The sequence below is a fragment of the Mustelus asterias genome, chromosome 9 (genome assembly GCF_964213995.1).
Source record: "Mustelus asterias chromosome 9, sMusAst1.hap1.1, whole genome shotgun sequence".
Taxonomy (NCBI): Eukaryota; Metazoa; Chordata; class Chondrichthyes; order Carcharhiniformes; family Triakidae; genus Mustelus; species Mustelus asterias.
In genome coordinates this window covers 109502864-109574952 of record NC_135809.1, presented here as the reverse complement: position 1 = coordinate 109574952, position 72089 = coordinate 109502864, and the positions used below count along the sequence as shown (strand labels likewise).

General features: G+C 44.7%; 2 protein-coding genes and 1 pseudogene across 3 annotated transcripts; 2 read left to right on the top strand and 1 right to left on the bottom strand.

Annotated features, from left to right (window-relative positions):
• The first annotated feature begins 2035 nt into the window (after positions 1–2035).
• On the top strand, positions 2036–7647 carry LOC144499184 (dispanin subfamily A member 2b-like). The gene is made up of 2 exons (XM_078221285.1): positions 2036–2275; positions 7222–7647. Exons 1-2 carry the CDS (start codon positions 2087–2089, stop codon positions 7372–7374), a joined length of 342 nt encoding a protein of 113 aa, XP_078077411.1. The 5' UTR covers positions 2036–2086; the 3' UTR covers positions 7375–7647.
• Positions 7648–20437: 12790 nt separating this feature from the next.
• LOC144499183 (dispanin subfamily A member 2b-like) lies at positions 20438–23825 on the top strand. Its single transcript, XM_078221283.1, has 2 exons — positions 20438–20671; positions 23337–23825. Exons 1-2 carry the CDS (start codon positions 20456–20458, stop codon positions 23523–23525), a joined length of 405 nt encoding a protein of 134 aa, XP_078077409.1. The 5' UTR covers positions 20438–20455; the 3' UTR covers positions 23526–23825.
• A 34105-nt stretch (positions 23826–57930) lies between these two features.
• LOC144499273 (dispanin subfamily A member 2b pseudogene) lies at positions 57931–60184 on the bottom strand (annotated as a pseudogene). Its single transcript, XR_013498797.1, has 2 exons — positions 60044–60184; positions 57931–58155 (listed from the first exon to the last, which is right to left on the bottom strand). The product of XR_013498797.1 is annotated as a dispanin subfamily A member 2b pseudogene (transcript).
• Between the last annotated feature and the right edge of the window lie 11905 nt (positions 60185–72089).

The window sequence follows — 72089 nt, the reverse complement described above, 5'->3', positions numbered from 1 at the left end:
GAAGATTTATGAGGATGTTGCTAGGACTAATGGGCCTGAGTTATGGGGAGGCTAGGGCTTTATTCCTTGGAATGTAGGAGAATGAGGGGTGATCTTATTAAGGTGTATAAAATCATGAGGGGCATAGATAGGATGGACGCACATAGTCTTTTTCTCAGGGTAGGGGAATTGAAAACTAGAGGGCACTGGTTTAAGTTGAGGGGGAAAAGATTTGAAAGGGGTCTGAGGGGCACTTCTTCATGCAAAGGGTGGTGTGTCGATGGAATGAGCTGCCAGAGAAAGTGGTTGAGGCAGGTTCAATAACAACTTTAAAAAAGCATTTGGATAAATTCATGGATGGACAAGGACTAGAGGTATACGAGTCAAAGGCGAGTAATTGGGACTGGCTGGGAGGGCACCATGGTCAGCCTTGGCCAGTTGGGCTAAAGGGCCTGTTTCCATGCCGTATACTCTGGGATTCTATGACCATCAAACTATTGCCAATTGTTGTTTAAAAAAAATCTGCCCTTCACTCCTGGTCTGACCTATATGTGACATGGTAGAATCATAGAATTCCTACCGTGCAGAAGGAGGCCATTCAGCCCATCAAATCTGCACTGACTCTCCGACAGAACATCATACCTAGGCCCACCCCCTGCCCTATCCCCGTAACCCCGCACATTTACCTCACTCAATCCCCCTAACCGACACATCCTGGACACTAAGGGGCAATTTGGCATTGCCAAACCTGCACATAGAATCCCTACAGTACAGAAGAAGGCCATTTGGCCCAACAAGTCTGCACCGACCACAATCCCACCCAGACCCTATTCCCGTAACATTTACCCTGCGAATCCCCCTGACATTAGGGTCAATTTGCAATGGCGAAATCAACCTAACCCGCACATCTTTGGACTATATAATTACTTCACCTTTAAACACATGACAGTGGTTCAAATATATGGGGCGGCACGGTAGCACATTGGTTAGCACTGCTGCTTCACAGCTCCAGGGACCTGGGTTCGATTCCCGGCTTGGGTCACTGTCTGTGTGGAGTTTGCACATTCTCCTCGTGTCTGCGTGGGTTTCCTCCAGGTGCTCCGGTTTCCTCCCACAGTCCAAAGATGTGCGGGTTAGGTTAATTGGCCATGCTAAATTGCCCCTTAGTGTCCCGGGATGTGTAGGTTAGAGGGATTAGCGGGTAAATGTGTAGGGATATGGGGACAGGGCCTGGGTGGGATCGTGGTCGGTGCAGACTTGATGGCCGAATGGCCTCTTTCTGCACTGTAGGATTTCTATGATATCTTCACTAGAAATGTAAACGTTGGGAGTTTTTGTATCTTTTCTCTGCAAATTGAAAATTATTGATAACATACTCTGTGACTTGAATACTTCAATTTTGCAGGTCACTTTAAATGCCACCCTGAGGTTGACAATTTAGTGCACCCTCTACTATCAGCAGTGAAACATTTTGAATGAGATGCTAAACCAAGCCCCCAACTGCTTGTTCAGTTGGATGTAAAGTATCCCTTTTGCATTATTCAAAAAGGACAGAGGAGTTCCTACATCCTGTGCAATATTTCTCCTTCACTTCCTATTATTATCAACACTTCAAAAATAGAATATTAGGGCACTTATCTCATAGTAGGTCCCTGCTGTGTACATATCGGCTGTGGTGTTTGTCTACATAACAGTGCTTTGAATTGCAAAGTAATTCTCAGGGCTGTGTGAGGAAACCGGAACACCCACACAGACATAGGTGGACAAAAACAGAAAAATGCTGGAAAATCTCAACGGGTCTGACAGCATCTGGGGAGAGAGAGTAGAGACAACCAGGAAACTCCACACAGTCATCCAAAGCCAGAATTGAACCCGGGTCCCTGGCGCTCAGGGAGGAGTGCTAACCACTATGCCACCGTTGACTATTAAATGTCCTGGCTCAGTTCCAGGGCAATTAGGGATGGACAACAAAAACTGGTCCAGCCAGCTACGCCCACGAATAAAAAAATCAAGTGACGACCGAACATCAGAAGCATCTGATTGGTGAGTCTTTACAGATTGGGAAGAAAGCGGGAGTGGTTCACATTCAGTTTGTTCTCTCACCAAGATGGAACACCAAGCCGAGAAAGTGCCCATGAATCCCGGCATCAACCCGTGCCAGGAAGCAAAGCAAGTCGACCAGTCGGTGTCGGTCACCGCGCTCCCGGTTCGGGACCACCTCCTCTGGTCCATCTTCAACTTCGTCTACATGAATTTCTGCTGCCTGGGATTCGTGGCGCTGATTTACTCGGTCAAGGTAAGTGCGGGAAGGGGTAATGAGACCCTGGGAAGGGCCAGGGACCGGGGAGAAGGAACACAGAGACCCCCGGGAGGGAGGAACATTATTGGGTGAGACGAAGGCGTCGGTTGGCAGTGATTGTCGCAGAGACACAAATCAGGGCATGAAGGAAAGGGAAGCGGGGAGTGGAATAGGGGCTCTCTAACGCAGTGAGGAAAACCAGCCCGACTGTCAGCCAACTTCTGCTAAAGTTCACAGAGCTGTAGATCCCGGATCCAATGGACTGTGTTTAATAATGAAAAAATCTCACTGGGAAATCTCTGCCGTCTTGTTAATCATTTGTGTCTGTTTCTTACTCGGAAAACTGTTACAAATTGAACACATGTAATCTACAAAGTGTTACAGACTGAGTGTCATAGAAACTTACAGCACAGAAAGTGACCATTTGGCCCCTCGAATCTGTGCTGGCTCTTTGAAAGAGCAGTCATGCTAAGTCCCTCATTATTTGGTAACTCTATTCACAAGTTCAATCACAATTTCCTTTGCTCAGAAAGTGGCGAGAAAGTGAAACAGGACAACAGGGACTGGTTGAATACATTAAAGAGGAACAAAATGAACACAGTTTAGAAGGACGGAAGGGAAGGTTATGTTACTCGAGTGAGATGCAGAGGGCGTGAAGCTTGTGTGATGCATAAAACTCGGAACAATTTTGCCAAATAGTCTGTTTCTGTGCTGCTAATTCTCTATAACCATAGACATTAAAGAAAGACTTGCGTTCATACAGCACCATTCATTATGTCAGGACGTCCCAAATTTCTTTAAAACCAGTACAGTAACACTAAAGTGTAGTCACGGTGGTAATGTAGGAAACAGTGCAGCCAATTTCTCCATATGAAACTCTCACTGACAACAATCTGATGGTAAGATTTTGTGAAGTTGGTTAAGGGATAAACATTGGCCAAGCCTCAGGGATAACTCACCTACCCTTCATGAAATAACGCCACGGGGGCCTTCTCATTTCACTCGAGTGGGCTGACTTGGTTCATCTGTCTCATCTGAAAGACAACACTTTAGCCATGCAGCGCTCCGGATAAAAGCAAATACTGCGAATGTTGGAATCTGAAACAAAAATACAAAATGCTGGAAAATCTCAACAGGTGACTCGAAACGTTGGCTCTATTCTCGCAGCACTCTTGATATTGATTCTCCTCTGACAGTGCAGCACACCCTCAATACTGACCCTCTGACAGTGCAGCACTCCCTCAATACTGACCCTCTGACAATGCAGCACTCCCTCAATACTGACCCTCTAACAGTGCAGCACTCCCTCAATACTGACCCTCTAACAGTGCAGGACTCCCCCCTCTGACAATGGAGCACCCCCTCAGTACCGAACCTCTGACAGTGCAGTGCTCCCCCGGTATTGCCCCTCTGACAGTGCAGCACTCCCTCAACACTGACCCTCTAGTGCAGCACTCCCTCCATACTGCCCCTCTGACAGTGCAGCACTCCCTCAGTAGTGACCTTCTCACAGTACAACACTCCCTCAGTAGTGACGCTCTGATAGTGCAGTGCTCCCTCAGTTCTGTCCGTCCGACAGTGCAGCACTCCCTCAGTACTGCCCCTCTGATGCAGCACTCCCTCGGTGCTGACCCTCTGACAGTGCAGCACTCCCTCAGTAGTGACCCTCTGACAGTGCAGCACTCCCTCAGTAGTGACCCTCTGACACTGCAGCATTCCCTCAGTCGTGACCCTCTGACAGTGCAGTGCTCCCTCAATACTGCCCCCCTGACAGTGCAGTGCTCCCTCAGTACTGTCCGTCTGACAGTACAGCGCACCTTCCGGATTACTTTAGCATACAGTACCTCCTCAGTGCTCATCCACTGAATGTTCAGCACTCTCTCAGCACTATAGACAAGTCTCAGCCTAAATATTTCTGCTCAGGTTCTGAAGTGAAACTTGAAATGAAATCTTCTCATCCGAGGTTCGAGAAATACAATCTGAGCCACTGATAAAAGAGAGGAAGGTGAGAATAGTGCTGTGAGAATAAATATCCCATGTAGCCATATCATATGAAGAATTCCAACTCAGTTTTCATCTCTAAAATATAGGGTGGCATTTAGCTATCTATTTTATTTCAAGTTTGTGACTTTGGAATACATTCAATTTACATTTTCTGGGTTTGATCCTCAGGAACTACTTTACACTAACTCGACCCGACGATCAGTCTGCTCCGGTATTTGAGTCTCCCACTCACTGAGTAGGACTGGAATATTTCTGATTTGTTTAAGGGGTCTATAATCGGATTTGCTTTGAGAGGGAATAACCCAATTGGCGGGACCAGAACGCAATAAAAGTTTCTGATCTTGTGAGAGATTTCTGAAATCTGTCAGTTCTGCACCACAGTAAGAAGTCTCACAGCACCAGGTTAAAGTCCAACAGGTTTATTTGGTATCACGAGTTTTCGGAGCGTTTGCTCCTTCATCAGGTGAGTGGGGACACCAGTTCTTCAACAGTACAATAAACACGGAATGTCTGAAATTTTTGCCAAGGAGCCGCCAAAGATTCACACCCTGTGTTTTGCTCCACGATTTAAATGGACGATTTTGCTGATAAATTCACTTGCATCACAACCATAATATTTTTTTGAAGGTTTTGGATCATTTAACAAAGTCCCTGGATGTTTCAGAATAAACTTGCATCTTTTTAAAAACGTTTCTTTCTGCCTCAATATCAGGTTTCACAAGAGAGAATCTCTGTTTAGCGCCGTTCACACGGAAGTGTTGAAGGTCAAAAGTAATTTTAACACTGATGAAGTCTGATTTATATCATGTATGAACTTGTGATACAGTAAGGAGTCTAACAACACCAGGTTAAAGTCCAACAGGTTCATTTGGTAGCAAACGCCACCATGGCGTTTGCTACCAAATAAACCTGTTGGACTTTAACCTGGTGTTGTTAGACTCCTTACTGTGTTTACCCCAGTCCAACGCCGGCATCTCCACATCATGAACTTGTGATAGCCAGGTAATACACAGCAGGATCCCAGAAACAGTCATGGAATAAATGGCCATCAGTTTCAGAGATAATGCAGAACACTTTGGCAAGGGCTCTAGTTGTGCCATGGGATATTTTCCATCCGTCTGGAAGTTAGAACGCCATTTAAAACCACACCTTCCTTGTACATGTACAAGGAAACCCCCCTCCCCTCCTCCGCAACCCCCCTCCCCTCCTCCGCTTCTGGAGTGGATCTTGAATTCACGTCATGAAATAGCTGGAAGAGCTGGCAATGCATCAAGCGGACACTGACACAACCATTCATTTTAGACTGAGCGATACGACATGACCAAATCCATTGGTATGGTCCAGACCACCTGATCGAAACTCAAACCAGATAACCTCTCCCATTCAACTGACCACAACTATTGAGCAACAATAGCTACTCAAATTGTAGGAGCGGATAGCGAAGAGCATTGTCGGGCAATACAGCAGGATATAGATAGGCTGGAAAATTGGGCGGAGAGGTGGCAGATGGAATTTAATCCGGATAAATGCGAAGTGATGCATTTTGGAAGGAATAATGTAGGGAGGAGTTATACAATAAATGGCAGAGTCATCAGGAGTATAGAAACACAGAGGGACCTAGGTGTGCAAGTCCACAAATCCTTGAAGGTGGCAACACAGGTGGAGAAGGTGGTGAAGAAGGCATATGGTATGTTGGCCTTTATAGGATGGGGTATAGAGTATAAAAGCTGGAGTCTGATGATGCAGCTGTATAGAACGCTGGTTAGGCCACATTTGGAGTACTGCGTCCAGTTCTGGTCGCCGCACTACCAGAAGGACGTGGAGGCATTGGAGAGAGTGCAGAGAAGGTTTACCAGGATGTTGCCTGGTATGGAGGGTCTTAGCTATGAGGAGAGATTGGGTAGACTGGGGTTGTTCTCCTTGGAAAGACGGAGAATGAGGGGAGATCTAATAGAGGTATACAAGATTATGAAGGGTATAGATAGGGTGAACAGTGGGAAGCTTTTTCCCAGGTCGGAGGTGACGATCACGAGGGGTCACGGGCTCAAGCTGAGAGGGGCGAAGTATAACTCAGACATCAGAGGGACTTTTTTACACAGAGGGTGGTGGGGGCCTGGAATGCGCTGCCAAGTAGGGTGGTGGAGGCAGGCACGCTGACATCGTTTAAGACTTACCTGGATAGTCACATGAGCAGCCTGGGAATGGAGGGATACAAACGATTGGTCTAGTTGGACCAAGGAGCGGCACAGGCTTGGAGGGCCGAAGGGCCTGTTTCCTGTGCTGTACTGTTCTTTGTTCTTTGTTCAACCCCCAACCTCCCACCCCCGAAAACGTCCACACTGTTTTTGAAGGAATCTACAGTTTAATGGGCGAGGAAACAAACAAATCTTTCACTTTAATGTCACTGGACTGAGTTATTTTAAAGAACCCGTTGCTTTGGATTGTTTTGTTCTGAGATGTGAATCATGGTCAATTTCTTCTTCAATTTTATTGTCACATTGAACAATATTTTTGACTTGCGTGTGACAAAATACACTTGTATTTCCTGCTGAGATTTACTGTGTGCAATGGACCAGCGTTTCCCTCGTGAACGATACAAATGAAACGTGGTAAGTTTATTTATTAGTGTCACAACTAAGCTTACATTAACACTGCAATGAAGTTACTGTGAAAATCCCCTAGTCGCCACACTCCGGCGCCTGTTCGGGTACACTGAGGGAGAATTTTAGCATGGCCAATGCACCCTAACTGGCACCTCTTTCGGACTGCAATAACACAATGGATAACACCATGTCAATTCGAAAAGTGTAGAAGCTCTTTGAATTTAAAAAAAATCCTTGCACCGACTAAAACACTTTCAAGTTAGCAGAACTTCAAGCGCTGAGTTTTAGAATCCGGCTAATGTTGAGGATTTTCAATTCACACTTATTTTCTTTTAGGCGAGAGATCGGAAAGTTGTGGGAGACGTGGATGGATCTCGCCATTATGCATCTGCAGCCCGATCATACAACATTGCAGCCACTGTGCTGACCATCATTCTCTGCGTCATTTACATCGCGTTGAGAATCGCTATTATATCTCGTGAGGATTGAGTCCTGCATTTCGAAGGAGAAACGCGTTTGGCCTGGAGGCTGGAATGGAAAGAATGGTGGCAGTGTTTCATTGTCCAGGAGCTATTTTTAACACCTTTTTAACACCTTTTAAAATTCTTGATGCACTCTCCATCTATTTTTGCTTATTTCAATCTATAATGTCTCTGTATTGTGGTATGTTTAAACTGATTACCCAAAGGCAATGCAGAATCATTTTCTATAAAACATGTCCAAGGTGTGGTCTTCATCGTATTAATAAAACAATTGCTGACAGGTTTGGGAACTCTGTGTTTAATGGCATGTTTTCTGTGTTCAGTTGTATACATTTCCAGCGTCGTATCTGGGAAGTACTTCAATGATGCTGGGGAATCCCCATAGGAAGTCCCCACGTAAATATTTAGCCGGCAGTTGCCCTGAAGTGCTAACTTCCTCTGGACAGTAGCAGTGGGCTGGGAACCATCGGACAGAAGCGATTTAAATCGCTAATATCAGATGGTTCTGCCAGTTTTACCCTGATAGTTACTCTGAAAGAATTAGAAGGGGAAAAAACACTTCTTATTTCAGAGTAACTATCTAAACACCCAGATCCAGCCACGCGCAGGACACTCTGCACACACACGACCCCAGGAAACCAACCACAGCATCCCCACCCCCGACTGGATACCTGACACGATAACCCCCTCTGGCATCACCCAAAACACCCCTTTTCAAAATTCACTCATGGGACATGGGCATCGCTGGCTGGCCAGCATTTATTGTCCATCCCTAATTGCCCTTGAACTGAATGGTTTGTTGGCCATTTCAGAGGACAGTTTAGAGTCAACTACATTGCTGTGGCTCTGGAGTCACATGTAGACCGGACCGGGCAAAGATGGCAGATTTCCTTCCATAAAGGACATTAGTGAACCAAATAGCTTTTTATGACAATCAACAATGGTTTCATGGTCATCAGTAGATTCTTAATGCCAGATATTTTTTAATTGAATTCAAATTTCACCATCTGCTGTGGCAAGATTCAAACACAGGTTCCCAGAACATTAGCTAAGTTTCCGGATTAATGGTCTAGCAATAATACCACTAGGTCATCTCCTCCCCCTGCTGTGATCTCCCTGCAGTCCACATCACCCCACCGCCTACCTCGTCTCCCTTCCTCCAGTCTCCACCTCCCACTCCCGCTTCCTGCTCTCCACCCCCCACCCCCCACCCATGCACTCTCTGGCCTCCACTCCCCGTCTTCCCCTCCACTCCCTGGTCTCCACCCTCCCCACTCCTCAGTCTCCCCCAAACTCCCTGGTCTCCCGATCTCCACCCCACTCCCCAGTCTCCCTACCTCTCTCCCTTCACCCCCCAGTCACCCCATCTCCATCCTCATCTTACCCCCCCCCCACTCCCCAGTCTTCCCCCCACTTTCAGGTCTCCCATTCCCCTCTCTCTATGGTTCCCCCCCCCCCCCGGCAATCCCTGGTCTCCCCTCCCCTCACTCTCTGGTCTCCTTCTCCTTCCCCCCCCCCCCCCACTTCCTGGTCTACCCTCCCCCCACTCCCTGATCTACCACCACCCCCCCCCCCCCTCACTCCCTGCTCCCTGGTCCTATCTCCACTTCCTGGTCTCCCCTCCACACACCTCCACACCCCACACCCCCATCCCCACCTATGTCCTTGTGAGATAAGGGGTTAGTGCCTCGAGTTGGTCTGCACAATATATCAATCAGTCGAGTGTAGAGATGAGAGAAACTTCTCTCCTTGGTGGTTACAAGGCTCGAGGTAGATACACAATATCTAGATCCTGAGAGGAGATTATCATTGTCGTGTGGGACAATCTGGGTGGACCAGCTACTCATTTCCTGTCTGACATGTTCACATGTAAACTGGACTGACTGGAGTTTATTAGTACCAGAATATTGAGGAAACCAGATTCGGTAGTTATAGTCTAAAGGATTCTGAGAGTTTTTATAATTGATCCATTTTCACTGTGTGGCTGGACCTCTGGTGCAGAATCTGTTTTGTCCTTCTATGCTGCAAAACTGGAAGACCCCAATCTGCCCAATTTTATTGAAGACATTCCCTGCAGTTTTGATAATCGGCTGTCCTGCTTATGGATTTGCATCTGCAGTTGTTGTGTGATAAGTTCAAGAACTAGGCCTACGCCAATCTATGCAATTCTTTAGAAAGGACCAGGATATGACCCCCAGGATGCAAACTAAAAAAACTGACCTTGAGCAGGATGACATAAAGGGGAGGTGGTAGCCTCTCTGATATTTGGAGTACCTGTCCTTTATCCATTGGCCAGAATAGTTGGATAATTGACATTGGGTAAGCGCCCAGCTCCCAAAAAGAGTATATATATTGGTGTTATACTGGTGGCAGGGGGCTGAGTGGCAGTTGAGGTGGCAGTACTCATTAGGCTTTCTTCAGATGGAAGGTGGACCAGATGAGGAGCAGAAGACTGAGGGATGAAGGGAAAAGTTTCCTAATGTTTTGATTACTGAGGAACATAGAACATAGAACAGTACAGCACAGAACAGGCCCTTCGGCCCACGATGTTGTGCCGAGCTTTATCTGAAACCAAGATCAAGCTATCCCACTCCCTATCATCCTGGTGTGCTCCATGTGCCTGTCCAATAACCGCTTAAATGTTTCTAAAGTGTCTGACTCCACTATCACTGCAGGCAGTCCATTCCACACCCCAACCACTCTCTGCGTAAAGAACCTACCTCTGATATCCGTCCTGTATCTCCCACCACGAACCCTATAGTTATGCCCCCTTGTAATAGCTCCATCCACCCGAGGAAATAGTCTTTGAACGTTCACTCTATCTATCCCCTTCATGCTGTTATCATGAGCTACTGAGATTAACACACTATGTCAACCTACTGTTTGTCCTCAGTGATCAGGACCTCAGTGATAATACAGGTCATATCCTTTTTTTGTCTAATTAGCTAATGTATCATATTTAAACTATTGATTCTTAATAAACTTAATAAACTATTTAAAATTACTTATGGTGAGTTGAATGCCTAGTTAGGTATCTGTGGCCCCTAAACCCTTAAAATCTTATAGTGTACTTTTTTGTGAATTTTCTCAATTGATTGAACCTCTTCATTGATTTCTAGCTAATGTCACTTCAATATTCAAAAAGGGAGATTGGGGGAAAACTGGGAATTATAGACCAGTAAGCCTAACATCGATAGTGGGGAAAATTCTCGAATCTACTATCAAGGACTTTATAGCGGAGCATTTAGAATGCAGAGGAAGGATCAGACAGAGTCAACATGGATTTATGAGGGGGAAATCATGCTTGACAAATCTATTGAAATTCTTTGAAGATGTAACTGGCAGAGTTGACAAGGGGGAATCAGTCGATATGGTATATTTGGACTTTCAGAAAGCATTTGACAAAGTCCCGCATAAGTGATTATCGTGCAAGATTAAAGTGCATGGGATTGGGGCAAGTGTGTTGAGATGGATAGAAAATTGGTTGGCGGAGAGGAAACAAAGAATAGGAATTAATGGGGCCTTTTCAAATTGGCAGGCAGTAACTAGTGGGCTGCCATAGGGATCGGTGCTGGGACTTCAGCTATTCACAATGTATATTAATGATTTGGGTGAGGGAACAAAATGTAACATCTCAACGTTTGCAGATGATACCAAGTTAGGTAGGAGGGTGAACTGTGACAAGGATGCAGAGATCCTTCAGCATGATCTGGACAGGTTGGTTGAGTGGATAAATCAATGGCAGAAGCAGTATAATTTGGATAAATATGAGGTTATTCACTTTGGCAGCAAAAACAAGAAGGCAGATTACTACCTGAATGGCTATAAATTGGGACAGGGAGTGTGCAGTGGGACCTGGGTGTCCTTTGCACCAGTCACTGAAGGTAAGCATGCAGGTCCAGCAGGCGGTAAAGAAGGCAAATGGTATGTTGACCTTCATTGTGAGAGATTTTTAGTACAGTGTGAACCTCTGCTGCCTCGGATTTGTGACATTGGTCTTCTCAGTCAAAATGAGTACCAGGTTTCAGGGCAAAGACCTGAGGAAGGGGAACAGATATCCCTTAGAGTGGTTCAGGGCCCCAGGGAAGTGGCAAGGATCCCAGGGAGAGCACAAGATGCGGTAAGAGGAAAAATATGCAGGTAAGTGAAATTAGAAACATTTGCTGAGGAATCTCTACAATCCTGTAAATAATTTGGGTTTCTTTCCTATCAATCTGTTATAAACTGAACACGTGTAATCTACAAAGTGTTACAGACTGAGTATCATTGAAATGATGCACTTTCAGAGACTTCAGAGGTAAACAAAAAATGATTAATTTAGTGCACTTCAAGGGCTGCATGTTTGCAGCTGGATCTAAATTACCTCTGTCTGGGAGAACTCCTCCCGCTGGGGTGATTCGCTATTCAGAGTTCCAATTGGTCACCAGGCCAAGTGACCTTTATCCTGCTGTGTTCCCTTAAAGGGACAATCACCACATCCCTCCCCCTTTAACCCCTTTACACAACTTCACAATTCTACCTAAACGCTATCTACATGAGTTGGATCATTATAAATCAAGTATTTGAGGGGGTTTCCTAACACTTGTCAATCCTGTCCTTTGGAATGCTGTCAGACCTGCTGAGTTTCTCCAACATTTTCTAATTTTGTATGACATTATAGTAGGTGGATTATCAAGAATGTATTCATTGTGTTAGCATCTGTAAAAACAACCTGATATAGGTAAGAATTTAGCTTTCCTAATTATTTCCAAATGTTCAAATATAGCTTTCCAGGTTATGTGAAGTTTGAGGTTTCACTGAATTATTTGGAATACAGTCTACATTGGCATTTTCTTGCCTGAATACACCATACCTCCCTAATTCGGTTCTCTGTCAGTCAATCTGCTCCTGCATTTGGGTCTCCCAAACAGGCTGCTGAGTGAGACAGGAATATCCTGATCTTGTTTTTAGGAGCAGCCTTAATCAGTGCTTCCCAAAGTATTTTGTGATGTGACCCCATTTTGATGCCTCAGTCTTCATGTAACCCCAGAGTGAAAACTTTGGGGGTGGGCCCTAGGTAATCACACTTGCTGTAAGAGGGGATCGACCAGTTGATGGAGCCAGAAAGCAATAAAAGCTTCTTAAACGTTAGGAACAATGTATACTTCTAAGCTGATTTGTATGTATGTATATTTGTGTGTTAAGAAAGGTTTCAGTTTCATTTACGTTTTGTTTATGAACCTTCATATCTGGGCATCTGGATAGACTTGCGACAAGAAGGTTTCAGGTCTTCTGGGTTTGTTTATATGCATACATTTTAATGAGGTCTTACAACCCCTGAGGTTAAAGAGGTTGAAAGATCAGTGATTTTGGAAATGAAACACAAAGTAGAAAAGCTTTACTGCTACCTAATAACGATGATCCTGTGACACAGAGACCAAAAATAAAGGAGTGGAGAGAGAGAGTGGCCTTTGTGTGTCAGAGAGAGGGAAGATAAGGGTTGTAAGATCACTGAAAAGAAAAACTGCAAGGCTAGTGGGACAGTAGTTAACTGAATAATCAGTTATAAGACTCAGTGGTCAGTTTAGCCATGGTGCTACTGGAAGAATTAGTTTAGGGAACTTATTTGTTTGTCCTGCAGCTAAAGAAACAGTGATTTTAGAGTGCAGTTCTTCACGGTCTCAAGAATAGATACAGTTGAGTGAGAAGCATCAAGTAAATGCTAAAAAATTCACAGGAAGGAAAACATTTGTAACTGTGCCAGTCTTAAGCAAGAAGCCTTAGTATCAAGCGGATCGTCATTATTCACTGGGTTATGCATCTTGCTGGGGTAAAGGAATAGTGGGAATTTGAATCATTTTGTGTTGGATTGAGATCTTTCCAATTTTTTGAAAATCTGGTGCTATATAGTTCACCGTTCTTGCCTTAACAAATATTTTATTCTTTGTGGTTGTTCTGTTTTGTTCTTTTAATGATTCCGGAGAATCTTAAATAATAGACCACAATTATAATCTCTAAACTATTATAATGGATTATTGAAAAAAGAGTAAATAATAGAAGGAATATACAAGCAACGAGTCTCACTGCCTTCTGCCCATCGGGTCCCCAGTAACCACCGCTGGTCTGGAGCTCGAGTGGTCAAAGAACAAAGAACAAAGAAAATTACAGCACAGGAACAGGCCCTTCAGCCCTCCAAGCCTGCACTGACCATGCTACCCTTCCGGGGACCATATCCTTCTATTCCCATCCTATTCATGTACTTGTCAAGACACCCCTTAACAGTCACTACCGTATCCGCTTCCACTACCTCCCCCAGCAACGAATTCCAGGCATCCATGTACATCTCCTTTAAACCTTGCCCCTCGCACCTTAAACCTATGCTCCCTAGTAATTGACTCTTCCACCCTGGGAAAAAGCTTCTGACTATCCACTCTGTCCATGACTCTCATAATCTTGTAGACTTCTATCAGGTCTCCCCTCAACCTCCGTTGCTCCAGTGAGAACAAACCAAGTTTCTCCAACCTCTCCTTATCGCTAATGCCCTCCGTACCAGGCAACATCCTGGTAAGTCTTTTCTGTACCCTCTCCAAAGCCTCCACAGCCTTCTGGTAATGTGGCAACCAGAATTGAACACTATATCCCAAGTGCGGCCTAACTAAGATTCTATAAAGCTGCAACATGACTTGCCAATTTTTAAACTCAATACCCCGGCCGATGAAGGCAAGCATGTCGTATGCCTTCTTGACTACCTTCTCCTCCTGCATTGCCACTTCCTGGCACCATTCGCGACCCCGGTCCGGGGTGAAGTCCAACTTACCCCAATGGGAGCCCCTCTTTTCTAGTGTAGCACAAACAACTGCTGTGTGAGACTTGGCATAAACGCACAGGCTGGGAAAACAATGTACAAAGATACCAGTTAGCCATCTTATTTATACACCGCTGGATCCCAGAAACAACAATGCGTCAAATGACCAATCCGTTTCAGTCTTTTTTTGCAATAATGTTTAGCAGGACACAGGGAGACGAACTCTCTCCTCTAATTTCAATGGTGTCGCGGGATCACAGCCACCTGGAAGATAATTCCCCTGACCACACAACCTCTCTCCCTGTATCGGATGAAATTGGGTTCAGGTCGCCGAGAGAGGTTTAAATCCCTGCCCTTGTAAAAGTTGTGAGAGCTTCCAGCGCGGCAAGCTGGCAATTACACAACCGTGAAGCAATCTGCAATTTTAAGGATGAGCAAACTAAGCAATGTTCCACTTTAAAGTCATTTTAATAGGGGTTATTTAAAAAGAATAATTAATTTCTTCTGATTTGTCTTCGGATGTGAATCATGTGTAACTGCCTCTTCAATTTTTGCCGCATTAAACCATGTTTCGGGGTTGAGTGTGACAAAATGCAAAACTTTGTTTTTGTTGCAAGCTACTTTGCGCGCTGGATTAGTGTTTCCCTGATTATAACACAAATTCAACTAGGAAACGCAACGACTGGAACAGTGTAAATGTTCCATTATTAGAAAGAAGATTGCACCTTTCAAAGTTACCAGATCCCCAAGAGTGGAATTATAGCGTAAAACAACAGTGATATTTTCATGTACTCCAAAGATCGGAAGGTTGCGGGAGATGCAGAAAATAGGCGCGTCTACAAGCTGAGTTTACCGTGCAACACATTCTGGTCTGTCGCATTTACACTGTGTTGGTATTCGCCGCCGTCTTTCATGTGATGGGAGCCATACAAGAAGAAGAACAACACAGCGGTTCCCCTGGAGATTGGAATTGAAATGTTGGTGACAGCTTCACATTTTCCAGGAGCTGCTTTGGGACCGTAACCTTGAACACCTTGATGCACTCTCGATCTATTATTTCTTCCTCCAGTCTTTTCTGTAATGTGTGTATGGCACCATAGTGTCAAAAGTGATCAAGTTTTCTATAAAAATTGGCCACGGTGTAGCCTTGAATGTTTCGATAAAGCAATTGACAACAGATTCGGGGTCTTCTGGAGTTCAACAACAAGCTTTCGGTTTTCAATTGCCAACACTTATTCTTGACTGTAAAAAAACAGGTTGCAATTGTAACCACGTTCAATCGAGTGGGTTTGAGGTTAATTGCACTCTGAAGTGCACCTGCCAATGATGTTTTTTTAAAAATGATCTGCAGAGTGTCGCTCAGGATCACAGGACCGACTGTCCTTATTATTCAGACACACTAATTGCCCTTGATTTGTCCTGGGGGTTATAAGGGGTCGGTGCTTTGAATTGTCTGCTCAATAGATCAATCCGTTGATTGTGCAGATGAGAAACTATTCTCCTTGGAGGTTACAGGGCTTCAGGTAGATACAGTGTCTGAATTGTGACAGGAGATTATCACTGTCGTGTGAGACTATATGGATGGAGCAGTTGCTCTTTTCCTGTCTGATATGTTCACATGTACACTTGTCTGAACAGAGTGCCAGAGAGTCGAGGAGATCCGATTGAAGTGTACATAATTTAATGGATTTTGCTAACTTCCCTGATTTGGTTCATTTTCACTCCTCGGTGAGCTGGGACTATGGCGCATTTTTCTGTGCCTCAGAACTGCGAGACATTCTAGTTCCCAGCCTGATCGAAGACATTCATGGAGATTTCATTGTACCCCACTCCCCGCCCCCCGCTCCGTCATTTCTAAAACCTTGCGCAACATTTATGTTCAACTGATTGACCAGTGTAAAGTAGAGATGCCCTGACACCCTTTCTTGAATAGCAGTGTCACATTCCACTCCTTAATATTCTGGCTTCGCCCCCTATCTAGGGAAAATGGGTAGATTGTGGCAATTACTTCCATTATCTGCACCCCATTTCCTTTAGCAACCAGGGATGATAGCCAACTGGATCAAGTGACTTACCAATAAGGCATTGTCAGCACATCCAGAAACAACCGTGAAACATCCTGAAGAAATCTTTAAAACAGCTTTGTAATCTTTTCTAAACACTTCAACACTGGAAGATTCATAAAACCTGCAAACAGCACGTAGCAGAGCACTTGGAGCACTGCTGGACCTCAAAGGGGAGTGCCATCATACAATGACCAAAGGGGGCACGACTGCACCACATTTGTGCCTCAACACTCGGCCTCCGAGTTCCTTCATGTTGCAGCTGGGAGGGCAAATACCCAGCTGCAGGCAGTGAAAAAGGTAATGGCACACTTTCAAACACCGTCAGTAGAGTGTACTTCCACTTCACTCCTGACTGGAAGAACCGGGCCGACGATCTCGAAAGAATTCATCTGACATACATCAGAATCTCTTATCACCTTCATCATCCATGGTGCCCTGGCTTTGGTTCCCTTACATTTCACCCTTGGTGGAATGCACTTAGCCAGCATCTGCAATATCTTCTCTTTAAAGATCAGCCAATATTCAACTACAGCTTTTCCTTTCAATCATTGGTTCGAATCTACCCTGGCTAGATCCCCTCTCAACCACATGAATCCCTCGTCCAATTTAGAATTTCTACTTTAGATTATTCCTGGTTCTTCTCCTTTACTGAACTAGGAATGCCTCTTTCCCTGTTGAACAAATGCGTCAAAGGGATTTCCCGTATACATTTCAAAGTATTCCTCCCCTTCCTTACCCTTCACTTTACTGATATCCGATTCGATATTTGAGGAATTAAAGTTCCCCAATATCATTACACTATGCTTCGTGCACTCGATTTTCAAGTTTGCTGACGACATTACTGTAGTGGGTCGGATCTCAAACAATGATGAGACAGAGTACAGGAATGAGATAGAGAATCTGGTGAACTGGTACGACGTCAATAATCTTTCCCTCAATGTCAACAAAATGAAGGAGATTGTCATCGACTTCAGGAAGCATAAAGGAGAACATGCCCCTGTCTACATCAATGGGGATGAAGTAGAAAGTGTTGAGAGCTTCAAGTTTTTAGGTGTTCAGATCACCAACAACCTGTCCTGGTCCTCCCATGCTGACACTATAGTTAAGAAAGCACACCAATGCCCTACTTTCTCAGAAGACTAAGACAATTTGGCATGTCAGCTATGACTCTCACCAACTTTTACAGATGTACCATAGAAAGCATTCTTTCTGGTTGTATCACAGCTTGGTATGGCTCCTGCTCTGCCCATGACCGCAAGGAACTACAAAAGGTTGTGAATGTAGCCCAATCCATCACGCAAACCAGCCTCCCATCCATTGAATCTGTCTACACTTCCCGCTGCCTCGGCAAAGCAGCCAGCATAATTAAGGACCCCACGCACCCCAGACATTCTCTCTTCCACCATCTTCTCTCGGGAAAAAGATACAAAAGTCTGAGGTCACATACCAACTGACTCAAGAACAGCTTCTTCCCAGCTGCTGTCAGACTTTTGAATGGATTTACCTTGCATTAAGTTGATCTTTTTCTACACCCTAGCTATGACTGTAACACTACATTTTGCACTCTCGTTTCCTTCTCTACGAATGGTATGTTTTGTCTGTATAGCGCAGAAGAAACAATACTTTTCACTGTATGTTAATACATGTGACAATAATAAATCAAATCAAATCAAAATCAAATCATCTGTGATTTTCCTATAGGTTGATGCAGGAAATGGACTGAGTATTTGTTCAGGGTTAATTCTGTTCTTTTCTCTAATGGACCTGAAAGTCTTTTGGGGAAACAGTGAGCATGTGGAATAATGTTATAGAGTTGTTCTGAACTGGCTGAAGCTGTGTTCCTTGGGCTTGAAACATAGGAAACTAACACATTTGACAATTTGAGCACATAACCTATTGGAGGGATCAGTATTTCTAAGGTGCATGGAAGTACAAAGGTGTGGACATGATTATGGAGTATGTTCAATGTAAGGTTGTACATGTGGTTGGAGAAAACTCTGGGTTACATTTTGAGTCAAAGATGTTTCAGAGCTCACAAGCTGTGGCGAGCTCTGTCCTCTTTAACACTTCCTGTTGGAACGTTGAATCTTTCGTTTCACTGTAAATGATGCCTTTTCTTCAGTTTCGTTCAATGGTTGGGGAAATGAGCTGAATAAATAAAGTGGTAAAGTAACTTACCATTCGTCTGCAAAGCATCTGTTCATGTTTCTTTGTCACTTGGCCGTGGAGCTGATTTCTTTTGCAAGATGTGTTGTGTTTAATGTAAAATATTGGTCAGTGTTAAACTGAAATTACTGATTACCCTTGTGTGTGAGCTGAATTTACAGCTGGTGGTGTTCCCATGTGTAAGGAGCTGTTATGATGGTTTATTGTTGTATTTAAAACCATCGTTCCCCTCAAGTAGTTAGTCAAAGTAAGAGTGGTTCAAGGTGAATTTTACTATAGCTACAGGACTCTGAATGAAGCCATTCAGAATAAAAAAATCAGAAATACATAGGCAATTAACGTCTCAGCTTCGATTACAAGTAATTAGCATATATTACTAGACATATAGGAGTTATCTATCTAATCACAGTTAGGGTTACATCATGCATACATAACGGTATAATGTCCACTTAAAACTTGTGCATGTCATATCATCAAGAAATTATAGCTATAGATCTGACCAATGGCATATCAACCTCCCTTTCCATTGTTCCTTGTTCTTATGGGCAGAGATGAACTGCAGCTGCACATCTTTCAATTAGATGGTCCTTGACTTTTATCTGGGCTTATGTTAATCAAAACCTGTCATTTGCACATAGCTTTCCCTGTGTGACTGAAGTTCAGATTGCTGTTTATGTGATTTTTAAACTTGTGTGATTATTAACCCTTTCACCAAGCATTTGCTCCCCTTGAACTTTTAGGTGGTAAGGCTCATGGGTTGGGAACCTGCCAGCAAAGGAATGTTGGTGAATTGCTGCAATGCATTGTGTATGTGGTAGACACTGCTACCACTCTGCTACAGTGGTGGAGGGACCCAATGTTTCAGATGCTGATCAAGAGGTTGCTTTGTCCTGGATGGTGTCCAGCTTCCTGAGTGTTGTTAGTGATGCACTCACACAGGCAGGTGGAGAGTATGCCACCACACTCCTGACTTCTGCCTTGTAGATTGTGCGCGGGCTTTGCGGGTTCTCCACAGAAATCCAAACCTCTGAACTACTCAAGCAGCCACAGTATTTATATGTCTGATCCAATTAAGTTACTGGCTAGTGCTAACACCGTGATGTTTAAGTTGGCAGATTCAGTAAGGATAATGTCAATTGAATGTCAGGGGGAGATAGGTAGACTCCACTGTTGGAGATATTCATTGCCAGGCACTTGTGTGGTACATATGTAACTGCCATTTTTAAACCCAGTGCTACCCCGAATATTGACCGGGTCTTACTGCGTGTGGGCGCAGACTGCTTCAATATTAAAGAGTTGAGATTGAAAACATCCTCACTTCTGATTTTATGATGGATGGAAGGCAGTTGATGCTTCGTAGACTGAAGTAATTGGGTATCAGTTTGCCTTGCTGGCACATGTCTGGGCAATTATCCACACTGTTGAGTAGATCCAAGTGTTATAACTACAGGATCTGCCGTGCTAGCGACACGTGTAGTTCTGGAACACAAGTCTCAGTGCTGCTGCTGGATGCTAGTTGGATAAAAGGGATCAGACAGAGTACTCTCAGGATTCAGAGAGGAGAAGTAGACCTGGAGAGACCCCGGGAAAGGGAATGGAGCAACTTTGGGTCCTGTGTTTAGATGTGAGTCTAAATTAAACAGGATTAAAAGGGAAACGGCAAAGTGATGTCACAGAACAGAGTCAGGTAACTTTTTAAATTTTAATTTAATAAGAATAAATAAACTATTGAATCAAATGGGTCAATGAATGAGTTGGAAAACTAAAGCCTATCTGAATTTATTACACTGTTATTAATATTTATTATCATTATTACAATCACTGTAATCGGATTTAGAAGGATAAAGTTTAAATTAAATAATATGGGACAGAAACATTAAAGGAGTCATGTTTTCTGTGAATTAACCTCTGGGGCTTATAGATAATCAGAATGAAATATTTAAATTAACTCTGTGGAATAAAGTGACGTCCGCTCAAAGAGAAGCAGTTGATTGGTGAGTCTTTATAGATTGAAGCATTGGGTACAGAGTGGTTCACATTCAGTTTGTTCTCTCACTGACACCGGGATCAAGATGGAGTACAAAGCCAACCAAGTGCCCATGATTCCTGACACTTATCCGTATCCATACCCGGGACCAGGACAAGGAGAGCAGCAGGTCCAATCCACCGTCATTACGGTGGCCCCGAGTGTACCCCCGGTCCAAGACCACTTCCTCTGGTCCATCTTCAACTTCAGCTATTTGAATTTCTGCTGCCTGGGATTCATAGCGCTGATTTACTCGGTCAAAGTGAGTGCGGGACTCGGGGTTGGGAGTCAGGGACTGAAAAGAGGATGCAGAGACCCCGGGGAGTGGGCAAATTACTGCGGGGGAGGGGAGGGGGAGGGAAGAGGTGTCGGTAGGGAGTGGTTCTCAGGAGGACGGGGAGGGGAAGATGGAATATGGACTCTGGGATGCTTATGCAGTGAGGAAAACCTGCTCGAGTATGAGCCAACTTCTGCTAAAGTTCACAGAGTTGCGATATCCCGCCTCTAATGGATTGTGTTTAATAATGGGAAAATCTCACTGGGAAATCTCTGTCGTCTTATTAATCGTTTGTGTCTGTTCCTTACTCGGGAAACTGTTACAAATTGATCACATGTAATCTACAAAGTGTTACAAACTGAGTATCATAGAAACTTACAGCACAGCAAGTGACCATTCGGCCCCTCGATTCTGTGCTGGCTCTTTGAAAGATCATAGAATCATAGAATCATAGAAACCCTACAGTGCAGAAGGAGGCCATTCGGCCCATCGAGTCTGCACCGACCACAATCCCACCCAGGCCCTACCCCCACATATTTTACCCACTAATCCCTCTAACCTACGCATCCCAGGACTCTAAGGGGCAATTTTTTTAACCTGGCCAATCAACCTAACCCGCACATCTTTGGACTGTGGGAGGAAACCGGAGCACCCGGAGGAAACCCACGCAGACACGAGGAGAATGTGCAAACTCCACACAGACAGTGACCCGAGCTGGGAATCGAACCCGGGACCCTGGAGCTGTGAAGCAGCAGTGCTAGCCACTGTGCTACCGTGCCGCCCGAGATCAGTCATGCTGAGTCCCTCACTCCTGTTTAATTGTTGGTAACTCTGTAAATTCCTCATTCCGAAATTCCTTTACCCAGAGAAAGGTGGGGAAGTGAAAGAGGACAGCAACAAGATTTAGCCGGAAGGAATAGAAGGATATAGTTCTAAGGATATGATCCAAAGGTCCAAAGATGTGTAGGTTCAGTGGATTTGCCATGGTAAATGCGTGGAGTTACGGGGATAGGGCGGATGGGGGGAGGTCCTCGGTAAGATGCTGAGTCGGTGCAGACTCGATGGGCCGAATGGCTTCGTTCTGCACTGTAGGGATTCAATGGATCTATTCTATAGTTCTATGGATATGCTGGTAGGGTGAGATGGAGAGGGACGTGAGGTGTGGGTAATGTATGGAAGTTCACTGTATTAATCAGTCTGTTCCTATGCTGTTAAGTCTATATAACCCGAGGGTTTAATAAAATAAAGAATTGCATTTTATCGCAATTTCACTCGAGTGGGCTGACGGAAACTTGGCCCTCATCTGAAAGACAACATTTTACCCAATGCAGCACACCGGATACTTATTCTCCCCCGACAGTTCAGCGCTCCCTCAGCACCGACCCTCTGATAGTGCAGCGCTTCCTCAGCACTGACCCTCTGACAGTGCAGCACTCCCTCAGTACTGTCCCTCTGACAATGCAACACTCCCTCAGAACTGACCCTCTGACAGTTCAGCGTTCCCTCAGCACCGACCGTCTGACAGTGCAGGGCTCCCTCAGTACTGTCCCTTTGACAGTGCATCGCTCCCTCGAGATTGATTCTCCAACAGTGAAGTACATCCTCAGTGCTCATCCTCTGTTCAGCACTGCTTCACATTGGAGTGAATGGTCAGCCGACATGAGTTTGCTCAGGTCCCGAAGTGAGACTTGAAATGAAATCTTCTGAGTCAGAGGCCAGAGAAATACGAACTGAGCAACTGATATAGGAGAGGTAGGTGAGAAAACAATGGTGGGATAATAATTGACCCAGATAGCCAAACGTATGAAAAATTCTAGCTAATATTTTATTCATACAGTTCTTATTTATCAAAAAAATAACCTGCTACAGGGTGAGATTTAGCTATTTTCGAAGTTTGTGAGGTTGGAATACATTCAATTTGCATTTTCTGGATTTGATCGTCACTCCACTAACTCTCCCCGATGGTTAGTCTGCTCCTGTATTTGAGTCGCCCACACGCTGAGTAGGACTGGAATGTTTCTGATTTGTTTAAGGGGTCTATAATCGCATTTGCTGCGAGAGGGAATAACGCAGTTGGCGGAGCCAGAAGCAGTAAAAGTTTCTGATATTGTGAGAGATTTCTGAAATCTGTTAGTTCTACACCACAGTAAGAAGTCTCATAGCACCACCTTAAAGTCCAACAGGTTTATTTGGTACCATGAGCTTTCGGAGCGCTGCTCCTTCACCAGGTGAGTGGGTATACCATTTCTAACCTTTACAATAAACACGGAATCTGTTAAATTCTTGCCAAGGAGCTGCCAAGATTCACACCGTGTTTTACGCCATAATTTAAATGGACGGTTTTGCTGATAAATTCACTTGCATCACAACTATAATATTTTTGAAGGTTTAGAATCATTTATCAAAGCGCAAAATTGAATTCCTTTTTATGGTGGCAAAGGTTATCTCCCCCTGGATATTTCAGAAGAAACTTCCACCCTATAGGACATGTTTAAACACATTTTTCTCTGTGTCATGTTTCATATCAATGATATGAATAATGGACAGCTGACCTTTCAGTTTTGCTGCATTCCCGCGCTCTATTATTGTGTTCAGGTAGCATCGACATTTTCAGGTGATGTTGTATGTATTCACACTTGTTTCGTTTTAGTCCAGAGATCGGAAGTATCTGGGCGATCTAGAAGGAGCTCGGAACTATGCATCTTCAGCCCGAACACTCAACATTGTAACCACGGTGCTGAGCATCCTTCTTATTGTCATTCTCATTGCGGTACTATCCGAAAGCGTGTTTCATGTGGCGAACACCCAGCAGCAACACCCAAAGTATTATTACTCCTGACGTTGGAATTAAAGTCATGGTGGCAGCGACTCATTGTCCATGACAGAAGTTGTTTCGTTATTTTCCAAACCTTGATGCACCCTGTCTATCATTGATTCTTTCTATCTATTGCGTCCATGTTGGGATGGCATGTTTAATGTGATCACCTTGCAGCAGTACAGATTTACTTTCCCTTGGCCGAAATGTGGCCTTGATTGTACTAATAAAGCAATTGATAAAAAAGCTTCGTGTTTAATGGCCAGTTTCCTGTATTCAACAATAAGCAATCCCACTTGACTGGATTAAAAACTTCGTTCTTGCAAACACTATTAAATTGTGGTTAATTGCATGTAGAACTGTCAGTTCTCGGCACTGATGTACTTTGTTCTGGGAAACATTATTGTGTAGAGTGTCTTTAACATTCAGATACGTGCTGTTTACATACTGGAGTTGCCTTGATATATCCTGGGGGCTTTGAATGGGTCTGCTCAATAAATAGCTGATGAGAGAAACCTCTCTCCTCGGAGTTTACAGGGCTCCAGGTAGTGTATCATGGGAAGAAATGGTCACTACCGTGTGGGAGAATCTGGATGATCTGTTGGTCTTTTCCTGGCATATTCGACAGGTCTGAATGGTTTTTATTGCTGCATGAAGGCTGAAGAGATCCGATTTTGATGCTCAGAATCTGAGAGGTTCTGATAGCTATGATATATTTTCACTTCACAGCCATTGAGCGACGGGATTGAGGTCATCTGTAAATGTTGGGAGGGGAAAACTGAGGTGGAGAAGAGGGAGATAAACCCAAGTTTGGGAGAAACTGAGGATAGTGAAAGGATTTGTAGAGGGGGAACCTGAGGTGAGAGGATCATTTAGGGCATTTAAATGGTCATTGGATAAACATATGGATGATATTGGAATAGTGCAGGTTAGATGGGTTTTAGATTGGTTTCACTGGTCGGCGCAACATCGAGGGCCGAAGGGCCTGTACTGCGCTGTAATGTTCTATGTTCTATGTTAGATCATGCTTTAAGCTTCGGAGCTTATATCAAAGGTAATGCAATCAAGATCAATTTAGCAAAGGTAGTCTGTGGGATCAGTTTGTAGAATGTTTCCATTATCCTACAACAATATGTAATGCGTCCAACTAGGGATGAAGCTGTTTTCAGATATTATTATTCTCGAGTGCTCTGCCTGAAGGCAGATGCTGGGCTCATTGTCTCCAAATGCTTCTTCCAGAGTTGTTTTTTGACAGTTTTTGTCAGTGGTGGTTTGCCGTAGCCTTCCACTCTCTCGGGCAGGATGAGGAAGCAAGTCCCAGGTCTCCCTCAACCAGAATGGGAATTGAACGTGTGGTCCTGGAGTTACTTGAATCACATGCTACTCAATTGAGCCGACAGCTGATCCCCATCCAATTGTGCAGGGTTAACTGGTAACCTCATAGGGATAAATTGGTTGGGAAAAAATATTATAATACAATTGAATTTCATAACGTTTGACATTACATGCTCCAGTCACAAACAAGAACCTTGAGTTTTAAAAAAAGACAGTTACATGAAGGGAGAACTGGCTAATGGTGATCGGGTAAATAAGCTAAAAGTGGCGGTAAATAAAGAATGAGAAGCTTTTAAAGAAATAATTCAAATTGTTCAATTAAAGTACATTCCATTGACAAACAAAATCTCAGCATGAATGATCAATCTATGGTTTAATAAATCAGTTAATGTTAGTGTAAGATTTAAAGAAGAGGCCTAAGATGTTGCAAATATTAATAAAATCTGAGGATTGGGAATGTTTTAGAATCCAGCAAAGGGTCACCAAAAAGTTGATCAAAAGGGAAAGAGTAGAATATGAAAGTAAACAAACCAGAAATATAAAAATTAGATTGTAATAACTTTTACAAGTATTTAAAAAGGAGGAGAGTAGCTAAAATAAAAACTGGTCATTTTGAAGTGGAGAGAGATCAAGTTATCATGGGGAATTGAGAAATGACAGTGACATTGAACAAATATCTTGTCTTTGTCTTCACCGTAGAGAACACAAGTCACCAGAAATAGGAGCTAACAAGAGGGAACAAGTTAAGATAATTAATATTAATCAAAGAAAAATTACTTAAGGGAGTAACAGCCAACAAATCCCTGGGATCTGTGATCAACAGAGGGAGGAGATTGCGGAGACTTTGGCGATGATCTTTGCATCGTCGATGGAGATGGGAGAGGTTTTGGAGGATTGCAGATGTGGTCCCTATATTCAAGAAAGGGAACAGGGCCAGCCCGGGAAATTACCGACCGGTGAGTCTAACCTCAGTGGTTGGTAAGTTGATGGAGAGGATCCTGAGAGACAGGATTTATGATCATCTAGAGAAGTTTAGTATGATCAAAAGTAGTCAGCACGGCTTTGTCAAGGGCAGGTCGTGCCTTACGAGCCTAGTTGAGTTCTTTGAAAATGTGACCAAACACATTGACGAAGGAAGAGCGGTGGATGTGGTCTATATGGACTTCAGCAAGGCGTTCGATAAGGTCCCCCATGCAAGACTTCTTGAGAAAGTGAGAGGGCATGGGATCCAAGGGGCTGTTGCCCTGTGGATCCAGAACTGGCTTGCCTGCAGAAGGCAGAGAGTGGCTGTGGAGGGGCCTTTCTCTGCATGGAGGTCAGTGACCAGTGGAGTGCCCCAGGGATCTGTTCTGGGACCCTTGCTGTTTGTCATTTTCATAAATGACCTGGATGAGGAAGTGGAGGGATGGGTTGGTAAGTTTGCTGACGACACCAAGGTAGGTGGTGTTGTGGATAGTTTGGAGGGATGTCAGAAGTTGCAGCGAGACATAGATAGAATGCAAGACTGGGCGGAGAAGTGGCAGATGGACTTCAACCCGGATAAGTGTGTGGTGATCCATTTTGGCAGATCCAATGGGATGAAGCAGCAGTATAATATGAAGGGTACCATTCTTAGCAGTGTAGAGGATCAGAAGGACCTTGGGGTCCGGGTCCATAGGACTCTTAAATCGGCCTCGCAGGTGGAGGATGCGGTCAAGAAGGCGTACGGCGTACTGGCCTTCATTAATCGAGGGATTGAGTTTAGGAGTCGGGAGATAATGCTGCAGCTTTATAGGACCCTGGTTAGACCCCACTTGGAGTACTGCGCGCAGTTCTGGTCACCTCATTACAGGAAAGATGTTGAAGCCATTGAAAGGGTGCAGAGGAGATTTACAAGGATGTTGCCTGGATTGGGGGGCATGCCTTATGAGGATAGGTTGAGGGAGCTTGGTCTCTTCTCCCTGGAGAGACGAAGGATGAGAGGTGACCTGATAGAGGTTTACAAGATGTTGAGAGGTCTGGATAGGGTAGACTCTCAGAGGCTATTTCCAAGGGCTGAAATGGTTGCTACGAGAGGACACAGGTTTAAGGTGCTGGGGGGTAGGTACAGAGGAGATGTCAGGGGTAAGTTTTTCACTCAGAGGGTGGTGGGTGAGTGGAATCGGCTGACGTCGGTGGTGGTGGAGGCAAACTCGTTGGGGTCTTTTAAGAGACTTCTGGATGAGTACATGGGATTTAATGGGATAGAGGGCTATAGATAGGCCTAGAGGTGGGGATGTGATCGGCGCAACTTGTGGGCCGAAGGGCCTGTTTGTGCTGTGGCTTTCTATGTTCTATGTACTACATCCTAGGGTTCTAAAAGAGGTAACTGTAGAGGTTGTGTATGTACTGCTTATTACTTTTCATAATTGCCTAAATTCTGGAGTTATCCCAGCAGTTTGGAAGCTAGCAATTTAACATTGCTATTCAAAAATGCCTGACATCCATCATTGAGAAAGTGCTGGAATCTATGGGAAATCTCAACAATGCACTCAGAATATCATAGTAGAATCAAAGTCATCCTGGTTTTACAAAAAAATTGCTCAAGGAATTTATTAGCATTTTCTGACGATGTAACAAGTATGCTACGAAAAAGGGGAATGATGGTGTAGTGGTACTGTCACTAGCGTAGTAATCCGGAATCCCAGGGCAAGTGCCCTCACCTGGACACTTGCCTTCACACGAAGAAGCAGGGTGTCTCCCAGAAACCCACCCTCTGGTCGCAGTGACTGCACCTATGCAAATCTTACCTGCAACTGCCAATCACCTTCACCGCTTTGCTGCCCTCACTTGGACCATTCATTCAGTATGTGGGATGGCCTGACTAGAGAGGGGGCAAAACGTGACCTCCTCTTGGGAAATAAGGAAGGGCAGGTGACAGAAGTGTTAGTGAGGGATCACTTTGGGACCAGTGACCATAATTCTATTAGTTTTAAGATAGCTATGGAAAATGATAAGTCTGGCCCAAAAGTTAAAATTCTAAATTTTGATGGTATCAGGCAGGAACTTTCAAAAGTTAATTGGGGGAATCTGTGGGAAGGCAAAGGGACGTCTGGTAAGTGGGAGGCTTTAAAAAGTGTGTTAACCAGGGCAAGGCTGGCAGAAGTAGGTAATCCTGGATGACTCGGGCTATTGAGGCCCTGGTCAAGAAGAAGAAGGAGGCACATGACATGCACAGACAGCTGGGATCAAGTGAACTCCTTGAAGAGTATAGGGGATGTAGGAGTAGAGTTAAGAGAGAAATCAGGAGGGCAAAAAGGGGACACAAGATTGTTTTGGCAGATAAGGCAAAGGGGAATCCAAAGAGCTTCGACAAATACATAAAGGGAGAGAGTAGGGCCTCTTAAGGATCACCAAGGTCATCTATGTGCGGATCCACAAGAGATGGGTGAGATCCTAAATATTTCTCATCAGTATTTACTGTTGAGAAAAGCATGGACGTTAGGGAACTTGGGGAAATAAATAGTGATGTCTTGAGCAGTGTACATATTGCAGAGAAGGAGGTGTTGGAAGTCTTAAAGTGCATCAAGGTAAATAAACCCCTGGGACCTGATGAAGTGTATCCCAGGACATTTTGGGAGGTGAGGGAGGAAATTGCAGGTCCCCTAGCAGAGATATTTGAATCATCGATAGTCACAGCTGAGGTGTCTGAAGATTGGAGGGTGGCAAATGTTGCGCCTTTGTTTAAAAAGGGCTGCAGGGGAAAGCCTGGGAACGACAAGCCAGCAAGCCTCACAACTGTGGTGGGTAAGTTGTTGAAAGATATTTTGAGAGACAGGATCTACAGGCATTTAGAGACGCAAGAACTGATTAGGGACAGTCAGCATGGCTTTGTGAGTGGAAAATCATGTCTCACAAATTTGATTGAGTTTTTTGAAGGGGTAACCAAGAAGGTAGATGAGGGCAGTGCAGTTGATGTTGTCTACATGGACTTTAGCAAGGCCTTTGACAAGGTACCACATGGTAGGTTGTTGCAAATGGTTAAATCTCACAGGATCCAGGGTAAGGTAACTAAATGGATACAAAATTGGCTTGATGACAGAAGCCAGAGGGTGGTTGTAGAGGGTTGATTTTCAAACTGGAGGCCTGTGACCCGCAGTGTGCCTCAGGGATCAGTGCTGGGCCCACTGTTATTTGTCATTTATATTAATGATTTGGATGAGAATATAGGAGGCATGGTTAGTAAGTTTGCAGATGACGCCAAGATTGGTGGCATAGTGGACAGTGAAGAAAGTTATCTCTGATTGCAAAGGATCTTGATCAATTGGGCCAGTAGGCTGACAAATGGCAGATGGAGTTTCATTTAGATAAATGCGAGGTGATGCATTTTGGTAGATTGAACCAGGGCAGGACTTACTCAGTTAATGGTAGGGCATTGGGGAGAGTTACAGAACAACGAGATCTAGGGGTACAGGTTCATAGCCCCTTGAAAGTGGAGTCACAGGTGGACAGAGTGGTGAAGAAGGCATTCGACATGCTTGGTTTCATCGGTCAGAACATTGAATACAGGAGTTGGGACGTCTTGTTGAAGTTGTACAAGACATTGGTAAGGCCACACTTGGAATACTGTGTATAGTTCTGGTCACCCTATTACAGAAAGGATATTATTAAACTAGAAAGAGTGCAGAAAAGATTTACTAGGATGCTACCGGGACTTGATGGTTTGAGTTATAAGTAGAGGCTGGATAGACTGGGACTTTTTTCTCTGGAGTGTAGAAGACTGAGGGGGTGATATTATAGAGGTCTATAAAATAATGAGGGGCATAGATCAGCTAGATAGTCAATATCTTTTTCCAAAGGTAGGGGAGCATAAAACTAGAGGGCATAGGTTTAAGGTGAGAGGGAAGAGATACAAAAGTGTCCAGAGGGGCAATTCTTTCACACAAAGGGTGGTGTGTGCCTGGAACAAGCTGCCAGAGGTAGTAGTAGAGGCAGGTACAATTTTGTCTTTTAAAAAGCATTTAGACAGTGACATGGGTAAGATGGGTATAGAGGGACATGGGCCAAATGCGGGCAATTCGGACTAGCTTTGGGGTTTAAAAAATAGGACAGCATGGACAAGTTGGGCTGAAGGGCCTGTTTCCATGCTCTAAACCTCTATAACTCTATGATTCTAAGTTTTGGGGACTGGGGTTCAAATTCCACCATGGCACATAGTCTGGCCGACATGTGTTTGCACGTATTCAGAAATGTGGTTGATTCTTAAATGCTCTTTGAAATGGAGGAGGGAAGTTAGGGATGGACAATAAATGCTGGCCCAGGCAGCATTGGCCCCATTCCATTAATTAATTTAAAAAGGTCAATGTAGTATACTTGGATTTCTAAAAGGAATTTGATAATGTGCCACACAAGAGGCAAATACGTAAGTTGAGGGCTTATAGAGTTGAGTGTAGTATATTTGCTTGGATAGAGAATTAATTATCAGATAGGAAGCAACGTGTAGGTATAAATGGGACATTTTCAACTTGGCAGGCTTGCAACTTGTGGATTGTTGCAAAGAGCAGGCCTCTGCTATTTATAATATATATTGATAACTTGTCTTAGACAAAGTGATGGAGAGTAATAAATCTACTTTGGCTGAGAATGCAAAGCTAGTTGTGAGGAGATGTAAAGAGGATACAGAATGGTAAAACAAAAGAGAAATGACGCTTGATTATGGAAATCTGAAATAAAAGCAGAAAATTCTGGAAATACTCAGCAAGGCAGACAACGCTTGTGGAGAGAGAAGCAGAATTTTTTTTTCCAGTCCATTAACTCTGTTTCTCTCTCCACAGATACTGCCAGACATGCTAAGTATTTCCTGAGTGGAAAATAAGGTGGCAGAGAGGGGATACTGCGAAGAAGCGTGAGATTATTTATTTTGGCTGGAAGAAGAGAAAAACAGAATTGTTTTAAAAGGCTTGAAACTTGTAAATGTTGATGCTCAGATGGACCTCTGGGCTCATACAAGTGGGACAGAAAGTTTGCTTGCAGGTACAGCAAACAATTAGGAAGGCAAATGACATATTGGAATTTATTGCAATTGCTTTGCAGTACAAGAATAAAGAGGTCTTGCTACCATTGCAACAGGAGGTTAGTGAGACCACATCAAGAGTACTGTGCTCAGTTTCTCTTCATATTTTAAAAAAACATATACTGGCATTATAGGCAGTACAGCGAAGATTCACTAGATTGGTCCCTGGGATGAGAGGGTTATCAATGATAAGATATTAAATTGGATCTGTGTTCTCTGGAGTTTAGAAGAGGGACAGATGATTTATTTGAAACAAAGAAGATTCAGAAGAGGCTTTGTTTCCCTGGCTTGGAATTTACGCATGGGGGGGTGGGGGGGGGTAGTCTTAGGAAAAGGGGCTGAATATCTTTGACTGAGATGAAGAGAAATGTCTTCACTCAAAGGATTGTGAATCTTCGGAAATCTCGACCTCACAGGGTTGTGGATGTTGCATTATTTAACATGCAAGGCTGGGTGGTATGGTGGCATAGTGGTTAGCACTGCTGACTCAGAGCACTAGGGACCTGGGTTCAATTCCAGCCTTGGGTGATTGTCTGTGTGGAGTTTGCACGTCCTCCCATGTCTGCGTGGGTTTCCTCCAGGTGCTCCGGTTTCCTCCCACACTCCAAAGATGTGCAGGTTAGGTTGATTAGCCATACAAAAATGCCCCTTAATGTCAGGGGGATTATGTCAGGGTAAATGCATGAGGTTACAAGGATAGAGCCTGGCTGGGATTGTTGTCGGTACAGGCTCAATGGGCTGAATGGCCACCTTCTGCATTGTAGGGATTCTATGATTCTGAGGCTGAGACAGACAGATTTTTGGTCTTTCAGGGAATCAAGGGATGTGGGGTGAGGCCTGGAAGTGGAGTTGAAACTGAATATCAGCCTATTGAATGGTGGAGCAGGCTCAATGGGCTAAAAAGTCTATCCCTGCACCTATTATTTGCAATGGTTAGCACTGCTGCCTCACAGTACCAGGGACTCGGGTTCGATTCCCAGCTTGGATCACTGCCTGTGCAGAGTCTGCATGTTCTCCCCGTATCTGCGTGGGTGCTCTGGTTTCCTCCCACAGTCCGAAAGACACGCTGGTTAGGTGCATTGGCCATGCTAAATTCTCCCTCAGTGTACCCGAACAGGCACCGGAGTGTGGTGACTAGGGGATTTTCACAGTAACTTCACTGCAGTGTTAATGGAAGCCTACTTGTGATACTAATAACTAAACTATTATTTATGTTCTAATTTTTATTTGTTTTCAGTATCAAGCAGTAACTCAATAAAATTACACAATCAACTCATAAATAATACAATAATTCACCTATAGAAATTGTGTACTAATAGATGTAACACTCTAATATCTGACCTGCAACTAATTATAATCCTTTAACACAGTGCTACCCCAGAAACTCAGCCAGCATCCCCCTACACTGCACAGGGTCTGGCCAGTCACAGGTTTCACTCGGTCCTTAACGGGCTGCTGCTCCCAATCTGCACCTTGGTGTTGCTGGGCTCTGTAGAAACTATTGATCTCACATCCATCTCATTCCCCCATCTCCCTTGCTCACTAAACCATGATTCATCTCCCTCTATCTTGAATCTCCCCAGTTCCCAACACTAATGTAATCCAATTTTCCAATTGAGTGATGTTCGAAGTAGATTCTGTTACAGAGCCTCATAAGGTAGAATGTACCTGTGTGAAATGCGTTCAGTATTGGGAACGGCACTGGTTTATTTCAGTTGTTTCTCTCTCGACACAACCTGGATTTCTTACAGTTCATCCCCTTCCGATCCGTCCCAGAGCCACCAGGTTCTGTACCTGCCCCCCAGCCTCGTACACCCAGACTCAGGAAACCTCTCCCCAAATCCACAGAACTCTGCAAGCGCCGACCGACTGATAACCCACACCAGTGTGCCAAACTTGCAATCTCTCTGTGTAACAAAATCATCTCTGAATGAACTATTATCTAGAAATCGCATCACCCCAGCTGGAGGATTGGTTATCTGAGAATCCAGAGGAAATCAGTCACTTATGTACTGAAGGCGTATATGGTTGCTGGTTCGGTATCCGTGTTTTGTTCTGTTATTCTGAACATCACAGGCAAACCCTAATTGCCCTTGAATGGTGTTGGTGAACCTTTAAGCGTTGCAGACTATGGAACGTAAATACGCCCCACATTTCTTTCCGACTGTGGTTTGGTACAACTAAGTGGCTTTCTACGCAATTTCCTAACGCACTAGTTTATTTATTTAATTTAATCCTATTAAAAATAATTATTGAAAAAATACTTCTGACTGGAGGGATAGTATTTAAAGGGATCATTGTTTCTCTTGATTAATATTGAAAACTTAGATCTCGGTGTACATGGCATAATTTCAAAATTTGAAGATGATGCAAGGTGAGGAAGTAGTATGAACTGTGAGGAGGATAGTGTTAGACTTCAAGAGGGCACAGGCAGGCTGGTGAATTGGGCAGTCACATGGCAGATTACATTCAATGTAGAGGAATGCAAAGTGATGCATTTTATTCCGAACAATGAGGATAGCAGACAAAAAAATAAGGATAGAACTCTAAAGGAAATACAGGAGGAGACGAACCTGTGTGTATATGTGAATAAATCATTGAAGGTGGCAGGACAAGTTGAGAAGGCAGTTAATACATTATACTGAATCCTGTTTTTGTTCCGTACAGGGTGGGCACGGTGGCACAGTGGTTAGCACTACTGCCTCACAGCACCAGGGACCCAGGTTCAGTTCCCGGCTTGAGTCACTGTGCAGAATCTGCATGTTCTCCCCTGTGGGTTCCCTCCTGGTGCTCCGGTTTTCTCCCACAGTCTGAAAGACGTGCTGCTTAGGTACATTGGCTATGTCAGAGTGTGGTGACGAGGGGATTTTCACAGTAACTTCATTGCAGTGTTAATGTAAGTCTACTTGTGACACTAATAAATAACCTTTAAATTTAAGGTACACAGAGACAAATGCAAGTGAACTATGAACCTTCATAAAACATGGGCCCAGTCCCAACAGCAAAGATGTGAAGCTTTTACAAACAGTACAGAAAAGATTTACAAGAACGGTACCAAGGATGAGACACTTCAGTAATATAATCCCTACAGTGCAGAAGGCGGCTATTTGGCCCATCGAGTCTGCACCAACTCCCCGACAGTGCATCTTACCCATGTCCTATCTCTGTAACCCCACATATTTACCCCACAAATCCCCCTAACCTATACATCTTGAGACACTAAGGGGAAGTGTGGAGCATGGCCAATCCACCTAACCCGCACATCTTTGGACTGTGGGAGGAAACCGGAGCACCCGAAGCAAACCCACGCAGACACAAGGAGAATGTGTCATCCAAGGCCGAAATTGAACCCGGGACCCTGGCGCTGTGAGCCAGCAGTGCTACCCACTGTGGCACCATGCCACCTTTGTTGATAGTCTGGCAAAGCTGGGACTGTTTTTTGGGACAAGAAGATTGAGAGAAGATTTGTTAGATGTGTTCAAAATCATAAGGGATCTGGAGAGCGTAAATGGGAGAAACTGTTCCTGTCACCAGAAAGGCAAGAATCCTAAAATAATTAACAAATGAACCAGAGGCAAGATGAGCAAAACCTCGGTCTGCTTATCCCTCCACACCGCCCCCCCCCCCCCCCCCCCCCCCCCGCCCCCAACACACTTGCTCTGCCTCCCCACCACACAGTCTCTCTACATCTCTCCACACTCTTTCTGTTCTCCACCCACATACCCTCCCTGCTCACCACACCATGCAGTATCTCTGCCCCCCTACATCACACACTCTCGCTGCCCCCCCCCCTCCCCCCACACACTGTCTCTGGCCACCACACCACACAATTTCTCTGCCCCCCCCCCACACCACACATTCTCTGCCCCCCCCCCCACACACACTGTCTTTACCACCCCACGCCATACACTCTCTCATCCCCTTCATACACTCTCTTTGCACCACCCATGCACAGTCTGTGCCTCCTCACACCACATGCTCTGCCCCCCCACGCCACACACTCTCTCTGCACCCCCACACAACAACTCTCTCTGCCCCCCCACCACACCACACACTCTTTCTGCCCACCCCCCCCCCCCCCCCAATACCATGCACTCTCTCTGCTCTTCCACACTCTCTCTTCCCTGATGCCCCACACTCTCATTCCCATATGCTTCCTCCTCTAGCCCCTCACACACCCTGCCTTGCCTGAGTGCTGCTGCTCTGCCTGTCTTGCCTGAGCCCTGCCATTCAGCCTGCCTGGCCTGGGCCCCATTGTTCTGCCTGCCTCACCTGAGCCTCACCATTCCGTCTGCCTCACCTGGGTCTCACAGATCTGCTTCAGCTGCCCTGAACTTACCTCGCCACCCTTTGGTCCTTGTCCAATGATAGTTGGTTTCTTTCTGAGTTGCTGTTGATTGGTATGGGTTTGGATCTGAGCAGCTTTACAGCATTTTTCAAATATCAGTCATTTGAATGTTCAGATTTGACGGGCTACATTGAGTTTACCAGTCTGCTTGTAATCAAAGGTCTTGGAGGGATGCTCCAGTGCATTCCAGCAGCACCATACCAACTGTTTCTACATCCCTACATTTAGAGGGCAGTTAAGAGACATGCACATGCTGTGGATCTGCAGTCATATGTATACAAGACTTCCTCCCATAAAGGATGTTAAGGAACCAAATGGATTTTTCTGACAATGTGCTTGCTTCATAATCGCAATTATTAATAGATTTGCTGGATGCCGGTTGCAATTTTCCTGGACCATTTTTATGTCATAATCAGCCTCGGGCCAGGAAACAGCGCAAGGCTGATTACCATATTAAGATCAGAATCTGAATATCATTAATAAGCCTGGGGCGGTGTCGTCTGGGCTCACTAATGTTTCCCACCCCACAGGGGGAAGATCCCACCAGCAGAGATTATAACTGCTCCCTATCAACGGGGACCAGGCACGATGTCCTCGCTGGTGGAGGCAGAGACAAATGAAGCCCCTGGGCGGTTCAGGGATGGGGGGCCCTTGGGTAGTGCCAGCTTGGCACCCTGACTCTGCCCACTCTCACCATGGCAGTGCCACCCTGGCACACTGGCACTGCTCACCAGGCACTCTGTCACTGGCCACCGGGCACCAGGCAGTGCCAAGGGGGCAAGGCCTAAGGGAGAGTGGGGATTGAGGAGCCAGGGCCCGACCAGGTGCAGGCCGATCGGTGGTGGTGGGAAGGGGGAGAGACCGCAACGCATTCTACACAGTGATCGGTGAGGGAGGGAGGGGGGGGATTGGGGCTGACCAAGGGGGGGGGGGGAGGGCGTCGATTGGGGCTGGCCATGCGGGGAGAAATCAAGGCTAGCCATGGCAGGGTCGGGTCCAGTGATCGGGAGAGTAGTGTTTGGGCCAGTGATCAAGGGTAGGGGCATCGGGGAAGCTATCGGGAGGCCGGTGCCAATTTCCCTATCGGGAGATTGGGATATGCGGAGTTCCCTGCTCAGCACGCTGCTGCTGACCTCTCGGACAGCATTAGCTCCCACTGCCTCCCCATTGCCAGCGTGAATCCCCCAGTGGACTCTGTGAAGCACAGAGTGCCGGAAATTCACCCAAACTAATTTCACTCAAACAACAGGCAGGGAAATCTCCCATTTTCCTGCCATTGGCACTTAATTTTTGGGGGAAAATCCCTCCTTTTCTATGAAACATGAGCAAGGTGTGGCACAGATTGCTTGAACAAAACAAGCGATGACCGGGTTAGTGGTTTTCTGAGTTTAATGACGAGCTTCCTGTGTTGAACAGTAAACTTTTCCTCTTCACAGTACAAAACACAACAAATTGCAACCACATTGTACCAAGTGTCTTTCCGATAGATTGCACTAGAAAGTTCCGTCAAGACCAGTGACAAATTTTGCTTTGGGAAAGAGTAAATCCAAAACTTGACTTGTAGATTGTCAATCAGACTGATAGGACTGAAGGTCATTATTATTCAGATTCTGTCAATCACACTTAATAGCTGTCTTGATTTGTCCTGGGAGGTAAGGGAATAATGATTCAAATTGGTGTGCTCAGTAAATCAATTGAGTGTAGAAGATGAGAGAAGCTTCGCCCCTTGGAGGTCACAGGGCTCCAGGTAGGTACAGAGTATCTGGGTGGTGAGAGGAGATTATCACTGCCATGTGGGCATATATGGATGGAGCAGCTGCTCTTTTCCTGTCTGATGTGTTCATATGTAAACTGGACTGAACAAAATTTATTAGTGCTGGAAGGTTGAGGAGATCTAACTGACAATTAAGGGGTTTTGATAGCTTCCCTGATTCTCTCATTTTCATTCATGCTGGATCTATGGAGAAGAATGTGATGTCCTCCTTCCGTGCTTTGTAACTGGGAAACCGTGAGTTGCCCGACCTGATTGAAGACATTCCTGCAGGTTTGATAGTTGAACATCTGTCAGCCAGTCACGAGGGGATAAAGGTTCAAGGTGAGGGGCAGGAGGTTTAGGCTGGATGTGAGAAAAAGCTTTTGGTTCATGGATTTCTGTCAGCAGCTGAAATGTGACAAGTTCAGGACTAGTCGGTATCCATGAATACTGGAGGTGGGAAGTAAGGGACAAACTGAAGGTGGGGAAAAGGGGAAATGCTAGATAAGATCTAATGACCGCAGTATAAGGATCTGGAATAGAAAGGGTTAATGTGGGATTAGGTATAGTAACGCCCACAGTATGGTGTAAAGCGGCACATGACCTGAGTCTAGAGGTATCTCTTGCATTGGACAGAGATGTGTGCAGAGGCAAGCATGGGGACATTTCCTTGACCAGATATTGTATATGTGTATGTACATAGGTAAAAACAGTTAATAAGTGCTTACTGTTACATGATGCAAGACTCAGAAACTTTTCATGAGATTTACCAAACTACATGCTTCTCACAGCAGAGTGGCAGAGGTGGCGGTTATCAAGACAACCCAGAACCTCACAGAAGCAGTACAATAAATTTAAAATCTGAAGACTGAAAACACAGCATTTTGACTTCACAAAAAGCACCAGCAGGAGATCAGCGGAGGAAAAATCCAAAGTAGGATTGGAAGCAGAAATAAAACTCCACACTGCAGTAGGAGATTCCATTGAATTCCGTAGAGGTCCAGCTTCAATACACAAAGATTGTAGAGTCAGAAGACCTTGCTGGGTGAGCTAAAGAAACTTAAGTCCTTGGCCAGAATGAGTTTTCAAAAACTTTTGGGCAGAATTTTCCCGTCCTGCCCGCCACGGGAATTGTAGCAGGCGGGACATGGACCATGCAAATGAGCTAATCAGGGCCAGAATTGTTGTTGGAGTGGCAGATGATGCACTCTCAGAATGCTTCAAGCTTAGGAAGATTTAACCCTTGAAAAGGCCAGTCAGATTGTCAGGCAATCCAAAATCCATTTGCAGCATTGATCCATTTTAAGGGGCGAAGGCAATTCATGGTGCAGTGGGGATTGCTCTGTACCATGAGTGTACATAGGTAAAAACAGTTAAGTGCTTACTGTTACACTATGCAAGACTCAGAAACTTTTCATGAGACCTACCAAACTACATGCAAAATTTGATAAAGTTTTAAAATCATTTAACATGTATTGTCAGGTAAAACAGCAGAAGAGCAGGGTCACTGCAGGCCAAGGGAAGCAGTACCCTAACCAAGCCCTAGAGGATGGGCCACCATGCCAGCACTGTGCAGCAAAGCGACCTCAGAGGTGCAATCACCATCTGGCGTTACACATCAAGAGGAAACACAACCATGCCTGTTAGGTGGGGTCAAAGGTCAGGGATTTTTATTCTGGAACACAGATACTTCAGTTAATGATCTTATCACAAACAAGAGCCAGTGCTGTGCCAAAAGAACATAAAGACGCAGAACCGCACATGTGCTGCCCATCCCCAGCCTGCGCATACATGGCAAATCCAAAGGTCGTTGGGACTTAGGTTCTCAACCGCCAAGCTTGACTCTAAGGTACAAAGAACAAAGAAAAGTACAGCACAGGAACAGGCCCTTCACCCTCCAAGCCTGCGCCGATCATGGTGCCTGCCTAAACTAAAACCGTATGCACTTACAGAGTCTGTATCCTTCCATTCCCATCCTATTCATGTATTTGTCTAGTTGCCCCTTTAATGCTTATCTGCTCCCACCACCTCCCCAGGTAGCGCGTTCCAGACATTCACCACCCACTGTGTAAAAAAACTTGCCTCGCCCATCTCCTCTAAACTTTTCCCCATACACCTTAAACCTATATCCCCTGGTACTCGGCTTTTCTACCTTAGGAAACAGCATCTGACTATCCACTCTGTCCATGCCACTCATAATCGTGTAAATCTCTATCAGGTCACCCCTCATTTGGTACATTTGTGTTTCATGACAACTTACCCCTTAGAAGAAAGAAAGCTTCATGTTAGTGGAGGTTCATTTACAATGGCTTTACAAGAAGTACTTAACATCACAAGCATCTCACAAATAGTTTATTACATACTGTATTAAAAATTTTCATTTTGTTCTCCAAATACACATATTGTATTATAACGTTACAAAGATTTAACCAAAACAAAAGCCAATACATGTAACAAATAGGATTAGCAGGGTTAAAACATCATAGTAACCCTAACTCCAAATCTACCTTTCCCCTACACCTTTTCTCTAAATTACAGATATAACACCAGCAGTTATATGTTTTTTTGGCATAATTTTTTTGTGGTCCACCAAAGTTAGTGAAGATACATTAAAGTTTATTTTTTGAGAACTATTATATTAGGAATTTCAACCTTGCTGGCGTTGTTAACGGTTCATCTATCTTTAACCCCTCTTCTCCCCACCCCAGTCAAGATAAGTCTATTCCTTTGAATTTATTGTTAGCTTAGAAACTCAATGGAAAGAAATTTCAAATCATTAAAGGAACATAGTCTGCTTGATCAGCTACAGACAGATCCTGAAATAAAATTCCTTTCCCCAAGGAGTTGTCAACCTAAGAAAGTTATCTTAGGATAGAATATACAGAGGGGTATATTGTAGCAGAATAAACTATTGGGAAATTTCCCAATATCAACTCTAAATTAGAATTCGAGGATATTGTTTTTTATGTGTGGGCTCATGAGGATATAGATGTGAAACTGGAACTCTTTTCTATTGTTTAATAAGTGTTTATTGTTAACACCAATTGTATGTTATAGTTTATAAATGAGGATTATATATTAACATAGATGAAATCTAATACTCTGACATGCACTAATGTTTAAGATAATGTACAAAATGTGAATGCACCACAAATAGTTTGGATATACAAACAAATATTGATTAAAGATAATTATACTTACAATTCAGTATTTTTTAATTACATGCAAGTATCTTTATCTCAAAACAAATAGAATTCTAGAAAGAACTAGACTGTTGTGCCCAAAGATGGTTAAATGTCAGAGAGAGAGAGAGAAACCCTACAGTACAGAAAGAGGCCATTCGGCCCATCGAGTCTGCACAGACCACAAGCCCACCCAGGCCCTACCCCCATATCCCGACATATTTTACCCACTAATCCCTCTAATCTACGCATCCCAGGGCACTAAGGGGCAATTTTAGCATGGCCAATCAACCTAACCCGCACATCTTTGGACTGTGGGAGGAAACTGGAGCACCTGGAGGAAACCCATGCAGACACGAGGAGAATGTGCAAACTCCACATAGACAGTGATCCAAGCCAGGAATCGAACCCAGGCCCCTGGAGCTGTGAAGCAGGAGTGCTAACCACTGTGCTACCGTGCCGCCCATAATGTCCCCTAACTATAGTAGCTGCGTTAGTAGAAATTTATCAGCTGAAGTCCAAACTGGTTTCCATTTTGTATAGTCTTCTTAAAAAAAAAAGCAAGTTGTTAATTCTTTAGTAAATTTAACAATCTTGGAGTCTCTGCTGGCCATGTCGCAAAAATGCAGGTTGGCTGCCTCTCAACTTCTCCCAAAAATTAAGACAATCCAAGGCTTTTGTATTTGTGGCTTTCTGACTATGAATCAAATGCTGCAGGAGTGCTTTGCTTTTGCTGCGCAGCATTTTAAAATTAGTTGACTATTAATCTAATTAATATCTCAATTTGTCCATCCAATGTATTAGTTACATGATTGCTGTAGTCAGGGGTGAAGTGGGTGTATTCAGTGGGTGGGGAGAGCAAAAGCAGGGAGGTGGGTGTAGTTGGCAGGTAAGAAGGGTAGTCAGGGACGGGGATGTAGCTGTAGGATGGGAGGGCAGTCAGCGGAAGGGGTGTGGTCATGGGATGGGGTGTGTAGTTTGGGGGGTGGATAGGGTGGTCTGTGGCTGGCAAGGGCAATGGAGTGGGGGATGGGACTGGCAGGCAGGAGTTGGGTAGGACAGTAGGAGTTGGGCGGCACGGTAGCACAGTGGTTAGCACTGCTGCTTCACAGCTCCAGGGACTCGGGTTCGATTCCCAGCTTGGGTCACTGTCTGTGTGGAGTTTGCACATTCTCCCTGTGTCTGCGTGGGTTTCCTCCGGGTGCTCTGGTTTCCTCCCACAGTCCAAAGATGTACAGGTTAGGTTGATTGGCTATGCTTAATTGCCCCTCAGTGTCCCGAGATGCGTAGCTTAGAGGGATTAGCAGGTAAATATGTAGGGATACGGGGATAGGGCCTGGATGGGATTGTGGTCGGTGCAGACGCGATGGGCTGAATGGCCTCTTTCTGCACTGTAGGGTTTCTATGATTCTATGATTCTATGACAGTTGGGGGGGGGTGGAGTGGCTAATCGGGGGAGTGTCTGCCGGGTCGGGGGACAGTCGGGGAAGTGAAGAAAGTAGTTGGGGGTGAGTGAGGGTGAGTGGGGGTTAGTTGGGTGGGGTTGTGGGTAATCAGGAGGGGATTGTGGAGAGTCAGGGGGTAGGGGAGTCCCATGAGGTGTGGTTCATTGGGGTACATAGTCCAATGGAGTGAAAGAACAGAAAGTCCTGGGGAGTATTTCCACATAAATTTGTTGAGGTGGCAGGACAGATTCCCAAAGTAGTTAATAAAGCGTAAGGAATCATGGGCTTTATAAATACAGATATTGAATACAAAAGCCAGGAATTTATGCTAATCCTATGCAAAACACAACCGAGGACTTGAAGGCTCTGGAGAGGGTAGAGAAAAGATTTTACAAGAATATATCTGGAGATCTATTGATTATTTGAAAAATTGCAGCTATGTGGACAGAATTGAGAAGCTGTGATTGTTCTCCTTAGAGCAGAAAAGGCTCGAGAGTGATCTGATAGAGGTATTTAAAATTACAAAGTCTTCAGGTAGAGTAGAATCATAGAATCCATTCGGCCCATCAAGTCTGCACCAATCACAATCCCACCCAGGCCCTATCCCCATAACCCCATGCATTTACCCTAACTCGTCCCCCTGACACTAAGGGGCAATTTAGCATGGCCAATCCACCTAATCCACACAGCTTTCGACTGAACGAGGAAACTGGGGAACCCAGAGGAAAACCACGCAGACACGGGGTGAATGTGCAAACTCCACACAGACAGTGACCCAAGCCGGGAATCGAACCCGGGTCCCTGGCACTGTGAGGCAGCAGTGCTAACCACTGTGCCAAAGTGCCGTACCTTTAAACAAAGGTGAATTGTTTCCTATGGTTTCCAGCACTGTACCAGCTCCCAAAGATACTCATAGCTGAACAGGGAGTCGTAAAGAGGTGTCGACGCCATCAAAGCTCTCCTGAGGAAAAAAGAACTTCCCAACAGCACTGTTAACCTCCAGATCCATCTCACAGCAATGCTGCTTAGCTGCATCTGAACTCCAAATGGGCAGAAACTCCCAGTCCTGCTGAAGGCACTAATATTGGTGTTGGCAGCCAAAGATTACCAAAACATCCAGAACAGAGAGCAGTCCCACAGACAGAAACAGGCTTCCGCCTACAACAAAATGTACTGCACCTGACATTAATTTGAGGTGGGTGAAAGGAGTAGTAGAAGTAATGCACTTATGTTGGATAAACAGGAATGCATTGTAAATACATTGGATAAAGATCTTGGGAAGTGCCTGGCATAGAAAGGGTTAACATGGGACTGGGTACGATACTGCCCACAGTGTGTTATAAAGGGACACATGACCTGAGTCCAGAGGGCAGTCTGAACAGAGATATGTGAAAAGGCCAGAACGGAGACAACTCCTAGTTTAGACCTTGTACTGCGCATATGGGTATAGTTAGAAGTTGTTAATAAGTGCTTATTTTTCCATACAAGACTAAGAACATCTCCATAAGCCCTACCCAACAATATGTAACATCTTGCAACAAGGAAAATCCATCAGTGTTGTAATGATTATTGATGAGATTTTAGTCAGTTTTTAAATTAAATTTTAATCTCCCTATCAGCTATGGTGAGGATTGAACTTGCTCTGAGAATAATTTTTCTTGGGATCCCTAAAATGCAACTATGCTACTGTCTATGTGACTATTGGCTGTATCTTGATGTTGCAATCTGCTGGCTGTGTGTGGAATTCTGATCAGAGCCCCCTCAGAAAATCGACATCCCAGGCAGTGGCATGTCAGAAGCTGATATTGGAGGGTAGGGATAGGAAACTTCTGTAGGTCTGATAGAAACTAAAGTGTGGGACCACCTCCAGAGGGATGTGACTGGTCAGTCTAACTGTAGCAGAATATGGCGACTAGTTTCTTGGTCTAGTGTCTATGAAATTGCCATTCCTTGTGAGACAAGTTGGATGCCCTTGTGTTTTAAGTACCCCCATATGTACAGTCCGTGAACCACACCAGACCTTCAAGCCAACAGCTCCCAGGCACATTCTAACATCTCATTCACAGAAATTCTAGATGTTTTAAAGGCCGGAGCTGGAAGTTTAGATCCATAGCCCCAATAGCTTCTGCTGGAGGCCCCACTCTGAAATCATTTGTCTCTCCCTTGTCCATGCAAGTTCTCTGCAAGATCAACTCATCTACTACAACTGCCCTGCTATCCACCTGTAATCCTTATTTTCTTTAATGTGCTTATTCCTTTCATTCCCTCCAACTTCCTTTTCACTCCCATAATTGAATCTGCCTCCATCAAAGAACAAAGAACAGTACAGCACAGGAAACAGGCCCTTCGGCCCTCCAAGCCTGTGCCGCTCCTTGGTCCAACTAGACCAATCGTTTGTATCCCTCCATTCCCAGGCTGCTCATGTGACTATCCAGGTAAGTCTTAAACAATGTCAGTGTGCCTGCCTCCACCACCCTACTTGGCAGCGCATTCCAGGCCCCCACCACCCTCTGTGTAAAAAACATCCCTCTGATATCTGAGTTATACTTCGCTCCTCTCACCTTGAGCCCGTGACCCCTCGTGATCGTCACCTCCGACCTGGGAAAAAGCTTCCACTGTTCACCCTATCTATCCCCTTCATAATCTTGTACACCTCTATTAGATCTCCCCTCATTCTCCGTCTTTCCAGGGAGAACAACCCCAGTTTACCCAATCTCTCCTCATAGCTAAGACCCTCCATACCAGGCAACATCCTGGTAAACCTTCTCTGCACTCTCTCTAACGCCTCCACGTCCTTCTGGTACTGCGGCGACCAGAACTGGATGCAGTACTCAAATGTGGCCTAACCAGCGTTCTATACAGCTGCATCATCAGACTCCAGCTTTTATACTCTATACCCCGTCCTATAAAGGCAAGCATACCATATGCCTTCTTCACCACCTTCTCCACCTGTGTTGCCACCTTCAAGGATTTGTGGACTTGCACACCTAGGTCCCTCTGTGTTTCTATACTCTCAGACAGCAGATTCCAGATCCTCACCACTCTCTGATTAAAAGCATTTTTCTTCATAGAAATCATAGAAACCCTACAGTGCAGAAGGAGGCCATTCGGCCCATCGAGTCTGCACCGACCACAATCCCACCCAGGCCCTACCCCCACATATTTACCCACTAATCCCTCTAACCTACGCATCCCAGGATTCTAAGGGGCAATTTTTAACCTGGCCAATCAACCTAACCTGCACATCTTTGGATGTGGGAGGAAACCGGAGCACCCAGAGGAAACCCACGCAGACACGAGGAGAATGTGCAAACTCCACACAGACAGTGACCTGAGCCGGGAATCGAACCCGGGACCCTGGAGCTGTGAAGCAGCAGTGCTAACCACTGTGCTACCGTGCCGCCCTTTCATGTTGCCATTTGTTCTTTATCAATCTCCTTAACTCAGTTTATTATAGCTCTCAGCCTTTCTACCAACAGGAACATTTTCATCCTATCTCTGCTGAACAGCCTCCTCATGATTTTGAACTCCATTGTTAAATCTCCTCTCAAAGATCTCTTCTCTAAGGAGAAGAGCTCCAGTTTCTCCCATCTATCCACATAACTGAAATCCCTCATCTCTGCAGGCACGCTCATGAATCTTATCTGCATCCCCTCTACAGCTTTCACAATCTTTCTGAATTCTGGTGCCCGGAATTTGACACAATACTGCAATTGAGGCTCAAACATTGTTTTAGAAAAGTTCATCATAACATCATAACCTACTTTTGTAACTCTACTGATAAACATCACTACCCATTATCCATCCACAAGATGTAATGCAGGAACTTATCAAAGCTCCTTCGGCAACATCTTCCAAACCCACAACCACGACCATCTAGGACAAGACAGCAGACACATGGGAACACCACAACCTGGAAGTTCCCGTCCAAGTCGCTCAACATCCTGATGTTGGGTCAAAATCCTGGAATCCCCTCCCTAACAGCACTGTTGATGTACCTACACCACAGGGACTGCAGCATCTCACCATCACCTTCTCAAAGGCAATAATGGATGAGTAATAAATGCTGGCCTAGCCAGCGATGTCCACATTCCATAAATGAATTTTAAAAACACTCTACCCATTTTTGCAAATATTCTTAATCACCCCAGCCATCTTCATTCATTTGTGCACAAATATCCCCAGTTCTGGTTTCTCCTGCACTCTCTTTACAATTGTATCTTTTATTTTGTCTTGGGTGCCCTGGCTCTTCTTGTTAAAGTATATCACTTCACGCTTCTCTGCATTAAATTTCATCTACCATACACATTCCACTCGCCTGTAAATGTCCTCTCAAATTTTCAAATTATGTTAGTGTCAAGATGGTAATATAGTCATGATGTTGGGGGGGGGGGAATGACCTTGTGGTATTTATTATCTTTAGGCTATTAATCCATAAACTCAGCCAATGTTCTCCGTACCAGCGTTCAAAACCCACCACTGCAGATGGTGGAATTTGAATTCAATAAAAATTATCTGGAATTAAGAATCTACTGATGACCGTGAAACCATTGTCGATTGTTGGGAAAACCCATCTGGTTCACTAATGTCCTTTAGGGAAGGAAATCTGCTGTCCTTACCTGGTCTGGCCCACATGTGACTCCAGAGTCACAGCAATGTGATCGACTCTCAACTGCCATCTGAAATGGCCTATCAAGTCCCTCAATAAGGGCAACAAGGGATGGGTAATAAATGCTGGCCAGCCAGCGACGCCCATATCCCATGAATGAATAAAATAAAAGTCCATGCCTGTTTATTGTAAAGCAATCCTGTCAGTTGTGTTCACCAATTATATCCCCATAGCTTTGCAAATTTATTTCTATAAGTGCCTATCCAATTACCTTCTGAAATCAATTATTATCTTTGTTTTCACCACCTTCATATGCAGCAAGCTCCAGGCCATTACCACTCACTGCATTAAAAATGTCTTCCTTGCATTGCCCCTGCATCTTTAATCAGTGTCCTCGAATCCTGGTACCATCAACTAATGGAAACAGATTTTTTGTCTACCTGGTCAAAACTTATTTGAATCTTGTACACCTCAATCAAATCTCCATTCAATTTCTTTTGCTCCAGGAAGAATAACCCCAGCTTCTCCAAACTAACCTTGTAGCTAAAATTCCACAACTGGACCCATTCTGGTAAATTTCCTCTGCATCTTCTCAGAGACTGTCACATTCTTCATAAAATGTGGTGATCTGGGCTGAATATGTTAGTTGCAGCTTAACTAAACTGGTAAAAAGTTCAGTATATCTTCCCTGTTTTATTGTACATAATATTTCTATTTATGAAGCCCAAGATCCCATTGGATTTATAATTACTCTCTCTACATGTCTTATCTCCTTCAAAGTTCTGTGCAGGAGGACCTCCAAGTCCCTCTTTCCCTGAAAACCCTTCCAAACTCTGCCATTCGTCAATATTGCTTTTCCCTATCCCTTCAACCAAAATTCATATCCCCACACTTCTCTATATTAAACTTCATCTGTTACTTGCCTCTGAATTCTGTTTGTCGATCTATGTTTTTTTAAAAACATATATAATAGTGTTTATTGTATATAACTCAATCTGTGAAGAATAATAAAACACACTCCAACTTTCACATTCATATGTTTACACTCATACCAATGGATTACAGAGTGGGGGGATTACTTAAGCAATGTAAAGTCCAGTAAAGGTACATGGGTATACAGTCTCGAAGATTGTTGACATGTCTGGCTTCAGGCTGAAAATGAAGGACCTTTTAGGTCGACACGGTAGCACAGTGGTTAGCACTGCTGCTTCACAGCTCCAGGGACCTGGGTTCGATTCCCGGCTTGGGTCACTGTCTGTGTGGAGTTTGCACATTCTCCTCGTGTCTGTGTGGATTTCCTCCGGGTGCTCCGGTTTCCTCCCACAGTCCAAAGATGTGCGGGTTAGGTCGTTTGGCCGTGCTAAAATTGCCCCTCAGTGTTCTGGGATGTGTAGATTAGTGGGTAAAATATGTAGGGATATGGGGGTAGGGCCTGGGTGGGATTGTGGTCGGTGCAGACTCGATGGGCCGAATGGCCTCTTTCTGTACTGTAGGGTTTCTATGATTTCTTTCTATGATTGTGGGGGTTTAAACATGTAGACAAGCAATTTATCTATACTCCTGAAGATAACAGCTGCTGGGTTGAGCTCTTTTTAAAAACCTGTGTGTGGGGCACAAGGAGTGTCAAGAAACATCAGACAGGGTTTGAAATTTACAAGTTGTAGAGAAAGACAAACATGGATCTTGCTTTTAATGTGTCTCGTGTTTGTGCTAATCTGCCGTGAAAAACGGGTGCTTGAACATACAAAGGGTTTGTTGGCTTGTCACGCAAACATGGTCCATGATGACTGTATTCCAGTTGTAACGTGATTAGATTATGGCTGTGAATTCCTCTCACAGAAATAGTCCTTTTCCTGAAGTGATGATGTCGAATTATCTCGAATGCTTGGGGCAGGAGATGTGGGTCACCTCCATTCCCCTCAGATAATTGACTTGGATGGGCTCCTGCAAACTGGGATGTTCCTCTTCATGGCATTGGAATGTAGAAGGCAAACTGGTGCAAATGTGCAGCCAGCTTTGACTGATTTCAAGTCATTGGAATGAGGCTTTAGTTTATCTAAAAATTCAATTAGTCATTTCCAGCTGGATGATTCATAGGGTCATTTTTCATAAAGCATATTTTCACAATAGATATCATTGCCAAATTTTGAAATTTTACTTTATAATCCAGTATCTCGACCATTGACTTGTATCAAAAAAAAACAGTGGAGCTAAACCTAACTCTTGAGGAACACTACTGTCTCTCATCCTCTATCCTGAAGAACAACCATTTACCACAACTCATTGTTTTTTGTTATTATTATTTTGTTAATCAAAGCCAAAACTGACTTGCTATTCCACGATTCACAATTTTGTCAACCACCCTGTTATGTGATACTTTGTTAAAAATTCAAATAGACAACATCAATTGAATTCCCTTCATCAACATTCTCTATTACACCATTAAGACATTAAATTGGATTAGTCAAGCACAATCTGATTTGATTTATTATTGTCATATGTATTGGGATGCAGTGAAAAGTATTGTTTCTTGCATACTATACAGACAAAACATACTATTCATAGAGCACATAGGAGAGAAGGAAAGGAGAGGGTGCAGAATATAGTGTTGCAGTTACAGATAGGGTGTAGAGAAAGATCAACTTAATATATGATAGGCCCATTCAAACATCTGATGGCAGGAGGGAAGAAGCTGTCTTGAGTCGGTTAGAATGTGTTCTCAGACTTTTTCATGTTTTTCCCGATGGAAGAAGGTGGAAGAGAGTATGTCCGGGGTGCGTGGGGTCCTTGATTATACTGGCTGCTTTTCCGAGACAGCGGGAATTGCAGGCAGAGTCAATAGATGGGAAGCTGGTTTGCATGATGGACTGGGCTACGTTCACAACTCTTTGTAGTTTATTGTGGTCTTGGTCAGAGCAGAAGCCATCCCAGGCTGTGATGCATCTAGAAAGGATACTTTCTATGGTGCATATGTAAGGATTGGTGAGAGTCGTAACCTTTTACAAATCCACATTGGCTCCCCTTAATTAACTGAAAGTTCTCCAAGTGCCTGATATTTTTTCTCCTCTGATTATTCTTCCTATAATCTTAACCAACGTTGATATTAAACTGATTGGCCAGTAGTAATTTTAAATGTCGCTGGATTAATGTGTGCCCCTGCAACGGTAGAGGTGACCTGCCATTAGCCGGCAGTGGGTCCCTCTGGTCCTGCTATTGTCAACGGGGTTTCCCGTCATCTGCAATCCCCGCCCCTTGGCCAAGAAACCCGTGGCGGCCAATTGCTGTCGGTGGGACTGGAAGACCTCGCCAGCGGGAACGGCCAAAAATTTCCAGCTCCTTTCATTACTATGAGTGTCACAATGCACTGGTGAGAACCTATGGCCCATTTCTCAACTAGTACATAAAAGAAGGGGAGTTCACTTGACTGTTCCATTTTGAAGGAGTTCATTAAGATATGTGAGGAAATTATTCCATGCAGCTGTGGATTTACAAATAGCAAGCATATCATTCACATATCAGAATTATGTGGGGTCTAGAAGATTAAGTGTTATTCAATCAAGGATACGTTTCTCATAGAACACAAAAAATATTTTTGCGAGAGATGAACCTAGAGGGGATCCCATGGCTATACCATCTATTTGGGCATACATTGTGCCATTAAAGCTGAATTAACCGTGCAACTTGCTATTCCATAATTCTAATGAATACTGATTCACTCAATGGTGGCTGCAGTGCAAATATCTATGCCTTCCTTAAGTGGAACATTGGTGAATAGGCTGGCAATGTTAAATGAACAAAAGTTCTGTATGGTCTGCACAAATGTGAAGGAATCCTGCATCTAGAAAATTGGTTGTAACAATTCACCCAAACATTTGGCCAATTCATTTGTGCAGAACTGGTCAAAGATAAGATAGGGCGAAAAGGGTCATCATATTTATATGTGCGTTTAGCAGCCCATACATACAGTTTAATTGTCTACAACCAATCACAAATGGAAGTGGCAGCACGACAGAGCTTTGATCTGATCTGTTGGTTGTGGAATCACTTTCCTCTGTTTATTGCACACTTCTTTAGCTTTTTTTGCATGCATGTAGCTCAGTGTTATAGCTTCATCAGGATGGCATCTCATTTTTAGCTGTACCTGGTGCTGCTCATGGCATCGTCTCCCACATTCACATTAAATGGAAATTGTAGAGTTAGGGATGCATTATGGTTGAATATAATTCTGCTGCTGGATATTGCCCACAGGGCATCATGGATGTACAATCTTGAGCTACCAGATGTGTTCTGAGTCTATCCCATTTTGTGCAATTGTAATGTCGCACAACACGACACAGGGTATTTCCGTGTGAAGAATGGAGTTTGTCACCCCAAGGAATAAGCCATTCCTACTAACACTATCATGGACCATGAAGGTGACGTCACAGGTGGAGAAGGTGGTGAAGAAGGCATATGGCATGCTTGCCTTTATAGGACGGGGCATAGAGTATAAAAGTTGGGGTCTGATGTTGCAGATGTATAGAACGTTGGTTCGGCCGCATTTGGAATACTGCGTCCAGTTCTGGTCGCCACACTACCAGAAGGACGTGGAGGCTTTGGAGAGAGTACAGAGGAGGTTTACCAGGATGTTGCCTGGTATGGAGGGGCTTGGTTATGAGGAGAGATTGGGGTTGTTCTCCTTGGAAAGATGGAGGATGAGGGGAGACTTAATAGAGGTGTATAAAATTATGAAAGGCATAGATAGGGTGAACGGTGGGAAGCTTTTCCCCGGGTCGGTGGTGACGTTCACAAGGGGTCATAGGTTCAAGGTGAAGGGGGGGGAGGTTTAACACAGATATCAGAAGGACATATTTTACACAGAGGGTTGTGGGGGCCTGGAATGTGTTGCCGGGCAAGGTGGTGGAGGCGGACACACTGGGAACGTTTAAGACTTATCTAGACAGCTATATGAATGGAGTGGGAATGGAGGGATACAAAAGAGTGGTCTAGTTTGGACCAGGGAGCGGCGCGGGCTAATTGTTCTTTGTTTCTCGTTTCAAGGCTTCATTCTATGATCATCTTGCTGGTGCCAGTACAGAGCGAGACTGCGGATAGTTGGGAACCTGTCTCGGGGGCAGGGAATTCAGATGGTGTTCGTAAAGCAGAAGTGGAAATGAATAGGGTTGGGAAGCATTTTCTGATCAGGGCCAGTGTGATCTCCTGGACTTGTTTTGATCGCCACAGGGGGTCGGAGAGGAATTTCCCAGATTTTTTTTTCCCCATATTGGCCCTGGGGTTTTCACTCTGGGTTTTCGCCTCTCCCTGGAGATCACATGGTCTGGAATGGGGGGGGTGGGGGTGAGTTAATAGGTTGTGATGAACAAAGCATCGTAGCTGTGAGGGACAGCTCGGTGGATAGGATATTAGGATGTAGATAGGCTGGAAAATTGGACGGGGATCCTGGATTCAGGATTCAATCCTGGACCGGGGAGCGGCGCGGGCTTGGAGGGCCGAAGGGCCTGTTCCTGTGCTGTATTGTTCTTTGTTCTTTGTTGGACCAATGCATCTGTGAGAGGTAGATTTGGTGAAGCTGAGGTCAAGCAGACTTTCTCATTGTTTGTTTCCTTCAATATCTACCACAGGCAGATATATCCTTCAGAACTTGGCCAGCATAGTAAGGAGTCGTGCTACTGAGCCACTCTTGGTGATGATGTAGACATTCCCACCCATAGTACATTTTGTACTCTTGCCACCCTTAGTGTTTCTTCTAAATGGTGTTCAACATGGAGGAGAACAGGGAGTGGGGAGGTAGCTTGTAATCAGCAGGATGTTTCCTTGCCTATGTTTGACTTCTAGCCGTGAGACATCTTGAAGTCTGAGGTCAATGCTGAGGTGTTGAGGACTCCAAGGGCCACTCCCTGCTGACTGTTTGCTATTGTTCTGTCATCTCTGATTTGTATGTCTTGTTGGTGAGACAGGACATACCCAGAAATGGTGATTGAAGAGTCTGGGACATTGGCTGTAAAGTATGATTCCGTGAGTATGTCCAGCTGTTGCTTGACTGGTCTATGGAATAGCTCTCCCAATTTTAGCACAGGTACCCAGATGTTAGTATCGAGGACTTTGCAAATATAGAATTTGTGTTTCTAATTCCAAAGTCCAAGTCATAAATATAAATTTTGGACAGCACTGATGCTTGTGGAACAGCACTTCCCATCTTTTGTTATTCTAGATAGTTACCCATTAACCCTGTGGAGAAAGAATAAAGCTAACATTTCGATTCTGGATGACCCTTTGCCAGAGCTGAAAACAATAGAAAATAGGATGAGATTGATACTGCTAGGGTGGGAGGAGGGCGGCATTGACAATGATGTCATAGCGAAAAAGACAAAAGGAATGTAAATGGTGGTGATCCTGGCTAAGAAGGGTGCTGATAATGGCCATAGAGAGGCCAGAATGTCTACATGGCAGAACAAAGGTAAGCAGAGTGTAAAAGGACAACCTGAGATGTGCAACAGATGGTCCTATTTTCTATTGTCTTCAGCTCTGATGAAGGATCATCCAGACTTGAAACGTTAGCTCTATTCTCTCTCCACAGATGCTGTCAGGCCTGCTGAGACTTTCCAACAATTTTTGTTTTTAATTCAGATTTCAGCATCCGCAGTGATTTGCATTTACCCTTTAACCCTATTTCCTACCTTCTGTCTTGAAACCAGCTAACAACCCATTCTCATATTGCCCCCTGACACCCTGGTAGTGCCACCTTGGCAAGAAAGATTTTCCCTTTTGAAATGACCATTCATTATTATATATTTTTGCTTTCTCAATGTTCTTCTATTCTGTCCTATAATGGGGGTGACATCATTTTCCTACCTTTAATGTTAAGCTGACTGACCTACTGTTCCCTGGACATGTTATAACTCCCTTCTTAAATGTAGGAATCATGTTAACTGTCTGCCAGTTTTTTTGACACTAAACCATTCCAAAAGAGGTATTAAACATGATTAATAAAGTCTCTGCTATCTTTTCCCTATGTTCTTTTTAAACATGTGACTCCAATCCACCAAAACCAGGAAAGTTATTCTTTTTAAGTTTTGATTAATGTATTTAATATTTCACCTCTTTATTTTAAATGCAGTGAATCATTTTTAATCTCGCATCCGATATCTTGGCTGCCTAAACTGTTTCCCTGATAAATACTGAAACAAAGAATTATTTTGTATTTCCATTTCTCAACCATTTTTATATTATCTTGCCCATGATAAAACACCCTATTCCGCAACGAAGAAAATTACAGCACAGGAACTTCGGCCCTCCAAGCCTGCACTGACCGTGCTGCCCGATGAACCCTGTGCTCCCTACCCTTCCAGGGACCGTATCCCTCGATTCCCATCCTATTCATGTATTTGTCAAGACACCCCTTAAAAGTCATTATCGTATCTGCTTCCGCGACCTCCCCCGACAGCGAGTTCCAAGCACCGACTACCCTCTGTGTAAAAAACTTGCCTCATACATCTCCTTTAAACCTTGCCCCTCGCACCTTAAACCTAAGCCCCCTAGTAATTGACTCTTTCACCTTGGGAAAAAGCTTCTATCTACACTGTCTATGCCCTCATAACCTTGTAGAGTTCTATCAGGTCGCCCTTCAACCTCTGTCGTTCCAGTGAGAACAAACCAAGTTTCTCCAACCTCCCCTCATAGCCAATGCCCTCTATACTAGGCAACACCCTGGTAAATCTTTTCAGTACCCTCTCCAAAGCCTCCACAACCTTCTGGTAGTGTGGCGACCAGAATTGAACACTATATTCCTAGTGCAGCCGAACTAAGGTTCTATACACTTGCAACATGACTTGCCAATTTTTAAGCTCAATGCCCTGGCCGATGAAGGCAAACATGCCATATGCATTCCTGACTACCTTCTCCACTTGTGTTGCCACCTTCAATGACCTGTGTACCTGTACACCCAGATCCCTCTGCATATCAACTCTTAAGGGTTCTGCCAACATTTTTACTATTTTGTTTTATGTTCCTTGAAAGGTTGGTTGGAGTCAAACCTGGCAAAAAGAAGGATGTTGTGGTGGTTGGAGGTCAATCATTTCAGCACCAGGACATCACTGCAGGGATTCCTCAGGGTGGTGTCCGAGGCCCAACCATCTTCAGCTGCTTCATCAATGACCTTCCTTCCATCATAAGATCAGAAGTGGGAATGTTCGCAGATGAATGAACAATGTTCAGCACCATTCGTGGCTCCTCAGATAATGAAGCAGTTCAAATGGCAGCAAAACTTGGGCAATATCCAGGCTTGGGCTGACAAGTGGCAAGTAACATTCACGCCACACAAGTGCCAGGCAATGACCACTCCTACAAGAGAGGATCTAACCATCGCCCCTTGACATTCCGTGCCATTGCCATCACTGAATCTCCCACTATCAACATCCTGGAGGGTTACCATTGACCAGAAACTGAATTGGAGCGCCATATAAATACTGTGGCTATTAGAGCAGGTCAAAGTCTAGGAATACTGTGGCGAGTAACTCATCTCCTGATCCCCATCACCACCCCTACTCCTGCAAAGCCTGTCCACCATCTACAAGGCACAAGTCAGGAGTGTAATGGAATACTCCCCATTTGCCTGAATGAGCACAGCTTCAACAACACTCAAGAAGCTTGACAAATCTGGAACAAAGCAGCCTGCTTGATTGCTATCCCTTCCTCAAACATTCAATCCCTCCACCACTGACGAACAGTGGCAGTAGTGTCTACAAAATACAAGATTCACTGCAAGAACTCACCAAGGTTCTTTAGGCAGCACCTTCCAAACCCATGACTATTACCATCTAGAAGGACAAGGGCAGTGGATAACTGGGAACACCACCACCTGGAGGTCCCCCTCGATGTCACTCACCATCCTGACCTGGAACTATATCCCGTTGCTTCACTGTCGCTAGGTCAAAATTCCAGAATTCCCTCCCTCGTGTGGGTATACCTACACCACAGGGACTGCAGCAGTTCAAGAAAGTGACACGGTGGCATAGTGGTTAGCACTGGGTTAGCCTCACAGCACTAGGGACCCGGGTTCAATTCCGGCCTCGGGTCACTGTCTGTGTGGAGTTTGCACATTCTCCCCGTGGGTTTCCTCCAGGTTCTCTGGTTTCCTCCCACACTCCAAAGATGTGCAGATTAGGTCGATTGGCCATGCAAAATTGCCCCATAGTGTCAGGGGGACTAGCAGGATAAATATGTGGGGTTACAGGGATAGGCCCTGAGTGGGATTGTTGTCGGTGCTGGCTCGATGGGCCAAATGGCCCCCTTCTGCACTGTCGGGATTCTATGATTCTATTCTATGAAGGCAGCTCACCACCACCTTCTGCAGGACAACTCGGGACGGGCAATAAATGCTGGCCTAGCCAGTGTCACTCACATTCCGTAAAATAAATTTAAAAAATAATTTTACAGTTCGTGTTCGCATTTGCAATTGTTTATTTTTTGTCTTCTCTCCTAACCTCTTCACATTCTCTTATTAAGCTCTGTCCTGCTGTCAACATACTTGGCATATGCTTCTTTCCTAGATTTCTTTTTGTTGCTGTGATTTTTATTTATCCACGATGACAAATTAGTGTTTAGCTTGATCTTGCTTTTAGTGGAATATATTTTTCCTTGGATAAGAAACAGAAATGCTCAATATTCATCAGGTCTCGCAGTGCTTAGGGAAATTGTTTCAGATTAATGACCATTTATTAAGGGTGGCACAGTGGTTACTACTGCTACCTCACAGCTCCAGGAACCTGGGTTCGATTCCGGCCTTGGATCACTGTCCACTGTGTGGAGTTTGCATGTTCTCCCCATGTCTGCGTGGGTTTCCTCTGGGTGCTCCGGTTTCCTCCCACAGTCCAAAGAAATGCTGGTTAAGTTGATTGGCCATGCTAAATTGCCCTGAGTGTCCTGGAACATGTAGGTTAGAGGGATTAGTGGGGTAAATCTGTGGGGTTGTGGTGATAGGACCTGGGTGGGATTGTTGTTGGTGCAGACTCGATGGACCGAATGGCCTTCTTCTGCACTGTAGAGTTTCTATGTTTCCTTCTATGTTTATTAGAATGCTTGTTATTTCAGATTTCCATCATCCAGGATATTTTGCGTTTATATTTTTCTAAACTTCATTGACAAATCTTTAAAGAAAAATCCCACTGATGCTCTGCAACGTTATTTGCCAATATTGTTGTCCGTTTTATGGTCCCAGGTTCTATTCTTACCCTCTCAATATTGGCTTTTCTCCAATCTATCACCTCTGTCATCATACTTATCTCCTTCTTAATTATTATCTTAAATCATAGAATCCCGACCGTGCAGAAAGAGGCCATTCGGCCCATCGAGTCTGCACCGACCACAATCCCACCCAGGCCCTACCCCCATATCCCTGCACATTTACCTGCTAATCCCACTAACCTATGCATCTCAGGACACTAAGGGGCAATTTTAGCATGGCCAATCAACCCAACCCGCACATCTTTAGACTGTGGGAGGAAACCGGAGCACCCGGAGGAAACCCACGCAGACACGAGGAGAATGTACAAACTCCACACAAACAGTGACCCAAGCCGGGAATCGAACTCAGGTTCCTGGAGCTGTCAAGCAGCTGTGCTAACCACTGTGCTACCGTGCCGCCACATAAATATAGATTGTAAATAGCTGAGGGCCCTACACTAATCTCTGAGGCCCACTAATAAAAGCCTGCTCACCTGAAACTGCCATTTATTTCTGTTTCTGTCCATTAACTATTGCCTTTACGCCACCTTCAATCCCATCTTGTGTAACAACCTCTTGTTACATACTTTTACCAATCCCTTTAGAAAATTGAAAAAAAATGAACATCCATTTGCCCCTTTACCTATCCTGTTGGTTAGACCCTCAAATAACTCATAGATTGGCCAAAGCAATCCTCTATAACTGTCTAAACAATGTGCAGGGGTAAACATAGAAACATAGAAACCCTACAGTGCAGAAGGAGGCCATTCGGCCCATCGAGTCTGCACCGACCACAATCCCACCCAGGCCCTCACCCCACATATTTTACCCGCTAGTCCCTCTAACCTACGCATCCCAGGACTCTAAGGGACAATTTTTAACCTGGCCAATCAACCTAACCCACACATCTTTGGACTGTGGGAGGAAACCGGAGCACCCGGAGGAAACCCACGCAGACACGAGGAGAATGTGCAAACTCCACACAGACAGTGACCCGAGCCGGGAATTGAACCCGGGACCCTGGAGCTGTGAAGCAGCAGTGCTAACCACTGTGCTACCGTGCCGAGGATTAGAGGTAGGGGCACTTGATGCTAGTTTGGAGAGCAGGTGCAGACACAATGGGCCAAATGGCCTCCTTCTGCGCTGTAATAATTGTGTAATGATTCTGCCATGGCTCTGTCCTGTCGAAGTGATTTTCCAAGTGCCCTGAAAACATGTCTTCAATGTGTATTCTGTGCGAGAATGGAGTTTGTGTTTGTCATTATTGTCATTTATTGTCAGGGGGAAGCGTTTGTAGTCGAACACAGGAAACGTGCCATGAAATTTGGAGTTCTCATACGTGTCAATTGCTTTATTAAATACCAGCAAGGCGACGTTTCAGAGAAAGTAAATCGGTAGGGCTGCGAGGTGATGGCTACAAACATGACAGCACTAGAAAGACAGAAAGAAGCAACAATTTTGCGCCTGTGGATTTCGGTGACAAAAGAACCCCCGGCACGGGCAGATCAGACAGGGGCATCATCGCTTCTCTTCAACTCCCCCTTTCCAGTGAAATCATAATATTTCGGTTCTGGCGCTTTCACCGACTGAAACATGCCAACGGCGGCTAATGCAATGATGATGATGATGACCAGGATGCTCAGCACTGCGGCTACAATATTGAATATTTTCGCTCTTTTTGCAAAGTACCGAGCTCCGTCATAATCGCCGTCATGTTTCCGATCTCTGGACTAGAAGAAAAACGAATGTGAATTCATTAGAGCAAAAGTCGCGAAAACCTCTTTCTGCTGACAGTCATTTCCCTCTTTGAGTTTGGAGTCCGCAGGAGCAGATAGCAAACCTTTCCCCCGCCACTTACCGCAGGTGCCTTGTAACAAATGGGCGAGGATTTGTTACAATAGGTACACAGCGAGCCCAAAATGTTACATCCTCCAATCGACAGAACAGAACTCCCCAGATACGGGCCGCCTACCCAGCGGGATTCTCCGGCCGCGCTGGCCTGAAAACCGGAGATTTCCCCGCCCGACTTCAATGGACCTTGACATGGTCCACCCTCCCCGTCCCGCTAGAATTCCAGTGGCGGGCGGGATGGGAGAATTGGCTTTGGCTAAAATCAAGTTCAAGATGGGAGGGGCGGCGGGGGGTGCAATGATTTATCTTGTCAGCTTGGATCTTGTGTGTCACCCCTTGTGGGAGCCTTGAATTGGATTTTTAATTTGTTTTTTTTTTGGAATAAGCAATTGATGGATTGCCCAGTTCACTCTGAGCATTGGCTTTGTGACTTTAAGGATGGATGGAGTAAAACAAAATCATTTTGGCTATGATCAAATATCAGGTCAAGCCCAAGATGTCTGATCTTGTCAACTTGGATCTTGTGTGTTATCCTTGTGGGGACCTTGAATTGGATTCAATTGAATTTTGAATTTATTTTTTGTTAAAAAAACAAACAATTAATGGATTTGGGTTTGCCCGGTCCATTCTGAGCATTGGCTTCGTAACTTTAAGGATGGAGTAAAAGATAAAACAAAAAGATCCTTGACTTTTTCGACAAACCCATCTCTACCAGTCACACATCACCTTGATACAACTACACAGCTCCAGTGAGTGCAAGTGGCGGGAAGACACTGACAGAGAAACAGAGATGAAGAGAAAGACGGACAGAAATAAACAGTGAGGGAAACAGAGTGACAGAGAGTGTGACAGAGACAAAAAGGGAGACAGAGAGAGACACAGCTCCCTGCCAAAACTGGACTGTTTGATGTCCTACGGCCCCCGGTGACAGTATCAGGGCTTCCAAAACATTCCCAATGACTCTCTCTTTATTAATGTGGATACATTAAAGGGAATAGAATAATCACTTTCTTGCTCCATGAGATATTTGAGATTTATTCACCCAGAAAAGGAATCTATTCACTCGTTGTCTCTGCTGAATTTCACCATTTTGGGTCTGATGTTGTTCATTGCCCTCGTATTCAAAGCTGGATTTTATTGTACCGGGAAGCTCAGACCACCCGCCCATTGGTAGTCACCCCCCCCCCCCCAAAATAAAACCCGAGACTGTCTCACCCCTAAACCCTGGGACACACACTCCAAACCCTGTACCCCCAAACCCCGGGACCCCCAAACCCCGGGACTACCTCTCCCCAAACCCTGTACACCTAAACCCCGGGACCTCCAAACCCCGGGACCTCCAAACTCCGGGAATACCCCTCCCCAAACCTTGTACCCCCAAATCCCGGGATCCCCAAATCCCGGGACTATCTCTCCCCAAACCCTGTACCCCTAAACCCTGTACCTCTAGACCCCGGGACCTTCAAACCCCGGGACCTCCAAACCTCAGGACTCCCCTCCCCAAACCCCGGGACCCCCCAAAACTCACGAATGCTCCCCCTCCCCACCCCACCCCAAAGCAGGAGCAGTGTTGTCCCGAACACCGACTCTGAGCCCCCTCCGCCCTCACCCCGGGGTCTCTGTCCCCCCCCCCCCCCCCCGCCCCCCCATCACTCCGGAGTTTCTGTTCCCAACCCCCCCCCCCCCTCGCCCCCCTCACCCCGGGGTCTCTGTCCCACTCCCCGCTCCTTGCACCGGGTCTTTCTCCCCCCTGAGCCCCTCACTCACTTTGACCGAGAAGACCAGCGCCACGAATCCCAGGCAGCAGAAATTCATGTAGGAGAGGTTGAACATGGACCAGAGGAGGTGGTCCCGCATCGACTCATCATCCGAATTCACACTCGATCGACGCTTCGTGTTCTTCGCCATCTCACCGGGGAAACAACTGGGGCAGAGGGAATTGGGACACTAGCCCGGCCTCAGGTATTTATAGGCAGAGGGCGAGACACCAGCACAAATTAACTGTCTGCCTATCAACAAAACACTGAACATTTGGATGTGCAACTGTCCAAGAGTTTGTAGCACTGAAATGTGTATAGACTGCACTCCAACATTTTGTAGCACTGGGATAACAGAGTAAGGGTAAAATGTAGCTGCACAACAGAGTGTATGCAACGCTGGGATAATTCGAGAGTGTATAAAGCTGGGATGTGTAATCATAGATTCTCTGCAGTGCAGAAGGAGGCCATTCGGCCCATCGAGTGTGCACCGACCACAATCCCACCCAGGCCCTATCCCGGCAAGCCCACATATTTACCCTGCTAATCCCCCTGACATTAGGGTCAATTTATCATGGCCAATCAACCCAGCTCATACATCCTTGGACCATGGGAGGAAACCGGAGCACCCATAATACTTAGAGAGTGTCATTTTTATTATTAATTTGCGGGATATGGGTGGCATTGGTGAGGCTGTCGTTCATTGCCCATGGTAGATGCCCTTAAGAAGGTGGCAGTAAGTTGCCCTCTTGAACTGTTGCAGTCCCTGAGGCATACCCACAGCGCTATTAGGGAGGGAATTCTATAGTTATTTAAAAAGGGTAGCAAGGATAACCCAGGTAATTATAGGCCAGCTTGACATCAGTGATAGTGAAATTGTTGGAGAAGATTTTTAGAGATAGGATCTATACACATTTGGAAGTGAATGGTCTTGTTAGCGACAGCATGGTTTTGTACGAGGAAGATCGTGTCTCACTAATTTAATGTTTTTTGAGGATTGACGAGGGAAGGGCTGTGGATGTTGTCTTCATGGACTTTAATAAAACATTTGACAAGGTGTAGGCTGGTGTAAAAGATTAAAGCACACGGGATCGGGGTGAACGAGCTAGATGGATTCAGAACTGGCTTGGCCATAGAAGACAAAGGGGAACGGTGGAAGGATGTTTTTCTGAATGGAGGTCTGTAACTTTGATGTTCCGCAGGGATCAGTGCTTGGGTCTCTGTTGTTTGTAATATATATAAATAACTTGGAAGAAAATGTAGCTGGTCTGATTAGATGATACTAAGATAGGCGGAATTGTGGATAGTGATGAAGAATGTCAGAGAATACAGCAGGATATAGGTAGGCTGGAAAATTGGGCGGAGAAATGGCAGATGGAATTTAATCTGGACAAATGCGAGGTGATGCATTTTGGTAGGGATTCAATTCGGGTGGGAGCTATAAGATAAATGGCAGAACCATTAGGAGCATAGACACACAGAGAGATCTGGTCGTGCAGGCCCACAGATCCTTAAAAGTGGCAGCACAGGTGGAAAAGGTGGTGAACATGCTTGCCTTCATCGGACGGGGCATCAAGTATAAAAGTTGCCAAATTGTGTTACAGTTATGTAAAATGTTGGTTAGGCCACATTTGGAATACTGTGTCCAATTCTGGCCGTCACACTACCAGAAGGACATGGAGGCTTTGGAGAGAGTACAGTAAAGGTTTACCAAAATGTTGCCTGGTATGGAGGGTATTAGTTATGAGGAGAGATTGAATAAACTGGGATTGTTCTCCCTGAAAAGATGGAGGCTGAGGGGTGATCTGATAGAAGTTTATAAAATTATGAGGGGTATAGATAGGGTGAACAGTTGAAAGCTTTTTCCCAGGGCAGAAATGACAATTACAAGGGGGCACAAGTTCAAGGTAAGGCGCGGGGGGTGGGGGGTGGGTGGGGGGTTCAGTGGAGATGTGCGGGGCGAGGTTTTCTGCACAGAGAGTGGTGGGGGCATGGAATGCACTGCCAAGTGAGGTAGTTGAGGCAGATACGTTAGTGACATTTCAGACTTATCTGGATAGACACATGAACAGATGAGGATTAGAGGGATTCAAGAGGTTGGTCTAGATAGGACAACGTGATCGGCGCAGGCTTGGAGGGCTGAAGGGCCTGTTTCTGTGTACTGTACTGTTCTTTGTTCTTTTTGACTCAGCAACAGTCAGAATGGTGAGTGACTTGGAGGGGAACTTCTGGGAGCAGGTGTTCCATGTATCTACTGCCCTGGTCCTCCTAAACGTGAGTGATTGTGTGTTTGGAAGGTTTTGCTTAAGGCGCCTTGATGACTTCCTACTGTTCATTTTGTAGATAGTATGCACTGCTTCAACTGAACATCAGTGGTGGATGGAGTGGACGTTTGTGGAAGGAGTAACAATCAAATGGGCTTCTTTGTCCTGGATGGTGTTGAGCTTATTGCACGTTGTTGGAGCTGTACTCAGTCAGGCAAGTGGATTTCATCACATTCCTGACTTGTGCCCTGTACATGGTGAGTCAGATGATCAGGCCTCGGACCTGCTGTTGTATCCACAGAGATCAGGTGGTCCAATTCAATTTCTGGTCAATGGTAACCCCAGGATTTGAACTACAGTAACATTCTTCTGCCACAGGGATGTAAATTTAACCAGAATCGTCATATTCTGCTTCATGTATTTTCATAGTAATCAGAGTCTACCCCCATGATAGAAAAAATAAATCTATGTTTCTGAGTCAGCAAATTGTGAGTTAATTTTCCAGTCTAGTCTATTGAGCAAATAAGCAGAGTTGACCATACAAAGCAGCGCTGAAGGCGGACTGAATGTTTGGCAGGTAGGTCAGTACTGAGAAAGAGATGTTTGCACAGATGGGCATTATTGATAGATACTGCACTCTAAGAGAGACAGTACTGCATGTGTGCTGCACAGTCTGAGAAGCAGTACTGAAGAACTGCCACACTTTCAGGAGCATGGGAGTGATGGATGAGCACTTGGCACACTATAACATTCAAGGCTATGAGCCAAGTGCTGGTAAATGGGATTGAGGGTGGAATTTTCCCATCCTGCCCGCCACGGGAATCGTAGTGGGTGGGACAGGACCACGCAAACGTCTGTTGATCTCGGGTGGGATTTTGGTCTTGGGGTGAGCGTGGCTGGAAAATCCCACCCAAAGTGTTTCACATGTGTCGGTGCAGACTCGATGGGCCAAAGGGCCTCTTCTACACTGTAAGATGCTATGATTCTATGATGGAGTACTACACTATTGGAGGGGCAGTACTGAGGGAGTGCTGCACTGGTGGGTCAGTACTGAGGGAGTGCTGCTCTGATAGAGGTTGAGACATAATGAACCTTGTGTTTTGGGGAAAGCCTGTGTTTTCTATTTGTTAGGGGGTTTTAGTTCAGTCGGGCAGCGTGGTCGGTGCAGGCTTGGAGAGCTGAAGGGCCTATTCCTGTGCTGTAATTTCCTTTGTTCTTTGCTCACAGCGTTAGGGACCCAGGTTCGTTTCTGGGCTTGGGTGACTGTGTGGAGTTTGCACCTTCTCCTCGTGTCTGTGTGGGTTTCCTCCAGGCGCTCCGCCTTTCTCCCACAGCTCAAAAATGTGCAGGTTCGGTGGATTGGCCATAGTAAATAGCCCTTAGTGTCCGAAAATGTGCTGGTTATGGAGATTAGAGAGGTAAATAGATGGGGTTACAGAGATAGGACCTGGGTGAGATGCTCTGTCGGAGAGTCGATGCAGACTCGATAGCCCGAATGGCCTTTATCTGCACTGTAAGCTTCCTATGATTTTTTGGACAAAGACTGTGAAATTATGGGTGTACAGTAACGGGGATTCACTTGTGGCACAGCTAGTAAAGGACACCAAGAGGGTAGATTCTAGGTGCTGAAACTTGGGGAGGAAATGGCAAGTGTGGAAATCTGCTTTCTGGAAGGACTTTAGTCCCAGCTCCTGTATGAGTAAACAAACTGAATCTCCACCTGGGAAATAAAGTAGGCTGTGGGTAACTGAGTTTGCATGCTGAAAGGGCAGTGCTGATAGTTTCTACATATTGACTAGACTCCATCCTGTGCTCAAATTCACCTTTGAAATGAAGCAGTCAAATTAAATCCCTTTCTTGACGCACTAGTTGAGGAATCAGTCACTGCGATGTCTACTATGGTCTATCGAAAGCCTATCTTCAATGGTCAATTTACATGTTAGGATTCAAAACGTTCCACGCTCCAGTTTCCTCCAACAGTCCAAAGTTATGCTAGTTAGGTGCATTGGCCGTGCTAAATTCTCCCCTGGTGTACCCGAACAGGAGTGTGGCGACTAGGGGATTTTCACAGTAACTTCACTGCAGTGTTGATGTAAGCCTACTTGTGACACTAATAAATAAACTTAAAACTTTATAAGATTGGCCTTACTGGCAAACACATAAATAGAGTCCAAACCATGTTCTCACCATACTTGCTTGATGCTGAAACAGGGTGGATCAAAGGCATCCTGCAGAGTAATGGCTGCTCGGATCAGATCATTTCACATTGTGTATGTGCCTGAGAAGTGTACCTCAGATTATCCTGGAAGGGTAAGGAATCTCAAAAGATTGAGCAACAAGTGAAGCTAGCCGTTTCACGCCGCTGCAATGCATTAGCAACATTCACCGCAAACAGGATGCTGCTATCAAGCCAAAAGGTTGTTCTGTCTATCACACAAATTAGTCATGTGCTAGTTGAATTTCAGTATCATTATGATGCTAGGTATCTGGGCCATTCATTCCAAAGACTGGTGGTTTGTATCAAATAGCATGCTCCAAGAGGTCTTGCTCCGATTAGCTCATTTGATTCCTCTAATTCTTTTAAAATTTAGCATGTTTGAGCCAAAGTTTACCTGTCGTGGGGGCGGCTGTCAGCTTTGGGGACCCCCTGGAGACCCATCGCGGACCCCACCCCTGGCAGTGCCTCTTGTAATTGGAGTTCACTTGCCAGCCAATCAGCGCTCTCTTCTCATACAGTATAAATTGTCCTGATGAGTGCGTGACAAAAAGCTTCAACACAATTGGGGGAATTTTCCCGGCCCTCCCGCCACAGGAATCATAGCGGGCAGGGAGTGGACCATGCAAAGGACCTCGGACGGGATTTTCTGATTTTGGGGCGAGCGTGGCTGAAAAATCCCGCCCAATGTCTGTTTTCTGCACTCCCAACTGAGAGTTGAAATTAGCAAAATGCCTTTACTGAGCAGTTTGATTGCTCTGGGCCTATTACGTTGTAGATAAATGCAGATAGTGGAGTGTAGGAGACACTGTCATTTTCAGCTCTTTTAACCCTTACATAGAAACATAGAAACATAGAAAAACTACAGCACAATACAGGCCCTTCAGCCCACAAAGTTGTGCAGAACATGTCCCTACCTTAGCAATTACTAGGCTTACGTATAACCCTCTATCTTACTAAGTTCCATGTACTTATCTAAAAGCCTCTTAAAAGACCCTATCGAATCCGCCTCCACCACCGTTGCTGGCAGCCCATTCCATGCACCCACCACACTCTGAGTGAAAAACTTACCCCTGACATCTCCTCTGTACCTACTCCCCAGCACCTTAAACCTGTGTCCTCTTGTGGCAACCATTTCAGCCCTGGGAAAAAGCCTCTGACTATCCACTCGATCAATACCTCTCAACACCTTATACACCTCTATCAGGTCACCCCTCATCCTTCGTCTCTCCAAGGAGAAAAGTCCGAGCTCACTCAACCTATCCTCATAAGGCATGCTCCCCAACCAGGCAACATCCTTGTAAATGTCCTCTGCACCCTTTCTATGGCTTCCACATCCTTCCTGTAATGAGGCGACCAGAACTGAGCACAGTACTCCAAGTGTAGTCTGACCAGGGTCTTATATAGCTGCAACATTATCTCACGACTCCTAAACTCAATTCCTTACCTGCTCCTAATGTCACTTGCAAGTTAAAAGATCCCCCACACATTCTGTGGTCAAATACACCAACACCAGAGCCACTATCAAACTAGGTTAGACATTAAAGCATTATAAATCCCTCTGTGGAGATGCTCACCTCACACTTCTCTCCATAATGTAGACACCTCTGCTATTCTGTAACCCTCCCTTTCCTTGTGTTCAGTGGTTACCATCAAAGGTAACCTGGGGCTCTGAGACTGCAACAAGGTGGTTTCGGGAGGATTTTCACAGAGAAAGGGGGTTGGTAAACTAATGCGATGGAATCATTCAGTGGGCAGTCAAAAATATTCTGACACCTACTCATCACAGTTTAAAGCTTTGTTTTTTTGTCATAAATTCCTGAGTGCAAATCATATTCGAATGCCACGGCCATCAGCACCATTCTTCTTTGCAGGTGTGTGAATGTAATCAGAAACCACTGTGCCCTACTTTCCATGTGGTATACTTTTCACAGTAACCACATCCTAGCACTAGATCGAGAACAAAGAAATTTACATACACGCATTCATGATTCAGTATTCTCACCTGAGTCAGGAAGTTGAGGTTTCAATTCCCACACTTATGTTTTCTCTTTTATCTGTTCAAGCAATGTCATCTTGCTTTCAAGGCCAATATTAGTTGCTGGTCCATAATTGCCCCTGCCAAGGCAATGAGCTGAGCTGCCTTCGTAAACTGCAGCAGTCCTTTTTGTGTAGCCACATATAGAATGGTGTTGGGAAGGGAGTTCTAGGTTTTGAACAACCATAATGAAGGAACGGCGATATAGTTTCAAATCAGGATGTGACTTGCAGGGGAAATTGCAGTTGGTGGCGTTCCAATGCTTCAGTTGCTCTTATCCTTCTAGGTGGTAGAAGTCACAAGTTTGGAAAGTGCTGTCCAAGTTGCTGCAGTGTATCATGTATATGGCACACACTGCTACCACTGTGCTGGTGGTAGAGGGAGTGAATGATTAACATAGTGGATGGTGTGCCAATCAAACAGGCTGCTTTGTCCTGGATGGTGTTGAGTTTCTTGTGTTGTTGAAGCTGCACTCATCCAGGCAAGTCGAGAGTATTCCATTACACTCCTGACTTACTCCTTGCAGATGGCGGCCAGGTTTGGGGAAGTCAATCTTTTTACCTTAAAACATTAAACTAAATTAAATTAAATGAACTAAGGGACAAATTAAAAGGGGCCGCTCCCAAAAGGAGGGGAACCGCCCAGAACAAAATATAAAGAGGAAAGGAAACTTAAAAAATGACTGTTGATCCACCAGAAGGAACTCTTCAGGTGTAGGCAATAAAATAAAACGAGACTTACTCCAACATATAAATCAAAGAAAAAGTTTAATAAAGAAACTTCATTACTCCAACATTTGCGGCCTCACCCAGCAGCTTCTTACTTATACCAAGTCAGCTGGTCAGCTGACCACCACATCATTTTGTCATTGGTTACATAGTTTACTGGGTCAGCTGACCCTTACAGCATTTGTCAAACTACAACAGATCCAATGTTATCATTGGTTACAGTCTAACAATGACATGATACAATTCCCAACCTCTGACCTGCTTTTGTAGCCACGGTATTTATGTGGCTGGTCCAGTTCAGTTTATGGTCAGTGATAATATTCAGGATGTTGATAGTGGGGGATGAGCATCGGTCATACCACTGAATATCAGGAGAAGATAGTTAGATTCTCTATCGTTGCAGATTGTCTGGCACTTGTGTGGCATGAATGCTACTGAATACTTAGCAATCCAAACTAGAATGTTTTGACATACCAAAAGCCGTTGACAAGAAGGCTATGACAGGTGAGGACCTAGAAATGATCATTAGCACTAAAGAAACAGTGTTAGGTAAGCTAATGGAGCTAAAAGTAAGACAAGTCTCCTGGCCTGATGGAATGCATCCCAGGGTACTAAAAGAGATGGCGAGAGAAAAGCAAATGCACTCATCGTGCAGTTACCAAAATGCACCTCCTTTTGGAGCTGAGTCCACGAAAAGATCAGCAATGATCTTATTGAATGGCAGAGCAGGCTCGAGGGGCCAGATGGCCTACTCCTGCTCCTAGTTCTTATGTTCTTACGTTCTTATGTTGTAAAACTGACTAACATTCATCTCCTTTGGCTCTCCTAACTCAATGCTGCAGCCTACACCAAACCAAAACTGCAACTGCCTGCTTTTTGTGCGCAAACACCAAATAACTTAAACAAAGGAACTTTCTAACTCTTACAACCCATGCCCATTACAACGTGGCAGGCTTTGAGATGTTCTCAAACAGATATGTTAAGTAATTATTTTACATAATGCTTTGACTCTGTAAACAAATATAAATAATTTATCTCTCTAATGGAATTTTACAACCTCTCTCCCAGAATTGAAGACCCACTCACAGAACTCTCTTGGTTACAACTGGCCTTCAATATCTTTTCATTTGATAAGGACATAAACAATTTAAATCTATTATTTTATGATAGACCTCCTGGCTTCATTACAAGTTGAATGATAGATCATCCATGCTTCAATTTTCTTGCTATCCGCTCTGACTTATTGAATAAACCCAAGTTACCTTTTAATTTTAATTAACTCAGCTTGTTTCACTTACATAGATATTAGCGGCATCCAGTTTTTTAACCAAGTGCTTCCATTTAGTTTACATTTGACACGTTAATGCCTAAAAGTAAAAGTTATATTTTAAATGAATTATGAACTTGATATAGAGGGACAGGAGTAAACCAACTGGTCCCTTGAGCCTGCTGTGTCATTCAATAAGATCATGGTTGACCCGACTGTGATTCAACTCCACTTTTCTGCAAGTCCCCCAAAAATCCTTCACTCCCTTACAGATCAAGGCCTGGATTTTTGTCCTCAAGATGAGTAAAGGGAGTTGGGAAAATTTCCATCTTGGCCTGCCCATTTTGAGAGGAGGTGTCCACAAAGGTGGGGTCTTCACTGTTGGATGACAGGTGTGGGCACAAGTCAGGCCATCCAACACAGGAAGAAATGTGAAAGCAGCCACAGAGAATGTTAGATATGGAGGCAGGCTGTTTAAAAGACCTGCTTCATTGCTGTTACATTTTGTTCCTGTTAAAATAAAAACACAAAGGCCCTCCATCCCTCACATCTTGCATCCCCTTCACCCTCCAAACACACCCCTTGCTGCAGCCATGCCACCTCATGCCCCCACCTAACCCTATTCTCCTCATTCTCCATATGCCCCTCTACTAACCCCCATGTCTACTCATGCCCCCAGTGCCCCGCTACTCGCCTTCTCTGTTTCACATGCCCGCAATTCCAAGCTATAATATTTTCATGCCCAATGACCCATTATACACTTTCTGGAACCAATGACCCCTATAACATATATTGACATGTGTAAAGAAAAGCTTTGAAAAATAGTAATTCAGTGATAACTTTCAGCTATGTTTGAAAACAAAATCTGCAGTCAGAAACATTGAGAAACACTGAGAAACACTGACAGCCATTGAGAAACACTGAGAAACACTGAGAAACCCTGAGAAACACCAAGAAACACAGAGAAAGACTGAGAAACACCGAGAAACACTGGGAAAAACTGAGAAACATTGAGAAACACTGAGAAGCACCTGGAAACACTGTGAAACACTCAGAAACACTGAGAAACACTGATAAACACTGGGAAACACTTAGAAACACTCAGAAATACTGAGAAGCACTGAGAAACATTGAGAAACACTGAGAAACACTCAGAAATACTGAGAAACACTGATAAACACTCAGAAACACTGAGAAACCCTGGGAAACACTCAGAAACCCTGAGAAACACTCAGAAACATTGAGAAACACCGTCAAACACTCAGAAACACTGCAAATCATTGGGAAACACTGAGAAACACTGAGAAACACCGACAAACACTCAGAAACACTGAGAAATGCTCAGAAACATTGAGAAACACTGAGAAACACTCAAAGACACTGCAAAACACAGAGAAACACTGAGAAACACTGAGAAACACCGAGAAACACTGCGAAACACTGAGAAACACTGAAAAAAACTGAGAAACACTGAGAAACACTGCAAAACACTGGGAAAAACTCAGAAACACCGACAAACACTCAGAAACACTGGGAAACACTCAGAAACCCTGAGAAACACTGAGAAACACCTGGAAACACTGAGAAACATTCTGAACTACTGAGAAACACCGAGAAACACTAAGAATCACTGAGAATCACTGAGAAACACTGGGAAACACTGAGAAACCTTGAGAAACACTGAGAAACACCGGGAAACACCAAGAAACTCTGACAAACACTTAGAAACACTCAGAAACATTGAAAAACACTCAGAAACACTGAGAACACTGACAAACACTTAGAAACACTCAGAAACACTGAGAAACATTGAGAAACACTCAGAAACACTCAGAGACATTCAGAAAAACTCAAAACACTGAGAAATATTCAGAATCACTTAAAACACTCAGAGACAGTCAGAGACATTCCGAAACACCCCGGAACATTCGGAAACACTCAAACATTCTTAAACATTCTGCACGTGTTGTTGGAACATTTTATTTTAGTTTCTGGTGCCCTCTATTGACACATGCTGTTTTATACAAGTACGGTCTCTTCATGTGACAACAGCTCTGAATAGCGCATTGCCTCTATTCCCGCTCTCCCAGATCTTTATATTTCTGTCTCTCACTCTCTTATCCATTTTACTATTGATTTCAGGCCTCATGTTGCCTCTCTTAATTTCAAACATGGTCATCATGGATTTGACTGAGGAAAGCCCAGCTTGACAGTGCTGATATTTCATTGAGGGGTGACAGAGGGAGAAAATGGACCGTCTGCTGGGTTTTGGAAATCTTGATATCATGTCGGGTGAATTTATTCGGCTGCAGGCTGGTATCTGTGATGCTGGAGATCTCTGGAAGTGGCCAGGTTGGATCATTCACCCAGCACCTCTGGCTGAAGATGGTTGTACTTGCTTTAGTCTGGTATTTTACATTCATATGCAGAGCTTCAACTTCACTGAGGATAGGATGCTCAGAGAACTTTGTTCAGAACATGGGATCTTATTAAATTCACTATTTGCATTATCCCCCCCAGTCCCCTTCCCCATTCTAAAGAAGGTTGAGACCATGGACAGAGTGTTGATGTCCTGGAATCATAGAATCACAGAATCATAGAAACCCTACAGTGTAGAAAACTAGAGAGCATAGGTTTAAGGTGGGAGGGAAAGATTTAAAAGGGACTCGAGGGGCAACTTCTTCACGCAGTGAGTGGTGCATGAACGGAATGAGCTGCCAAAGAAAGTGGTTGAGGCAGCTACAATGGCAACATTTAAAAAGCATTTGGATAAGTACATGGACGGGAAAGGATTAGAAGGATATGGGCCAAATGGGGCAATTGGGTCTAGCTGGGAGGGCACCATGGTTGGCATGGACCAGTTGGGCTGAAGGGCCTGTTTCCTTGCTGTATTGCTCTATGACTCTATGAATCTAAGAGGCCATTTGGCCCATCTCATCTGCACCAACTCTCTGACAGAGTATTTTACCCAGGCCCTCTCCCCCGCCCTATCCCCATAACTCCACACATTTGCCATGGCTAATCCATCTAATCTACCCATCTTTGGACACTAAGGGGCAATTAAGCTAACGTTTAAAGTTTATTTATTAGTGTCACAAGTAGGCTTACATTAACACTGCAATGAAGCTACTGTGAAAATCCCCTAGTTGCCACACTCCAGTGCCTGTTCGGGTAAACTGAGGGAGAATTTAGCACAGCCAATGCACCTGACCAGCACATCTTTTGGAGTGTGGGAGGAAACCAGAGCACCCAGAGGAAACCCACAGAGACACGGGAAGGATGTGCAGACTCCACACAGACAGTGATCCAAGCTGGGAATCAAACCTAAGTCCCTTGCGCTGTGAGGCAGCAATGAATCATAGAATCATGGAAATGAATCATAGAAACCCTACAGTGCAGAAAGAGGCCATTTGGCCCATCAAGTCTGCACCGACCACAATCCCACCCAGGCCCTACCCCCATGTCCCTACACATTTACCCGCTAATCCCTCTGACCTACGCATCTCAGAACACTAAGGGGCAATTTTTCAGCATGGCCAATCAA

Bases quoted from the DNA above. Each gene is read 5' to 3' on its own strand.
- LOC144499184 (XM_078221285.1), top strand. From the start codon at position 2,087: ATGGAACACCAAGCCGAGAAAGTGCCCATGAATCCCGGCATCAACCCG. The intron at 2,276-7,221 runs GTAAGTGCGGGA...ATTTTCTTTTAG, and splicing joins CGCTGATTTACTCGGTCAAG to GCGAGAGATCGGAAAGTTGT.
- LOC144499183 (XM_078221283.1), top strand. From the start codon at position 20,456: ATGGAGTACAAAGCCAACCAAGTGCCCATGATTCCTGACACTTATCCG. The intron at 20,672-23,336 runs GTGAGTGCGGGA...GTTTCGTTTTAG, and splicing joins CGCTGATTTACTCGGTCAAA to TCCAGAGATCGGAAGTATCT.